Genomic DNA, 54,678 nt, shown 5'->3' on the forward strand with positions numbered 1-54,678 from the left:
TAGGAAAGAAATATTCTTACTTGTCTATTGAGTAACCAAAAATTCTCTAGACAGACTGGATCTTCAAAAGAAAGGGCTCGTTGTTAGCTGCTGATTGTTTTACCTCTAAAAGTCTATGAGTAGTCAATCGTAAATTTAAGAAATAACCTTAAGCAAGTAAAGTTCAGGCACTATACACTTTCAACAGATGCGAAGAATCCTTAAAGTTATTGTATAGTATATTATTACATATGTGAAATATATTGATGGAAAAATGCGAATATTTACTATTAAGAATAATATTAATAAAAAATGAACTTATATTAGCGCCTCTATGCCATCTATGCATTATTTAAACTATTTGTATTAGTGAAATACTAATCCAAAAATACAGGGTTAGCAATTAGAGATGAGCGGACCCCTGAATATTTGGGATCAGCCGAACAGTTACAAAAAGTTCGGTTTCGGGAACCAGAACAGTACCCAGAACTAGAGTTGAGCGACTTTGGTCAGATCGGGTTTCGTGAAACCCAACTGAAACAAAATGGGGAATAAAAGTTGGCATTGAGTGGAAGAATGTGATCAGCTCAAAGCCGACTTTTATTTCCGCATTGACCTGCAGTGGGGTCGGGTTTCGGACGAAACTCCGACTTTTTTTTTACCTAGTCGGACCAGTTTCATCGGGCTCAAATTTTGTTTCAGTCGGGTTACCTGATCCGACCAAAGTCGCTCAACTCTGCCTGGAACCCATTCACTTGAATGGAAGGTCCAAATATCCAGTGTTTTCCACAATGTCATGTGCATGACAGTGCGGCAAACACCGCTTCTGATAATGGTGAAATCATCCCCGCCGCTCAGAGAGCCGCGGTTCCCAAGCTGTCAAAAGTATGAGCGTGAGCACTCAGCTGTGATCGGAGGTATAAAGCTCACCGCCAGTCAGTGGTGTCAGCTGATGGGACTACTGCTCCCATCATCCAACACCTGCTGCCGCTAATTACAGCAAGAGCAGGAGCCGCAGATGGGCGTATTCATCAGCCACTCCTGCACTGTAAATAAATAATTTTAAAAATGGCGAGGGTTCCCCTGTATTTTTGATAACCAGCCAAGCAAAACTCAAAGCTGGGGGACTGCAACCCTCAGCTGTTAGCTTCAGAAAGGCTAGCTATCAACAACTTATGGGTCCCCATGCCTTATTTTTTAATTATTTAAATAAATAATTTAAGAAGATGGTATGTGGTGCCCATCATTTTTGACAACCAACCTTGCTAAAGCAGACAGCTGTGGGCTGGTATTCTCAGGCTGGTAAGGGGCTATGGATATTGCCCCCCAGCCTAAAAATAGCAGCCCGCAGCTGCCCAGAAAAGGCACATCTATTAGATGCACCAATTCTGGTGCTTTTCCTGGCTCTTCTCACTTGCCCTGTAGCAGTGGCAAGTTGGGTTAATATTTGTGGGGTTAATGTCACCTTTGTATTGTCAGGTGACATCAAGCCCACGGCTTAGTAATGGAGAGGCATCTATGAGACACCTATCCATTGCTAATCCTACAGTTATATGGTAAATAAAGGCACAGCCAGAATAAAGTTTTTTATTAGAAATAAGAGTAAACACAGTTTTTCATTTTTATTTAAACATCTATTCCACCGAAGCCCTCATTCTCCTGTAATAAAACTAAAATAAAAAAAAACAACAAAAATTTGGCCAATTTTTTGAAAAGTGTGAAGGCCTCAACTTTAAATTCACTTGAATTGAAAAAAACTGCAGACAAAAAGGAATAATGCTTATTCCACATAATTAGAGACACACAAAATGATTGAGACTAAAGAGTCCTTCATCAGGCTGAGAGGTGGTGTAGAGTTGCCTAATCTGTCTGGAATCTACTGCAAATTGACTGTTGAAGTGGACACAATATTTTACAGCAGTTATCCAGCCATATACAAATGACTATGATTCTACAAATAATATAAACATATACTGAGTAGGCCAAACATCCAATGGAAAGTCCAATTTGGGGTCATGGTAAGTGGCTACAAGAGTGTAAAAAAAAGTAAGAAAAAGGAGAAAGGTGTGAATGGCCTCAATAGCAAGCCAGTTAGATGAAAAGTCTACTTTAGTTCAAGGACTTTTGCAGATATGATAATGGTATGAAAGAATGGCTAAAACTGTTCAGGCTTCATAACGAGACATGTCAGATGAGAAAACCACATAATATCACGCGGAAGACCTTTGGCACTGGCATCATTGCTTAGATCTTTTCATGTCATACCTTTCCTGTCAAGAAGGGGACACTGAGGAGACCACAGAGAATCCCACCGCTGCCACCAATTAATATTTCCATGACATTTTAAGGATAGAGACTGAAACAGGTTGGATTAAAGGTCTTTACATCTGCTGATAATCAGAATTAAGAGAGTTCCTAAGAATTTTTTTTTATTATTGATCCATGTAGTTTTGACAGCCATTAATTGTTCATTTGCTTCTTGCATCTTTTTGGGGGAAGGGTAAAAATTAATTTCTGTACCCATAAAAACAGGTGATTAGCTGCCATTAATATGCAAACTGTGTAAGACTGAATAATAATATTAGCAATTGTTTGCACCATACAGTATTTTTTGTCTGCCAGTATAAAGAGAGTTTTAAATGGGCACCAGTCAACTTTTTGTATCCTCTGTCAGTTTTTGCCCATCTTATCTACATCTGCTGCGCCCTGTGAGAGGCTGACTCAAGTCTTCTTCACTGGGATAGAAAGAACACCGTGAGCACAACTCAAGATGGTGCTAAGGTTAGGTTCCCAAACCGTTAAAGCAACAAATATAAACCTAGCACTCAACTTAAAGGTATTTGCAAGGCGATTTATTGTAGTACACGAAAAAAGACGTTTCGGTCAATGTGACCTTCTTCAGTTACGTGTGGTATATAGATTGTGTAGAGCTTATAGGCATCTATCAGAAAGGACGATGGTGCTTTTGGCATTGAGGAGAATGATCTCTCTAAGGTAATGAGCTTGTCAGTATATAGGAGAGGGGCAAACGTGCCTCCAGGTTTATATTTGCTTCTTCACTGGGATGACAGACAAGAAGTTCCATGACTACTCCATCAACATGATCACTACGTGACCTCAAATATTCCTGAACTTGAACATGTATATCATGTTGGCAAGCCACAAATGAGTGTGATGGGAATAACTCCTAATGGGTAATGGTACCTACAAAAAAAGAAAATTCTGAATGGAAATACCAACCAATAACTTTTCTGATGTGTCTTTAGTGCCACTTAATATGTAAAATTTCCCACTCCTTGATGGCCCAAGTGCAAAAAATAAGGTATGTTGGACCAGGTTGGTGACCGGTCTGCAAACCATGTCTTATGAGGAATGATTACAGGATGTGGGAATGTTTAGCTTGCAAAAGAGAAGACTGAGAGGAGACTTAATAGCTGTCTACAAATATCTAAAGGGCTGTCACATTGTAGAAGGATCAACTTTATTCTCATTTGCACAAGGAAAGACTAGAAGCAATGGGATGAAACTGAATGGGAGGAGACACAGATTAGATATTAGAAAAATCTTCTTGACAGTGAGGGTAATTAATGAGTGGTTCAGGCTGCCACGAGAGGTGGTGAGTTCTCCTTCAACAGAAGTCTTCAAACAGAGGCTGGACAGACATCTGTCTGGGATGATTTAGTGAATCCAGCTTTGAGCAGGGGGTTGGACCAGATGGCCCAGAAGGTCCCTTCCAACTCTACCATTCTATGATTCTATGACTTGTGGGAGCTATGTAGCTATAGAACTTTACCCACCACAGTCCTGTATATTTCGCTACATATCAAAATTCGGTAAGGCTTTGTAATTGGTTTGTACCAGGTAATCAAAGAGCTTTTATAATTTCCCAGTACCAGATTTCCAACAATTTGAAATTTAAAGTAAGTGACAGACGTTAATAATGTGTTGGTGATGTAGACAATTTATAGGGTAACTCATTAAGAATGGCAGGGGCAGGATCTTTCTGCAATTTTCCATGAGAGGATAATCTTATGGAAGGTCATAGACTGGGAGTTACATAATGGAAGGGGCAGGCCCCAAGTATAAACTTGGGGGACATTGAACATTGCATGTAAAAAAGGTCATACAACCACCATCCTTTCCAAAACACATCCTTCCTCTTTCACTTCTCTTCACACTTCTTCCATGCTACATTCTAAATGGGTGTTTGAATGTCAATATTTTTTTCTAATGCTTCAGTTTCCCATTGTTGAAAGCAAGAAATCTTTTAAAAGGTCAACTTTCTGGGAAATGTCCAAGGTGATAGGGAGATGTGCCTTCTTTTCTTGGTGTCTGATAGAATCCTTTAATATCTAATAGCTTCTTGGACATCTCAAGAGAGTTGGCCAGTATGCCCAAATTAGAGAGTATTCCGGAAGAGGAATGTGCTGCCTTTGAGAGAAATAGTGACTTGTCTGATTAAGATTATTAGATTAGGGCTAGAAATTATCAGAAGTAGCGAAGGCCAAGACCTTTGTTTATAGCACCAATTATTGTTTGGAGTTCTGTTCTCAGGTGGGATAAATCATCATATGGAGGATGGATCCATGCTGACATGGAATTTTCCAGTCTTAAAGATTCTTGCATACTTAGATAGTTTGAAAGCTATATACGTATATTTGAAACCTTTAAGTCTATCTGGATATTTTCTCTGTTGACCCTTCTACTCTTTGTATCCCTTGATTTAGAGATTTCTTCATTGCAGAATCTATGGAGTACATCTGTATGACTTAATTATTACTATAATTGTTCTGTAGCAGCACCAGTCTCTCAGCGCAGAACGAACGGCCCCACAGGAAACATTAGTCACTTTAACCCATTCCTGTTGAATAGGGACAGCTATGGGGACCCTATATAAACCAAGGAGGCAAAGGATGCACCATAAATAACATGAGAGGATGAACATGGTCAACACTTTCAAGGATTTTCATAATATTTCTTTAAGATGCATCTGACTACAAGGACATTATATTTTAATTATTTTGTTCACTCCATGTTACTTCTTCTACACCAGTAACTATAAGGTATAGTGGACAATTATGATGTATCACGCCATGTACATTACTTATTCCTTTAATTTAGTTTCTAAATTTTTTTTACATGAAAATTATTTTTCTCTTTATAGCTATAACAATCTATAGCTATAGCGTCAGTCATGTGGATTGTTGCAAAACAGTACATGAGAGGTTCTACTTTTGGGTGGACAGTGACCTGTCCATTCATTTATAATGGGCTTGTAATTGTTCCTAGCAGAACAAAGCATTGCAGAAGTAGAATATGTTCTTGATGGCAAAAATGACCTGTCAACTCATGTGATACTGGACGTGTGTCATGATGTGATGAGGACTATGGAACAATGAAGGTCACAGAGTAAGAGTTAAATAGTGAAAGGAGCAGTGTTTAAAGAGAAGAATATGTTCATATTGGAGGTGAAAATGACCTACAAAATCAAGTGATGCTGGTAGTCAGGAAAAGGATTTGTCATGTACTATGTCTTGATGTTTGGAGAATAATAGAGACAAATGAAGGCCGCAATGTGAAAATTACATAGAGAAAGTTTCCTAATAGAACAGAGAATATCAGGAAAGGAATGTGTTGATCTTGTAGGAGGAAGGGACCTGTCAACTCATGTGTAGAAATCGCAGGAACGCGGGATGTCGCCACGGACAGGAGAAAGATAAAGAGTTAACAGGTTTTTATTAACAACAAATATACTCCATGCAGGGAGTAGCAGGTCACAGAGGAGTAGTAATAGGACAAAGGACTGGAAAGGGAGTTTGGATGGGGTAGAACTGTGAGTATGACAGGGGTGATAAGGGACAAACGAGAGTTCAGTAAGAAAGAGTTTAAACTAATTGGAATGTAGTCTTCAGACATGAGGAGGTTCAGGGTTTCAATGGTGGCACCAACAACAGTGGCACGTGACGTCTCAGTGAGGTCTGTAACAGGCGGGGATCCAAAGGTGGTACCGGCAACAGCGGCACGGGACGTCTCGGCGAAATCTCTGAGGGACAGGAAGACTCCCCATGCTTAAACATATCTTGCACGGCAGTGGGTCTAGTGGGAGGGACCCGCCGGAACGGGACTTCACTCCGTGGTGTACACAAGTCCTTAGTAGTCAGGCTCTGACCTAGTCATCTGTCTCTCTCTCTATGTCGCACACTTAGTGCAGTCTCTGCCTTCAACTGAGGTCACCTTCTAGCGTGAAGGGTAGCGGAGACCTGACAGTTGGCAAACTGCGGACCTGAGTGCAGGGCTCTGTCAAGTATGCGGTCACGCTTGGGAAGAGCGTCTTAGTGTACGGCATGTGGCTTAGCTCCGCATGGCTATGCTCTGCTGGCACGGCTCTGCACGGCTCTTCACTGCTGGCATGGCTCTGCTTGCACAGTTAATCCCCCCAGCACTACAGCTCCTATCCTGGACAATTGAATACAAATACATGGGCCATACACAAAGTGAACGAGTCTGTAGGACTGAAACACAGAAAAACACAGTAAAACATCAGTTAGGGACTGCTCTAATATGGGGTTGCCTTGATGTTTGGTAGAGCGGCTTAGTATACATTTTTTGCAAAAAACGTATCAGCCAAATACCCTGTTTTGTTATCTTTTTACTAGAACTTGCTGTTTACTGTTAATTTTTTACAGCAGAGTATTTTTATATGTTTGTTTTACTGTGTTTTTCTGTGTTTCTATCCTGACCAGCAGCACCACGGCCTGTCACAGGGCCAGCACTCTCTGGGGGGGAAGAAGAGCGCACTCTTCTCTGAGCGCTGCACTTACTTGGCGCCAACCTCTCCTGCAGTGCTCACTTTTACTTCTCATCCCCCTGTGCCTGCACGCTCTCTTTAGGCTCTCCCCGCCCCCTCCTGTCAACAAGAAGCCCCGTCTCTCTCCTACTTCCCTCCTGCAGCAGGGGAAGGTCCACCTCACTTTATCTTCCAAAAGGTAGGGGAGAAAACAAGGGGAACTGCTACCTTGGATCTAATGCTTATAAACAGGGAGGAAATGGTTGAGGAGATAAAAGTGGCTGGGACCCTAGGAGGTAGCAACCATGCTATTTTAGAATTTTGGATAACTAGAGGAGGAAGACCTGTGAAGACTCAGACGTCAAGGTTAGATTTCAGAAAGGCAGATTTTAAGGGATTCAGAAAGAGAATTGGAGGGATCCAATGGCTGGATATCCTTAAAGACAAAAAAGTCCAGGAAGGATGGGAAATCTTGAAAAATGAAATTCTCAAAGCACAGTTGTTAACAATTCCGAAAAGAGGGAAGAATAGGAAGCATTTAAGGAAACCAGGATGGATGAACACAGAACTTAAGCACATGCTAAAAAGGAAGAAAAAAATGTTTATAAAATGGAAAGAGGGAGGCATATCTAAAGAAGAATATAATCCTGTCTGCAGAACCTGCAGGGCACAAATCAGATTTTCTAAAGCTGAAAATGAATTGAGGCTTGCAAGAGATGTCAAAAGCAATAATAAAGAATTTTGGGGATTTGTCAAAAGTAAAAGAAAAGTCAAAGATGCTATAGGATTTTTACAGGATGAAAATGATGAAATGGTAAGACAGGATGTTGAGAAGGCTGAACTTTTAAATTCCTATTTTTCATCTGTTTTCTCTCAGAAAGGAAATGTAACATCAACTGTTCTTCACTGTCCTATTAAGGGAATAGAAGAATCCAGGATATCTATAAACAGAAAGATAGTGAGGAAACACTTAGATAGCCTAAATAAATTCAAGTCTCCAGGTCCAGATGAATTACACCCCAGAGTACTGAAGGAGATAGCAGAAGAAATTTTTGAACCCCTCTCCATAATCTTTGAAAATTCTTGGAGAACAGGAGAAGTGCCAGAAGACTGGAGAAGAGCAAATGTTGTTCCTATCGTCAAAAAGGGGAAGAAGGTGGACCCAGGCAACTATAGGCCGGTGAGTCTGACTTCTATACCAGGAAAGATCTTTGAACAAATTATTAAACAACATGTATGTCAGTACCTGGATAAGAATGAAGTGATTAAACAGAGTCAGCATTTGTTTGTAACTAATAAGTCATGTCAGACTAACTTAATTTCCTTCTATGACGGAATCACTGATTGGGTGGATCAAGGAAATGCTGTAGATATAGTATATCTTGACTTTAGCAAAGCATTTGACAAAGTCTCTCATACAATCCTTATTGAAAAAATGACTAAGTATGGAATGGACAAGGCAACTGTTAGGTGGATTCATAACTGGCTTAGTGATTGGACCCAAAGAGTGGTCGTAAATGGCTGCACATCCAGTTGGAAGAATGTCTCAAGTGGGGTACCACAGGGCTCTGTCATGGGCCCTGTATTGTTCAACATCTTTATCAATGATTTAGATGAAGGAATTGAGGGTAAACAGATTAAATTTGCTGATGACACAAAGCTAGGAGGGATAGCTAATACTAGAGAAGAGAGAGAGGATTCAAAAAGATATAAATAAACAGGAGAAGTGGGCACCAACTAACAGAATGGTTTTTAACAGGGAGAAATGCAAAGTACTACATCTGGGCAATAAAAATGAAAAAAGCATATACAGAATGGGAGGAATAGGGCTAAGTGACAGCACATGTGAAAAAGACTTGGGTATACTAATAGATTACAGACTGAATATGAGTCAACAGTGTGATGCAGCAGCAAAAAAGGCAAATGCAATTCTAGGATGTATTAACGGAAGCATACAGTCTAGATCACTTGAAGTCATTATTTCCCTCTACTCCTCTTTGGTCAGACCTCATCTGGAATATTGTGTCCAGTTTTGGGCACCACATTTTAAAAAAGACATCAACAAACTGGAGCAAGTTCAGAAAAGAGCGACCAGAATGGTGACCGGTCTGCAAACCCTGTCTTATGAGGAAAGGTTGCAGGATTTGGGATTGTTTAGTTTGCAAAAGAGAAGACTGAGAGGAGACTTAATAGCTGTCTACAAATATCTAAAGGGCTGTCACATTGTAGAAGGATCAACTTTATTCTCATTTGCACAAGGAAAGACTAGAAGCAAAGGGATGAAACTGAATGGGAGGAGACACAGATTAGATATTAGAAAAAACTTTTTGACAGTTAGAGTGATCAATGAGTGGAACAGGCTCCCACGAGAAGTGGTGAGTTCTCCTTCAATGGAAGTCTTCAAACAGAGGCTGGACAGACATCTGACTGGGATGATTTAGCGAATCCTGCTTTGAGCAGGGGGTTGGACAAGATGGCCCAGGAGGTCCCTTCCAACTCTACGATTCTATGATTCTATGATTCTATGACTCAGGATTCCCCCCGGAAACAGAGGATGCAGCATTTTTAGTTCTGGATCAGGCATACAAGTACCCACAGTCCGGTCAACCTCCTTAGACATGAAAAGCCTTTAGTGAGAAAAATGTAACAAATGGAAAGTTTGTGGTCTGTAGCCACGCTACTAGGTGATGAAGAAACATTAAGGCTAAGTGCACGCGTACCAGAACTCTCGCGGAAATTACCGCGAGAATTCCGGAATTCCAGTCCGCGGGAAAATCGCATTTTAAATTCCCGCGATTTTCCCGCGGAAAAACTAGCATTTTGCAAGCGTATTTAGCTTGCAAAATGCTAGCGTTTTCCAAGCGATCTGTAGCATCGCTTGGAGAACTGATTGACAGGTTGGTCACACTCGTCAAACACAGTGTTTGACAAGTGTGACCAACTTTTTACTACTGAGGCTGCCTATGCAGCATCAGTAGTAAAAGATAGAATGTAAAAAAAAATAAAAAATGGTGTTATTCTTACCTTCCGACGTCCCGCGCAGGCGTTCCCAGTAATCCTTTGAGAAAATGCCCGTGATGACGTCAGTTCTCGCGGGATCGCGACGTCTCGCGGTCATTCGCGATGACGTCGCGCGAATGACCGCGAGAATGGACGCCATCGCGGGCATTTTCGCAAAGGATTACTGGGAACGAAAGCGTGAAGAGAAGCGGGAAGACTGCGCGGGATGTCGGAGGGTGAGAATACAATATTTTTTATTTTTAAATTCTATTTTTTACAGGGATATGGTACCCAAAGCCCGGAGGACAGTCTCCTCTCCTCCGGACCGTGGGTACCATCCGCAAATGTTCTGCTTACTTTCCGCATGGTGTGCACAGCCACATGCGGGAAGCAAGCGGAACAATGCATTCCTATGGGTGCGGGATCGCCGCGATTCCGCAAATTAATGAGCATGCTGCGGTTTTTACCGCGAAGCGATTCCGCCGCGGTAAAAACCGCAGCATTAGCACAGCATTGCGGAATCCCATAGGAATGCATGGGATGCTTATTTTTCGCGGCAAAATCGCGCGGTTAAAACCGCCGCCGAAACGCGAAAAAAACGCCACGTGTGAACTCAGCCTTAACGCTGGAGATAATGTAAAAAATAAGTTTTTTCTATGCGTTTTGAAATGTCCATAGATATGGTTTTTGTTTCCTGAAGAAGTGGGCTACACTTCGAAACACGTAGAACAATAAAAAAAACTTTTTTTCCATTATCTCCAGCATTTCATGTTTCTTCATCACCAGGCAGCGCAGATACAGACCACAAACTTTCCATTTTTACATATTTCTCTGGTGAAATCACACGTGGATCTGCAGCAGCCATCCAACCTGGGATCAGGTCGGCATATATTGATACCATTTTTAGTAATTACTATCGGGTAAGACTATATTTTACGCTATTTTTTCTCCTCAGCTGTTTATATCTCTTTAGTGAGAAAAAAGTTTTGTCACGATATGAGGGGGACAAATGAAAGTCATAAAGATAGAATTACATAGTCAGAGGACCAGGGTCCCTCAACAGGTCTGAATATTGTAGGAGATTAATTTTCTGAATTTGTGGAGGAAGGGTCCACATTTTTAAAGGAATGGCGCCATATCTGGAATTCGTTTAAGCTCACAGATGTGATAATATTGTCATGATCCAGGTTGGAAGATGACAGATAAAAGCACATGTAACCTTTTTTTCCTTAAGCTGTGTGCTTAAGTTTGGTTTTGCCCCCGGTGGCCATTAGGGTCATTGCACAGTGGTGTCTTTTGTTCTAGTTTGCCCCCGGTGGTGGTTAGCGTTGTTACACAGGAATCACTAACAGGTGTGATTCCTCTGGCTTAACTATAGGGGTGTGTCATGTGCTCTCACTCACTGTTGGTGATATTGCTCATTTCCAACCAAGTCTGGTGGAGGAAGGAACTACAGAGAGGATTTCCTGGCAGCTCAGGAGAGCTCTGGTGTTATAGCTTCAGATGGAAGCTGAATTCAGGTGTCGAGCTTCATGAGTGAAGCTGTGCTTTGGTGTCGTACTCTGTTGCTTGGAGCAATAGCAACAGTGCAAAGCTAAGTGGTGTTACCCCTGTTTTGGAACTTTCATTTTGTGTATTTCAGTGCAGTGGTGGGATTAGTTTCTTCACCGTCCATTTCATTAGAAAGGGCTAGGTGCAGGGCAAGCTAGGGTTCTTAGGTTCCAGCTCGGCGACAGGTGCGGAGCCTGTATAGGGACTGTTAGGAGTGTAGAGACTGGCTCAGGGGAGTGCAGGAGGTCTCCACATCCCCGTTCCCTGTCGCTGGGCCTTCCACTGTATCGGTTTCCCTGGTGTTTCCCTTTATTATTTAAATTCGCCCTGCTGGAGGCGGTGTATCCAGATACACGTGTAATTCTGAAATTTGCCTGCTGGAGGCGGTGTATCCGGCTGCACGTTTTATTATTTAAATTCGCCCTACTGGAGGCGGTGTATCCAGGGTCGTGTGTGTCATATAAATTCGCCCTGCTGGAGGAGAGCAGTGTCCGGTCACATGTGACCATCACAAATATACAGTATGTTATTAAAGGGAAACTTTCACCTCATTTTCCCCCAATTCTTTAATGCTGTAGATAAGCCCCCGATGTAAACTGAAAGATAAGAAAAACGAGTTAGATTATACTCACCCGGGGATCCGGTCCGATGGGTGTCGCAATCCGGTCCGATGGGTGTCGCGGTCTGATCCGGCGTCTCCCATCTTCTAGCGATGACATCCTCCTCCTTACATCTGCCGTGGCTCATGCGCAAGCATACTTTATCTGCCCTGTTGAGGGCAGAGCAAAGTACTGCAGTGAGCAGTTGCCAGACCTCTCTGACCTTTCCCAGCGCCTGCACACTGCAGTACTCTGCTCTGCCCTGCCATCAACAGTGCAGATAAAGTACACCTGCGCTGGATCCGCAGCAGACGTAAGGAGGAGGACGTCATTGCTAGAAGATGGGAGGTGCCAGACCGGATCTTGACACCCATCAGACTGGAACGGACCCCTGGGTGAGTATAATCTAACTCATTTTTCTTATCTTTCAGGTTACATCGGGGGCTTATCTACAGCATTACAGAATGCTGTAGATAAGCCCATGATGGCGGTGGCCACATCTCATAGGGCAAAAATGAGGTGACAGATTCCCTTTAAATGTTATTTCTCTGTTTCCTTCACAGCAGAATCACTCTGGTAGATGAATACGCAATGAAAACCCTATATAGAGTGATCTGGATTCTCCTTCTGCCTGACCTTATTGTTGTGTTACATTCCTCGGATCTCACCTGCCACCTTCATGTTCCAGAGCTTCAAGGTATAGCTGAGCCTGGAGATATCATGTTAGGAGTCGTTTTACCTCTTCATTTGGACACGGTGTATCAAAAACTTTCCTTCACTGAAAGACCACATAAGACTCTGTGTTCAACGTGAGTGAATATTCTAAGTGATAATAAAGAGTTTAATGTTTATTTCTCATAAATTTTGCAAACGTAAATTCACATTGATAGCACTGCCACTTTAGCTCATTACATGGACACCTCTATTTACACGAAAGTTAAATTATAAGCCAATTATTTCAAGGGTCTACATACCCTGGATGAAATTCTTGCAGCTGCTATATCATGGTCTAGACTTGCTTGGCGAGAATTTGTGTAGGACTTCCTATATCCAGCATAGCAAGTTAGGAAATGGGTCTTGGAAATGGGGTGGAGGAGTAATCACAGAATTATCTCATCTTCCTGGGTGAGTAGGCCAAAATTCTTTCTTGATCTAGAGGGTAAGATTTTTGGCTCAAGGGTAAGTGACTGTATAAATTTATAACCATAATGAGGGGCAAATTTTAATTTTAGGCTACCTAGTCACCTTATTTTTTGTATGTCACTGTTTTGAATGATTGTAAAATGTAAAAGTAGATCACTTTTTTTTCCATTTTTCTCAAAAGATTCCACTTAGAAAATTATCAACAACTTCAGTCCATGATTTTTGCAGTTAAAGAAATCAATGAAAATCCCAATATTCTTGCAAATGTCACATTAGGTTTCCAAGCCTATGACTCCTGTGATGTTCTGCATCAGGACCTTCAGGGAGCTTTGCAAATACTGACTGGGTCCAACAAAGTTCTACCCAACTACCGATGCCTTCAAAATGTGCCACTCAGTGCTGTCATCGGTCCATCAATTTCTACACATTCTATCCTTGTAGCACATATTCTGGGCCTGTATAAGTACCCTCAGGTAAAGACTTCCTATGGGTTTTAAATACAGTAGCACTATGGCCATTAATACAAAGATATGAAGGACATTAATATATTGTCTTTTTCCAACAGATAAGCCACTTCTCAACAAGTCCTCTACTGAGTGATCGGATTAAGTTCCCATCATTTTTCCGAACTGTTTCTAATGATGTTTTCCAGTCCCGTGGACTTGCGCGTCTGGTGTTACAATTTAGCTGGACATGGGTAGGGTTATTAGCTGTTGATAATGACTATGGACAACAAGGAATTAATTTGGTGAAACAAGAATTAGTTAAAGCTGGAGCATGTGTGGCCTTCACTGAGACCATTATTAAAAGCCAGCCAGACCACAATGCTCCACATATCGTTAAAGTTTTGAAGACCTCGACGGCTAGAATTGTGGTTGTCTTCTCACCAGCCATTAATTTGATTCCCATCTTGGATGAAATGTTAAGACAGAACGTAACAAAGAAAATATTTGTAGCAAGTGAAGCTTGGTCCACTTCTAGCCTCTTCTCCACGGGAAGGCTTTCAGAGACACTATCAGGGACAATAGGATTTGCTTTCTATAGTGGAACTATTCCAAAATTTAGAGAATTCCTCAATAAGATCAGCCCTTCTGTGACACTGGGAAGAGAATGGGTAAATCTGCTATGGGAGCAGACATTTAATTGCATGTTTTTGGATGGAGATACTGTATGGTCCTCAAACGCTTCAGTGAGAGAATGTGATGGATCTGAAGACCTGCAAAGTATCACAAACAGCTTTAACGATGTCTACAACTTAAGGGCAACGTACAATGTCTATACTGCAGTTCATGTTGTGGCTAAAGCTTTAGAAAATTTAAAAGGCTGTACAAATGGAAAAGGAGACCATTTTTTACACGGAGCATGTGCTAATATTACGGCTTTTACACCTTGGCAGGTAGTATGAATGTATATCAACTTTTTGATCAGTGTATGTCAAGTATTAGTAGATGTGATCATTTTCTTCTTGGCATCCTTATTTGGATTAATATTTCAGACACAAAATGTCTATAATTCCTTTAGAGACCTGTCTACATTGCTAATTTACTTACCACCAAAATTCTGCTATCACGTTCCATCATAACGTACTACATCAGTAATTAGATCATGTGGCCAAATCGAGCTATAAATACAGGAGGCATCAATGTAGGGCCAAACAGATCCAAGGTGACAAGAAGTAGATCAAGAATTGGGTCGTATGTTAGATTCTTTTTTTTTTTTTATTTTTCTACCTTTGACGAGTCTGTCGTACTATTGGGTTTGGTGGATCGAATACTTTTGGAATTATAGAAGCTTTTCCTGTTAACACAGGATTCCTTCAAAAATATCAATATCAATCATATTAAATTGTATCTTGTGGCATAAGGGGGTCCAGTATATTGTGAACTATCTTTTTTTTTAGTCCAAAATTCAAAATGTGAAACAATAAAAATATTCGGCAGTTGAAACATTGCATGAGTAGGTTCCTGTACTTTTGTACATGTTTGATGATGGATATTACTAAAATATAACTCAAAGTTGAGCAAGGGGTTGGACACAATGGCCCTTGAGGTCCCTTGCAACTCTAAAGCCCCCGTTACACAAAGCGATATCGCTAGCAATATCGCTGTAACGTCACCGATTTTGTGACGTAGCAGCGATATTGCTAGCGATATCGCTAGATGTGATACTTACCTCCGACCGACTCCCCCGCTGCTCATCGTTGGTCGCGCGAGAACGTCCTGGACCGTTTCTCGTCGGGCGCTTCCTGCTGGGCTTCCTGTGGCGCCAATGAGCGACGCGTGGACGCGGGCGGTAGGACGTCAGGATCGCCACGTCTGACAGGTAAGTAACGACCCCCGACCCTTGCGATGTCGCTGGAGAGATCTGCCTGTGTGGCAGTTCACTAGCGACCACTTAGCGATGCACCAGCGATCCATATCATTGTCGGGATCACTGGTGCATCGCTAAGTGTAACGGTACCCTAACATTCTATGATTCTGTGATAATTGATTGGCTGCCGTGGACTTGTGTCGCGTATGACATATAACTGGTTCACTAGTCAAATTTACTCTCATTCCGACCAGATGCTTTTCCGTTTTAGCTTATTCCTCCCCTTCTTCCAAGAGACATAACCTTTTTTTTTCCATTAATATAGCCATATGAGGGTTTTTTTTGTGTGTCCAACAAGTTGTACTTTGGAAGGACACCATCAATTTTATCATGTAATATACTGGAAAGTAAGAATAAAATTCCAAGTGTTGCAAAATTTCATAAAAAAAGCTCAACTCCACAATAGTTTTTGTGGTTTTGTCTTTACAGCATCCAATATATGGTAAAAATGACCTGACGATTTGATGAGTCCAATTTTGGTGATAGAAAATATTCATAGTTTTGTCTTTTATTTATGCCCTGAGCCAACAATTTTTTTGGTACCATACTGGAGTGAATAAAAGATTTTTTATCGTCTCTTGCATTTTTCTCTGGGGTTGCAGTGGCCGAAAAAACGCAATTCTGATTTATTTTCTTTTATTTCTGCATTTAGCAATTGGGTTTATTGATCTTATCTTTTGATTGATCGGACTTTTACAGATGTAGCGATACCACCTGTGTGGTTTTTTTGTTTTGTCTTTTTTTAATTCTTTATTTGTGATGAGGGGGAAGGAAGTGGTGATTCATACTTATATATTTTTTAGGTTTTTCATTTTGTTATGTTTACTGTGTTTTACGTTTCCATAGAGGACTCGAAGCTGCAATCATCTGATCACGTTTGCTGTTTTCAGTAGTGACACAGTATTGCTACCTATCGGAAAAATATCAGTCTCCTATGAACACCAGCCGCAGGGTAGCTTTCATAGGAGAACTGTCATGACAAGATTGGGGGCGTCCAGTAGACCCAGCCATTATGGAAACCTATCGTCAACCCAAGATCGCGCTGCGATGGGAGGTTAGAATAGTTTGCCACAATGTAAATGCCACTGTCCAAGATTTACAGCAGCGTTTAACAGGTTAACATCCATGGGCGAAGCCCAACCTGTTAGCGGCAGATGATGGCTGAATAGCACAGCCATGATCTGCTGGCAAAGATGCAGGCTCAGTTCCTGAGCTCACATCAAAGGCAAGCCCTGAAATACGACATTCCATTAAGTCATATGTTGGCAATGGGCTCATGTGAACCTCGAAACCAGCCATATTGACTTTGGCATAATGTTTGTCTTCATACTGTTTCACTCAAAATTATTCACCCCTTCATAGCAAATTAGGATTATTAGCAAAAGTAATCGACTTTCTGCTGTTTGCAATAAACCAATCAAATGACTAATTCATATAGCTCAACACGACTAATAAAACAAGTGTTTTTCCAAAATTCATCACAAAATTCCACATTTACTAACTACTGCAGCCTCACTAATATTCATAGGTTTACATGCCACAAATGCTTTCTTTAAATCCCACCAGCAATTTTATATGGTTAGAAGATTGTGATGGCCACTTCAGAATCTTTCAGGTCTTCAATTTTAACCCAGCCGTGGTGGAATTTGAAGCAGGCTTGATATCATTATACCGTAGGAAAATCTAATGCCTCCCAGTCTTCCTCACAGAAGGCATGACATTTTCTCCTACAATTCCTTGATACTTGATTAAATATATTTTGCCCCCCTTGTGTAACAGATTTACAGTGGTAGAAGAAACAAATCAGCCCCAGAGTATCATTGGGTCACCACTATATTTCACTGTAGGCAACACCAAGCCAATGCCATGTTTTACTGTTGCTATCATTGAGCCACCACCATGTTTCTATGTAGCTATAACTGACCAAAATAGCTCCAACAAAGTGTTAATCCACACAGCGGGGAAGCCCATTCATTGCACAAGTGATTGTGTGAGCTGGTACTGCAAACATGCGTACCGTGGGAAGTGCTCCATGAACTGGGGTGCCACTCGAAAAGGAATTAGCCACAATGGATCCAAAAAAAAAAAACAGATGGCACTCACCGGTTAAAACTTCTTTATTCCAATACTTTAAAACATCGGCATAGGGAGGATGGGAGCAGGAGTGGAAAGGACGACAGCCGTTTTGTGCTGCAGTAGCTCTTCTACTGGTCACACCATTTTTTTTTATGTATCCATTGTAGCTATAACTGAGTCACCACCATGCTTCACTGTAGGCATCATTGATCTATGACAATGCTTTACTGTAGGCATCACAGAGCTACCACCTTGTTTTACAATAGGCATTACTAAACCAATGCCATGCTTCACTACAGACATCAATGTGCCACAATCATGCTTCTGTGTTTTTATCACTTAATCACCACCATGCTTAACTGTTAAGCAGGTTGTTCATTTAAGCATATGCATCATTCATTCTCCTCCAAACATGCCGCTGAAATATAGACCCAAAAGTTCCAGATTTGTTTTTTTTATTTTTGCTGCTCCACAGAAAAGAAATCCCAAAATTTCTGTAGTTTACTTATAACTTATAAGAATTGGCGAATATTACAGCCAACATGTCTTATGCTTTTGAATCAGTAGAAGTAAACATGTTGGTGTTCAGACACGGAGACCTTTAGTATTTAAAAGGTGCTTTACTGTGCACACCGAATTCTTAGTGTTGACTACAACCAGATCTTGTAGTAGATTTTCTGCTGTCACCAGAGATGTTTTGGCCACATGCCTCCTCAGGTATCTAGTGGCAGCCAATGACATTTTCCTCTTTCTGCCATGGCCAGATAATGTAGACAGTGGGGCAGATTCAACAAATCTTTTATGGAAGAAAATTTGCAGAAAAGCTTTGAAGAACAACAAAACATTTGCGCAATGCCGACTTGTCTCAAAAATTTTGAGACTTTTGGTGTTTTCAAAATGAGTGGAACAGGGAGGAGTCAGTCCAATTCATAAAAAGTGCTAGTCATTACTCCCTTCCTGGAGTAGCATTTGTAGCGCCGTGCACCACTGAGAAGATGAGTCAAATTCATTAGGTGACAGGTGCTTCTTAGCGCATTTGGTGCCTTCCACTCCAGCAAGATTGATGTATCGTGAGCATGCTTTGTGCGAGGCTCGGTGAATGACCCGAATCTTCCTTTAAGGCTACTTTCACACATCAGGTTTTCGGCGTCAGGCGCAATCCGGCGTCGTGCCGGAACGCCGGATCCGGCAAATGTTTAGTAAAACCGGATGTGACGGATCCGGTTTTCTGCCGGATCCGTCTTGTTCTTGACAGACAAAACCGGATCCGTCTCATCCGGTTCATCCATTTTTCTATCCGTTTTTCGACGGATTACGCCGGATCCGGTTTTTAAAATTGACCCTTGTGGCCTTCCGAACGGGATTGGCTACTGGAAAACTATATATAGAGTGTTCCTACAGCCCTTCTTTGACAGGTTGTTGAGGAGAAAGTGCAGGTTGGAGAGAAGAGCAAGTTACTGGCGAAGATGGATGTTGTGATTGGAAATATTTTGAAGAATTTGGCGGATTTTATAGCGGAGGCGAATCGTTTGAGGGTGATTGTTCTGGAGAAGGAGAGAGCGAGACAGCAGCGCATCAGGCATCGTAGACGACGTTTGTGGATCCACCCCATCACAGCCAAGAGAATGACGGGTGGGGTCTATTCTACACTCTGCATGGACCTTCGACGAAACCCGGATAAATTTTTTGGATATGTTCGGATGAAAATGGAGAATTTTGATTACTTGGTGGAGCGCATTGCACACCTCATAAGAAAAGCGGACACCTATTGCCGCTTCTCTGTTTCACCCGCAGAGCGTCTGATGGTGACTTTAAGGTAAGCCACATTTATTGGATGTGATCGCATCAGAGCACACTTTCACTGCAATCTTGTTGGTGGTAGTTTGTATCTCCAAGTGTTATAGCTCAGTTTTGGTATGTAATGCTGTGATTTTAAACTAATTGATTGTTTTTTAATTCCCCACAGATTTCTTGCAACTGGCGAATCCCTTTCGTCACTGCATTTCCAGTACAGACTCGGGATTTCCACCATATCAGGAATAGTGAAGTACACATGCCGTGCACTGTGGGACTCCTTAGCTGAAGAGTTTTTACCAGAGCCCACAACAGAGAGGTGGATTGAAATTGCTGACAAGTTTCAACAGATATGTCAGTTTCCCAACTGCTTGGGCGCTGTGGACGGGAAACATATCCGCATTGTAAAGCCAGCCGGATCGGGATCGGAATATTTCAATTACAAGAAATATTTTTCAATTGTCCTCATGGCCATCGCTGATGCGGAATACAAATTTATTGCTGTGGATATTGGGGCCTATGGCCGCTCCAATGACTCTCAAGTTTTCAAACTGTCTGCCATGGGGCGTAAACTGTATGGAAACACCTTCCAGTTCCCACAACCTAGACCGATGCCGTAAACATCTGGTCCATCTATGCCATTTGTCTGTGTAGGGGATGAAGCCTTCCAGCTGTCAGAACACCTTTTGAAACCGTACTCTAGCAGAGGATTGACAAAACCAAAACGCATTTTTAATTACCGCCTCACAAGAGCAAGAAGAATGGTTGAATGTACCTTTGGTATTCTGACAGCCAAATGGCGGGTCCTATTGACTGCGATCAACCTCAAGACAGAAACTGTTGACGAGGTGATCAAAGCTTGCGTGGTACTCCACAATTTTGTTATCTGCAAGGAACCCATTTCCATTGAGGACACCTCTGAAGAAACCACCTTGCAAGATTACCATGACATTACCACTAGAAGTTCTGTGACGGTTTCAGTAATGAGGGACAATTTTGCACTATACTTTATGTCACCTCAAGGCAGAGTACACTGGCAGGATGACAGAGTGTGAAAGATTTGTGCCCTAATCAAACTTGTGTACCTTCTGTACCAACAGTATATACCTTTGCCAACCAAAGTTGGCTATCTTGTCATGGTCTCTATTTTTAGCTTTAGGCCACAGGTGTGTACCTGGTTGTGTTTTATGCAAAGTATTTCACCTTTTAACAAAAGTTGTGTACATTGTTATGAAATCACCAACAATAAACACAACTTTTTAGGTGAAATACTTTGCTTCAAACACAACCAGGAACACAACTGTGGCAAAAAGCTAAAATTTACCCACAGTTATATACCTGGTTTTGAATACCTTTTTACCTTTTAAATACCCTTTATTTAACCTTTTTTTTTAAACATATTTCGCCGCAGAAAGAAATGACAGACAACCAGTGTAAACAATAATTAAACTTTTATTTAAAATATTTTTTTGTTTGTAAAATGTTTTTAAAGTTAAAAAAACTTTTTTAATAAAGGTTTGAAACCAACTGGGCATTTTTATTACAAAACACATCATAAATCTGTGTAGTGTGGGGTGGAAATACTGCTGGAGGGGCTGCGGGACACTTCGACACTGGGAGTGTGGAGAGAGGATTGGGATCGTGGTGGGGAAGGAACAGTTAGAGGTGATGGTGTGGAAAAAGCTACAGAATGGGTGGACATGTGGGAGGCAGAAGAGGTGGTGGGCGGTGGAGTGGAGGGTTGGGCAGGGACTGTAGGAGCAGATGATGTTGATGGAAAGTTGTATGGGGAAGGAGTTTGGTATGGGGAAGGAGTTTGGTACGGGGAAGGAGTTTGATACGGGGCAGGTTGCTGGAAGTGGGGAGATGTCTGGTACTGGGGAGGTTGCTGGTACTGGGGAGGTTGCTGGTATGTAATAGGAGGGGGAGGATGGAAAGTGGCTGGAGGGGGTGCAGATGTAATAGGGGGGGAGGATGGAAAGTGGCTGGAGGGGGTGCAGATGTAATAGGAGGGGGAGGATGGAAAGTGGCTGGAGGGGGTGCAGGTGGAGGAACTACAGTGGTGGGAGGTGGAGGTTGGGAGGTAACCTGCTGTAGAGCACCGTGGCACGAATGCATTACATGCATCTGCTGGGTAGGCGATAGTGTTGCCATGCGCTCCACAACAGATCTGAAAAAGGTGTGGTTTGGCGAAGATCTTGCTTCTGAATGCATGGTTTGCAGAAGTGTCTTCACCTCCAGAATGCTGGAGTTGATCTGCTGAAAGCCTGCGGAGATTTGCTCTGACAAGACTTTTAGACAGTTCTGGAAAGATGCATTCAGATGCAAGAACTCTGGCGCATAACTCTTTTCCTGACCCCTCTGCCGCTGCCGCCCAGTACCCGCAGGTGTACTAGAGGTGGCAGGGGCAGAAGGGTGGGGTAAAGGGAAAGCGATCTCCTCACCAGCAGCTTCATGTAATGTAGGCGGCTACGATGCTCCTGTGCTTGTGAATGGGACAGATGGGTCGAATGTGTGGGAAGGCTGGGAAGGTGCAGATGTACCGGGGCGGTCGAAGTTTCCCTCGGTGCCGGTCTCCTCAGGGATCGCCTCAGAAGGGTCCAATCGTGCAGGCTCCTGAGTGCTGCTCACCGTGCTGTGGAATAAAGAGAAAAAAAAAACAATTAAAATAGTGACATGGTATGGCCCTGGCTGAAAAAAAATTGTTACATCTAAACATTTTTTTGTCACATGTGGTGTGTAATATTTACCTTCTGGTGAGCATTGTCTCCCAGAGGAACGACAGGGCTCGTGCGTACTTGTACTTGCTCCTGCGTCCTCCAGATCCACTCGGGGCCCGCATCTCTTTATTGAACTCCTTCTTGAAACGATCCCTCACAGACCGCCACCGCTTCACAATTCTCTCCCCTGAAACGAGAAAGGACAAAGTGGTTAGTATACAACATCAGTGTTTCCCAAACTCCAGTCCTCATGGTCCCCAGGGGTCATGTTTTCAGGATTTCCAAAGTAAATAGAGATCCTGAACACATGATCCGTGGGGACCACGAGGACTGGAGTTCGGGAAACACTGGTTTAAATCAAGCAACCGGTACTGTATATACTTACGCTCTTTAATCTGGGCCCAAGCTTCGAGATCCTCCCAGCGGTCCACAAGGAGCGAACAGATTTCCTCCCAGAGTCGTCGGGTAACGATCAGGTCAGCGTGGCGGCGGTCAGCCATATTCCAGAGCGGCTCCCTTTCTCTGACGAGATCGATGAGGCGGTCCACATCAATCCCTCCATCCTCACCGTCAGAGTCGGGAGCACGCTGTGAAGGCTGTTAAAGAAAAAGACAAAAATAACATAATTAGCCTCCACAAAAGAAATGAAATAAAAAGTGCAAAAAAAACAAAGCAAAAATATTTATACTTACACGCTGGTGACCGCCGCGTTGCTGTCGCCGACGACCCTGGGAGGCACTGCGAGGACCTTTTGGCCGAGCACCAGATTGGGAAGACTAGAGAAGAAAACAAAAAATGTTATGTCTTTGGATGTAGGCATTTGTTTGCTGTGTGTGGTCTGCAGAACATTGTTTTCTATGTGTTGTGTGTAGTGTGATTTTGTGTTTCTGCGTTTGATGCAAAAAACTTACCAATTGTGAGCCCACTCCAAGTGTCTGTCCACCCCTTCCTTCTTCTTCTGGGAGCTCCTCTTCATCTTGTGATTCCTGTTTTGAAATAAAAGGCAATGAATAGACATATATTACAGAGATGATGGATTTTGGAAATAAAAACTTACCGTCAAACGCTGACGATGCGAGGGAGGGCTCCCAGAAGAAGATGTGCTGTCTTCCTCATGGCCAGACTCCATGGCTGTGGGTGGTGTTTCTGCTGCTGCCATTGCTGCTGCTGCTGCTGCATCTATTGGGCGGCTGTTGAATAAAGAGAAACAAAGGGCCAATGAATATCTTGATATTCCATGGCCCTAGTTTGGAGGAATGGGGGATTTGATAATTACCGTCTCTCATCTGCTGCTGGACTCCCCTCCCGTTGTTCAGCATGCTGCTCCATTTGGGGTGGTGCTGATGGTGCTGCTGCTGCAGATGTCTTCTGTCTTCTCCTGCTCCTGGTTCTTGGCTTGGGTGGCATGTTGGGTGTGGCTGAGGGTCCCACTTGTGGGCAGAGCTACTGAGCATGCTCAGACCAAAGAAACCGGATCCGGCCGCCGGATCCGGCTGTCGCCGGATCCGGCGCATTGCGGCGCTCATAGGCTTTCATTGTATGAAAAAGCCGGACACGCCGGATCCGGCGTGTCTGGCTTTTTCGCCGGAGACAAAAAACGTTACAGTAGCCGTTTTTTCCAGACGCCGGATCGCGTCACATTGCCGGATCCGGCGAAAATCAGATGAAACGCATGGCCATCCGGCTCGATCCGGCTCTAATGCAAGTCAATGGGGGGAAACCGGATCCGGCATTGCATTTCGTGGGATCCGGTTTTAGTCAAAAGCGCCGGATCGCGCCTGACGCCGAAAACCTGATGTGTGAAAGAGGCCTAACTTTTAACTTGGCAACTATGCTACCAACTGTGTCTGTAGGAATATTCAGCACCTCTGTACTGTCGTTTTATACTTTTTTATCGTTTGTACAAGATAATGATCTCTTTTATTAACTTTTTGTCCGCTTTCTTGTCTTAGCCAATTTTGTAACATGTCTTCAATTATCAAAGTCATCAAACCCTTAGCCAGTTGAGGTATGTGATGTGTTTTTTCTCCTGATTGACTAGTCTCCTCATTAGCTACAGTATATCAGTGCTTCAGTCAATGTCAGATTTCATAAATATGTACTCTTACAAGGGATTTTATTAAGAAGTGATTAATTCTGAGACTGCTGCGTTCTGTAAATGTGACATATTGTGCTGACTTTAGAGAAACCACTTGTTATATTAGTTGTGCTAAACATTTTATTTTGTCCTTGTTTGATTGGTTTATTGCAAATGGCAGAAAGTTTGTACATTTTATCAATAATCCAAAATTGCAATAGGGAGCAACATTTTTTGATTGAACCATAATTTAAGTGGTCACTATTTTTTCAATTTTATTTTTTACATTTTCCAAAAACTTTGAGGGAATTTATCAAGCAGTTCACCACCTGGCAACCCAACTTTGGATAAGCAGTTCTTCCTGAAGTTTTTCCAAAGATTCAACCAGGGCCGGACTGGCCATCTGGCAATTCTGGCAAATGCCAGAAGGGGCCTGTCTGGTCATGGGCTGCTTTGTGTGCTACGTTGTTAACAGAATCGGTGTTCTCAAGACACCCATACTGTTAAGAGTTGTGGTGGAGCACAAAGTCGCTGACTCCGTTGCTTACCCCAGCAGGCCACGGGTATCATTAGAAATATTGGTCTTCTAGTAAATCTTGCTTTCCTCCATCCAGGGTAAGGTTAGCAATATATCCCATCTGGAGCTTGGGGAAGGGGGAGGTGGGACTGCATGGGCCAGTATGATTTCAAATGCCAGGACTGAATTTCTGCCCCAGTCCGTACCTGGCTTGCACCACCTTCCCAAGAGGACTTTGTGTTATAACAGGTTGGACATAAATTAGGCACCAATGAAGGGGCTGCTAGGTTTACTCTGGATAAAATGCCACCCAATAACATTGCTTTTATCCAACATGTTCCAGCTCCTGTACTATATGAAGAAGGCAAGGGTCACCTTAAGTGATGGGAGAAACTTTTATTTTGACGAGAATGGAGACCCTCCAGCAGTCTATGACATTGTAAACTGGCAACTGAACCCAGAAGGCATCATGCAATATGTGAAGATTGGCAGCTACGATACCACAGCTTCTCTTGGCAAAGTCTTTACCATCAACACAAGCGCTATAGTTTGGAGAGATGGAAGTGAGGCAGTAAGTAGACTCTAAACCTCATTAACCAATGAACTCTTTTAACTTATTTGTCACATTCATATTGAGCATATGAGGAAGACTTCACTGTAAATTGTGAATCAGGGCGATGGGAAAAAGAGCTGCCAATCTCTTCCCCCCATTTATCCAATGACCCCCTGGTGAGCAGAGGGTCTCGGATGCAGCCACCTCCTATGACATGGTCAGTAAGAATATGAAACAATAGGTTTGTGTGGCAACACTTTTTAGTCCCTTTGTTATTCCGCTCTGCCAGACTTCAAAGCAATAGTAAAGTCACAGGGTCAATGGCCCAGACATTGCTAGGCCACATTAAAAGATAAGAATATTGGCGTTTTAGTGGCAGGTGTAGGTTTTATAGATATGGGAGACATATTTTTGGCATCATTGCTCGAAGCTGCATATGAGCCTGAAAATCGCATATGAGTGAAGTGGACATGTGATGACTGCTGGAACCAGAAAGCAGAGCTGAATCCTGACAGTGAGGATATTACACTCTGCTAGGATTGGCTACAGGGCTTCATTTTATAATTAAAGGGCTTGTCAAGGTTTGAGATAAAAGTCTGCAGTCACTATTCCACAGAGCAGGCACTGCATACTTTTAGGATTTTTTCTTAGACAAGTATGTGATTTGTATAGTTCTGAACACATTCCGATTAGACGTGTCCAGCCTCACTCAATTTATTTTCTTTGAATGAGGCCACACATTTCTGGTTGGTACCACATGTGTAGAAATTGCTGGAAGTAGAGAATCCTGACAGTGTGCAGTGAGCACTTTGAGAATTTAGAAGCCTGCAGTCACATAGAATGACTGGAGACTCATCATAAACTTGGACAAACTCCCTTAATGCTCCTAATATAAATAAAAACTTGAGAATTAGCATCACAGAAACATTTATATCCAGGTCCCTTATAGATGACGTTGTCTCTGGAGTCATTCTTCTTTTCTTCTTCATCTTGTTTAGACTCCATGATGATTTTTCTCATCCACAGCCATCTCTGTAGACTCCCATCTTCTCCGGTCTTCTGCAGCACATCTCCACACGATGCCCTTAAAGATAGAAGTGTCATTATAATGCTCCTGAAAAAAAATATCTGCCCTACGCTGAGCGTCTGAAAAAATAATTTCCCATCACTATATTCCCGGGACCAAATATGACCCCATGCTGTCCTTCTTATAGTACATGCTCTTCACACTGCCCCCTCCCTTCCAAACTGGGCTCTTCCTCTCACACTATCTCCCCCCTATACTGCTCAGTCTCAATGCTATACCCCTTCACCACACTCCCCCTCCTTGCTTTACTTTCCCTTCCTGGCTGTGACCTCACACTGTTCCCCCTTGCTACCCCCCACACTACTTAGTCTTTATTCTGTTCCCACTCACACTTTTCTCTCCCTATACTGTCTCCCTGCACTATTCCTCTCAATAGTCTTCTCACACATTTACCCTCTCACTCTCCATACTGCCTCCTCACACATCCACTTGAATCCTCATATTGTGTCTGTACCCATCCCATTACTGTCGCTCCTCATACATACTGTGTCTGCATACACTTTCCCCTCACTCCTAATACTGTGTCTGCACCCATCCCCCATACTTTTCCCTCATACATGCCCCCTAATTTCCCCTTTCTCCTCATATTGTGTCTTCAAATTTCTCCCGCTCACCATATTGTATCTGAACCTGTCCCTGTGTTGCAACCCAAACTTGTGCCCTCAAATCATCCCCCATTTTACTAAATCACCTCCACACACACAGTAAATTTCCCCAGCCCCATTACAAAAAGTCTCCCACACACAGTAAATCTTCCCCCACATACAGTAAATACCCCCACACAGTAAATTTCCAGCATGCACAGTAGCTACCCCCACACACAGTAATTACCCCCACATACAGTAAATACCCCAACACACTGTAAATCTCCACCAGCCTCATTACTCTAAATCTTTCACACATAGTAAGTCTTCCCCACACAGTACAGTACATACCCCACACAGAGTAAATACTCCCACACACACAGTAAATTTCCCCCAACCCTGTTACACTAAATCTCCCCCACTCACACAGTAAATACCACCACACAATCCACAATCTAGTAAATACACCTCCCGCTCCTGTTACATTCAGTCTTTGGTGTCTTCACCTCCAGTGGTGTTGAGCACTTACCAACAATGTGCTCTTCTGAGCGCTGGGGAGTGTCCATAGGCTGAACTGGATGAACAAATGTCTTTTTTCAGCCTTGCTATGTTACTATGTCACCAGCGTGATCACATGACCTGATCATGCTCCTGACATTGCTTTAACCCGGCAGTCAACTCACATCTGAAAGAGGAGACACTTTGGACCACCGCATTAGGAGTCTCGACTGCACCCCCCTGCCGGCTGCGCCTGGGATACATGCCCCGGCTGCCCCTCCCAAGCTACGCCTCTGCATATACATATATATACAGCTCTGGCAAAATTAAGAGACCACAGCACAGTTTTATAAAAATCAGCTTCTCTCCATGTCTGACAGCCATTCCATTCCAGTGTCAGTTGAATACCAACCAGGGTACACCTCATTCTACTTAATGTGCTTCTGATTAGGTGATCACCTGAACAAAATCTTATTTAATGAAGGAAAGTATAAAAAACCCTGCTGTGGTGTTCACAATCCTCTTGCAATAGGACAATCTGGATGGCAAAACAAGTGCTAGTAATATCCCAAAAATAATAGGAATGAAAAAATTATAATAAATAATAATAATAATCTTTATATAGCATCAACGTATTCTGCAGCACTTTACAGTTTAACAGTTTTAAACGCAAGTCATAAGTAATAACGTTAACAATACAATAATTAAAGCAAAATGAGACGGCCCTGCTGGTAAGAGCTTACAATCTACAATGAGGTGGGGGAGATACAAAGCACAGGGGTGTATTTACAATGATGGTCCAGCCATCTTGGGGGAGTGGGGGATGGAGATAGTGAATGGGCTACACATACACACACTTACACATAAAATGACTTTGATTAGGGAACGTGATAGGCCGCTCTGAACAATTGTGTTTTGAGGGAGGGCCTAAAACTATGCAAATTGTGGCTGGCACTAAATTCTTGGGGTAGAGCATTCCAGAGGACTAGCGCAGCACGGGAGAAGTCTTGGAGTCGGGAGTGGGAGGTACAGATTAGTGCAAAGGTTAGTCTAAATTCATTTGTAGAGCACAGCGGTCAGTTAGGCTGATAGACAGAAATAAGGGAGGAGATGTAAGGGGGTGCCGCACTGTGGAGAGCTTTGTGGGTGAGAACAAGTACTTTGAAGTGGATCCTATAATGAATGGGTAGCCAGTGTAATGAATGGCGAACAGCGGATGTGTCTGAATACCGATGGACGACCCTGGCTGCAGCATTAAGGATAGAATGGAAAGGGGAAAGTTGAGTGAGGGGGAGGCCAATTAATTGAGCATTTCAGTAGTCCAGACGGAAGTGGATCATGGTGACAGTGAGGGTTTTTGTTGTTTCCACGGCGAGAAAAGGGCAGATTCTAGAGATGTTCTTTAGGTGTAAGCGGCACGAGCGGGCAAGAGATTGTATATGGGAAGTGAAGGAGAGATTGCTGTCAAACGTAACACCCAGACAGCGCGCCTGCTGCCGGAGTGTTATTATGGTGCCACCCACTGAGAAGGAAATGATAGTTTTAGATGGCAGGAGCAGAAAAAGTTCAGTTTTGGAGAGGTTGAGTTTCAGATAGAGAGCGGACATGATGTTGGAGACTGCGGACAGACAGTCACTGGCGTTCTGTAGTACAGCGGGGGTAAGGTCAGGGGATGACGTGTATAGTTGTGTGTCATCTGCATAAAGATGTTACTGAAAGCCAAATTTGCTGATGGTCTGTCTAACATTCGACCATGCCAAAGGAGTTGAAAAGAAAAGTCTTGAGTGAGGAAAAGAAGGGCTCAATTCTGGCTTTACTAGCAGAGGGATACAGTGATCATTATGTTACATCCATCCTTAAAATTTCTTAGATGGCAGTCCATTACAACAAGGTCACGCAGCAGACATTGGAGACAACAAAGCTACAGACTGGCAGAGGGCAAAAAAGTCTCTCCACTGATCAGGATGACCGTCATCTTATTGAAATGTCACTCAGCAACCGCAGGATGACATCAAGTGACCTACAAAAGGAATGGCAGCTGGGGTGAAGTGCACTACAAAAACAGTTCATAACAGGCTCCTAGAGGCAGGGCTCAAGTCATGTAAAGCTAGAAAAAAGCCTTTCATCAATGAGAAGAAAAGGAGAGCCAGGCTGAAGTTTGCCAAAGACCATAAGGATTGGACCATAGAGGACTGGAGTAAGGTAATCTTCTCTGATGAGTCTAACTTTCAGCTTTGCCCAACACCTGGTTGTCTAATGGTTAGACGGAGACCTGGAGAGGCGTGCAAGCCACAGTTTCTTCCCTCTACTGTGAAATTTGGTGGAGGAACGGTGATGATCTGGGGATGCTTCAGCAAGGCTGGAATTGGGCAGGTTAATCTTTGCAAAGGACGTATGAATCAAGCCAGATACAAGGTTATCCTGGAAAAACAGTTGATTCCTTCTGCTCAGGCAATGTTCCCCAACTCTGAGGACTGGTTTCTCCAGCTGAAAATTGCACCATGCCACACAGCTAGGTCAATCAATATGTGGATGAAGGACCACCACATCAAATTCCTGTCATGGCCAGCCCAATCTCCAGACCTGAACCCCATTGAAAACCTCTCGAATGTAATCAAGAGGAGGATGGATAGTCACAAGGTATCAAACAAAGAACTGCTTACATTTTTGTACCAGGAGTGGTCACCCAAAAGCAGTGTGAAAGACTGGTGGAAAGCAGCCAAGACGCATGAAAGCTGTGAATAAAAATCATGGTTATTCCACAAAATATTGATTTCTGAACTCTTCCTGAGTTAAAATATTAGTATTGTTGTTTCTAAATGATTATGAACTTGTTTTCTTAGCACTATGTGAGGTCTGCAAGCACTGCATTTTTTTGTTATTTTGACAATTTCTTATTTTCTGAAAATAAATCCAAAACTTAGTGCTTGGAAATTCAAAGACATGTTGTCAGTAGTTTATAGAATAAAAGAGCAATTTAAATTTGACTCAAAAATATAGCTATAAAGAGGAAAATCAGACAAACTGAAAATTTTGCAGTGGCCTTTTAATATATATATAATGTATATATAAAGGGAAACAGCACAAAAATATGGAGACCCTCAGCACCAAGATGACCGCAGGGTCCATCTTCGTCCTGCGGGGAGGTGGCTTTTGCTGAGCACAGGCGCTGGCATGCCTCCTTCCCTGCCTGTCAGATCCTGATCTGATACTAAGCAGTGCAAAGTGTCAGATCAGCGATCTGACATTATATAGTGATGTCCCATACTGGGACAATGTAAAAGAATTAAAAAAAAAAAAATATTAGAGTGTGTAAAAATATATTTTTTTTTAATTTTTTAAATAAAGAAAAAAATATGTTTTTCCAATAAATACATTTATTTATGTAAATAAAAAAACAATAAAAGTACATATATTTAGTATCGCTCTATAAAACTATCCCACTAGTTAACCCCTTCAGTGAACACCATAAAAAAGTAAAAAACAAGGCAAAAACAATGCTTTATCATCATACCGCTGAACAAGAAGTGCAATAGAACGCGATCAAAAATACGGATGTAAATAAAAATGGTACCACTGAAAACATCTTCTTGTCCCGCAAAAAACAAGCTGCCATACAGCTATGTCAGCAGAAAAGTAAAAAAGTTATAGCTCTCAGAATTAAGCGATGCAAAAATAAATATTTTTTCTATAAAATAGTTTCATTGTGTAAAAGCACCAAAAGATAAAAAAATATAAATCTGGTATCGCTGTAATCGTACCGACCAGAAGAATAAAGTCACCTAATCACTTATACCACATGAGGAACGGCATAAAAAATAAATAAAAAAACAATATTTCACCTGCTGTTTATTTTTTCATTCTGCCTCCCAAAGATCACAATAAGGCTCGGAGCACATTTATCCTGCGCTCTGCGCTGAGCACTTACACCAGGGTTTCTGTGTAAATCTCCGAACCCCGGCAGAAAATTCCCTATAATGAGGCAGGTGGAGGCACTGTTTAGAATTGACTTTTTAGAATTGCATAAAAGTGCCATTGGCCACAGTTTTGTGCACTTCTGAAAAGGTCACCGCTGAACAGAGGCTAGACGGAGTCAAGAATAATTTGTTGCCTCAATATAGTGAATGGATCCCTCTGGTGTTTCATCTGAATCATGTCAAATGTGATCCCTAACATTATGTAAAATGTTCCTAATAAAAGCTTTAAGTGAGGTCCATAAAAAAAGCAAGTCTCCACTCAGCTCCATCATCTGTTAACGGAAATATAGGGGGCTTCCACATTAGTGGTAGCACAAAGGCTCTGGAAAAGCAAAATGGCTTCACATTCCTCAAAAGAAATTCAGCAAATTCTCTGCTCCCAAATTCAATTGCCTCCCTCCCTTCTGAGCCCCAGTGTGCCTAAACCACATTTAGCGCCCACATGTTTGGCATTTCTGTAGTGATGAGAGCCTGCCTAATTTACAGGTGCGTGTCTCCTGAATAATGAGCTGGGCATAATGCACTGGTCACTACAACGGCAATTTGCAATTTTCACTCAGCAAGATCCATGCTGATTGTTTCTGGAGAACACCCATCTTGTCAAAATCATCACTACATCTGTAGATAAATTCCCATAGGGTTATAACTTCCAAAATGGCATCACTTGAGGGGAGTTTTCACTGTTTAGGCACATCAGGGGCTCTACAAATGCGACATGGCATCTGCTAATTATTCCAGTAAATTTTACATTCAAAAAGACAAATGGCGGTCCTGCTTCCTTCCAAGCCTTTTGCTACCAAGCCGAGTTTGATGTCACCACTGGTCGGCGTCACGTGCTACTGATCCACACACCCATCCGATGCGTCAGGATGAGGATGAGGGGGCGGAATCAGCAGCAACACACACGCGTCTCCATGGAGACACACAGCCGGAAGTCATAGGAAGCGCTCTCCGCTGTGCGCTCAGTTGTTTTCCTCCACATTTTGGGTATCTGCACGCAGAAGAAGTTGCACAACAATTTGTATGGAGCAAATTATCTTGTTACCCTTAAGAAAATGCAAAATTTTAAGCTAGAAAAGTTTTAGCTGAGAAAAATTTGATTTTTTTTTCACAGCTTACCGTTATAAACTTCTGTGAAGCACCTGTGGGTTCCCTAAGGGGTCTAGTTTCCAAAATAGTGTCACTTGTGGGAGATTTACACTGTTTAGGCACATCAGGGGCTTTCCAAATGCAACATGGCAACCGCTAATTATTCCAGGATATTTTACATGCAAAAAGTCAAATGGCGCTCCTTCCATTCTAAGCCCTGCCGTGCACCCAAACAGTAGATTTCCCCCACATGTGGGATATCGGCAAGCTTAGGAGAAATTGGACACCAAAATGTGTGGTCCAGTTTCTCCTGTTAACCTTGCGAAAGTAAAAAAAATAGGTATTAGGAAAATTTTTGTGAAAGAAAAGTAAATGTTTATTTTTTTCTTCCACATTCCAAAATTTCCTATGAAGCACCTGAAGAGTTAATAAACTTCTTAAATGTGGTTTTGAGTACCTTGAGGGGTGCAGTTTTTAGAATGGTGTCACTTTTTGGTATTTTCTATCATATAGACCCCTCAAAGTCACTTCAAATGTGAGGTGGTCCCTAAAAAAATGGTTTTGCAAATTTTGTTGTAAAAATGAGAAATCGCTGGTCAACATTTAACCCTTATAATTTCCTAACTAAAAAAATTATGTTTCCACAATTGTGCTGATGTAAAGTAGACATGTGGGAAATGTTATTTATTTGCTATTTTGTGCGATATGACTCTCTGATTTAAAGGGAATCTGTCACCCTTTTTTTCGAATATGAGCTGCCGGCACTGACATCAGGAACTTATCTACAGCATTCTGTAACGCTGTAGATAAGCCCCCGATGTTACCTGAAAGAGAAGAAAAAGGAGTTATATTATACTCAGAGGACGGCGGTCCAGTCTTGGTCTGATGGGTGTTGCCGTCCATCACCTCCCATCTTCATACGATACCGTCCTCTTCTTTCCTTCCAGTCATGGCTCTGGCACAGGCGCACTGCTCTGCCATGTTGAGGGCAGAGCAGAATACTGCAGTGCGCAGGTGACGGACCACTCCCTCTCCCTCTCCCTGTAGATAAGCCCCTGATGTCGGTGCCGGCAGCTCATATTCGAAAAAAGGGGTGATAGATTCCCTTTTAGGGCATAAAAATTAAAAGTTTGAAGACTGCAAAATTTTCAACATTTTTGCCAAACTTCCGTTATTTTCAACAAATAAACGCAAGTCATATCAAAGAAATTTTACCACTATCATAAAGTGCAATATTTCTTGAGAAAACAATCTCAGCGGGTTCCATTGAAGCATTCTAGAGTTATGAACTCATAAGTGACAGTTGTCAGAATTGTAAAAATTGGCCTGGTCAGGAAGGTGAAAACAGGTTTTGGGGTGAAGGGGGTTAAATGGAAATTTATTGAGTTTTACTTGACAAACTCTTCTATTAGATTTAAATAGCTGCAAGTTGTAGATTTTGTTCCCTGGGTCACACTATCTAAACATAAGAGCCTGTCATGTCTGTTACCATATATATTTATCTAACAGAACCCCTCCCAAGAGTTTCTCAAATGACAGGCTCTTTGTCAGCCACCATTTTGGGCCATAGAAGATTGCTTTTAACAAAGGAGATTAAAATATTATGTTTAAATTAGAGGTTTGCTATGACATAAGAAACAAAAAGTGTCATGGACTCACCTGGTGAGGTGAATTGTCTAATTAATAGGCCATGGTGACTAGCATGGAACAGAGGTGAAAATGCTGCATAACGGGCCTTGATTAGGGATGAGCGAGTATGCTCGTTAGGATTCGGTACTCGGCGAGTAATGAGGTACTCGCGGTACTCAAATCCTAGTGAGTAAATTTCACCACTCGCTTCGCAATACTTAGATCTCCCGCTGGCATGTGTTAGCCAATCACAGTAAAGCCACAGCCTTCCTTGTTGTGGCATTACTGTGATTGGCTGGCCGCACAGCATCACTGTATCACTGGAGCCTCTGGACAGCGGTCGCATCAGCTGATGCGGCTGCTCTCCACGGGAGATCGACGTGGGACCCTTGTTATTAATGGGATTACGGTGGAAAGGTGAGTATAGGTTGCTTTATTATTTTATGGTTATTACAGGTGATCGATGGCTTTGGGGAATTAGGTGTGTGCGGTGAGTACGTACTCTGTTATGTGTTGTATGTTATGTGTATGTACTGTATGTTATATGTTGTATTTTCTGTATGTCTTTTTTTTTATATTCACCACATTAGCCAGATGATGGGAATACTATTTTCCCATCATCTGCTAATGCTGTCACTGTGACAAGTAGTCCCATCTGACGATGCCCGCACAGGCCCCGCACACACACACACAGCCCCACAGACCCCCACACACATTCTCCACACACATTCTCTGCCCATTACTCGCATTTGCCATAGACTTACATTGGTCTCGATACTCGTTACAAGTACCCGAGTATTAGGACCTACTCGTAAAGAGTACAGTGAGTCTGAGTATTTCACTACTCGCTCCTCCTTAGTCTTGATGGAAAGAAAATACATAAATTGGTGATGACCTGATCTCAAAGCTATGCAGAACGGCAAACAAACAACTGGAGTAAGTAGTTAGAATGAAGCAAGTAGTAAGGGGCTGTATGTCTCGTCAAAAAGAAATCTGACTGGTGCCACGACCCTATCAAAGTGTATCAAACACGCCCCTCTTATATCAATTTGATATCAAATTGATATAAAAGGGTTGCGCTTGATATACTTTTCTATCAATTTGATATAAATTTGATATAAAAGATGTTGTATCATAGGGCAAAATATTTATATGTCCAATTATTTTCTCCTTTATAGGCCTTTTAATAAAGAATAAAAGGGTCGTGATTAGAGTTGAGCGATACCGTCCGATACTTCAAAGTATCGGATCGGAATGGATCGGCCGATCTTTAAAAAAAGTATCGGTATCGCCGATTCCAATACCGGAAGTCCCATTCAAGTCTATGGGACTTCCGGTATCGGAATAAGAAAAACCCTGTTTTTGCCTTGTACAGTCTCTCTGGGGTCTGTACGGGCCTTTCGGGGGGCTGTGCCGGCCTGCCAGGGGGTCTGTGCAGGCTCCGGTGGTCTGTGCCGGCCTGCCGGGGGGCTGTGCCGGCCTGCCGGTGGTCTGTGCAGGCTCCGGTGGGCTGTGCCGGCCTGCCGGGGGGCTGTGCAGGCTCCGGGGGGCTGTGCCGGCCTGCCGGGGGGCTGTGCCGGCCTGCCGGTGGTCTGTGCAGGCTCCGGGGGGCTGTGCCGGCCTGCCGGGGGGCTGTGCCGGCCTGCCGGTGGTCTGTGCAGGCTTCGGGGGTCTGTGCAGGCATCGTCCGATGGGACTACAAGTCCCATCGGGCGATGCCTGCTACCATGACAGTGATTGACACATTAGCCAATGATGGGACAGTAGTAGTCCCATCATCCGGCTAATGTGTTGAATGTAAAAAAAAAAAAAAATTACATGCTACATACATGCTACATACATACAACATGCATACTACATACATGCTACATTCATACTACATACTACATACATGCTACATTCATACTACATAAATACTACATGCAACATACATACTACATATATACTACATACATACTACATGCATGCTACATACATACTGCATGCTACATACATACTACATGCTACATACATACCACATATATACTACATACATACTACATGCATGCTACATACATACCACATACATACTACATACATACTACATACATACTACATGCATGCTACATGCATGCTACATGCTACATACATAACACATATATACTACATGCATGCTACATACATACTACATGCTACATACATACCACATACATACTACATGCATGCTACATACATACTACATGCATGCTACATACATACTACATGCTACATACTACATATATACTACATGCATGCTACATACATACTACATGCTACATACATACTACACATATACTACATGCATGCTACATACATACTACATGCTACATACATACTACATATATACTACATGCATGCTACATACATACTACATGCTACATACATACTACATATATACTACATGCATGCTACATACATACTACATGCTACATACATACTACATATATACTACATGCATGCTACATACATACTACATGTTACATACATACTACATGTATACTACATGCATGCTACATACATACTACATGCTACATACATACTACATATATACTACATGCATGCTACATACATACTACATGCTACATACATACTACATATATACTACATGCATGCTACATACTACATGCTACATACATACTACATATATACTACATGCATGCTACATACATACTACATACATACTACATGCATGCTACATACATACTACATGCTACATACATACCACATACATACTACATATATACTACATGCATGCTACATACATACTGCATGCTACATACATACTACATACATACTACATGCTACATACATACCACATATATACTACATACATACAATACATTCATACAATACATACATAGACATACAGTACATATAACATAGAGTAACATACTTACCAATACTTGTCACATTGTTCCCCGAAGCCATTGTCTTTTCCGGAATAAATATTAACATAACAAACCACAAAAATACTCACCCACGATCCGAAGCAGTCCACGAGTGTGTCCCACGACGATCTTGGGTAGAGAACTGCAGCATCAGCTGATGCTGCCGTTCTCTACGGGCTGTAGGAATCCAATGACGGAAGGTAGGTATCCTTCCGCACTGTATTCCTCCGCCACTTAAAAAAAAAAAAAGTCCCTAGTCTCACTTTATGCCATTGCTGTGTGGGAATTTCCCACGCAGCAATGGCATAAAGTGAGACTAGGGACTTTTTTTTTTTTTAAGTGGCGGAGGAATACAGTGCGGAAGGATACCTACCTTCCGTCATTGGATTCCTGCAGCCCGTAGAGAACGGCAGCATCATCTGATGCTGCAGTTCTCTACCCAAGATCGTCGTGGGACACACTCGTGGACTGCTTCGGATCGTGGGTGAGTATTTTTGTGGTTTGTTATGTTAATATTTATTCCGGAAAAGACAATGGCTTCGGGGAACAATGTGACAAGTATTGGTAAGTATGTTACTCTATGTTATATGTACTGTATGTCTATGTATGTATTGTATGAATGTATTGTATGTATGTAGTATATATGTGGTATGTATGTAGCATGTAGTATGTATGTAGTATGTATGTAGCATGCATGTAGCATGCAGTATGTATGTAGCATGCATGTAGTATATATGTAGTATGCATGTAGCATGCATGTAGTATATATGTAGTATGTATGTAGCATGCAGCATGTATGTAGTATGTATGTAGTATGTATGTAGCATGTAGCATGTATGTAGTATATATGTGGTATGTATGTAGCATGTAGTATGTATGTAGCATGTATGTAGTATGCATGTAGCATGCAGTATGTATGTAGCATGCATGTAGTATATATGTAGTATGTATGTAGCATGCATGTAGTATATATGTAGTATGTATGTAGCATGTAGCATGTATGTAGTATATATGTAGTATGTATGTAGCATGTAGTATGTATGTAGCATGTATGTAGCATGCATGTAGCATGCATGTAGTATGTATGTAGTATGTATGTAGTATGTATGTAGCATGCAGTATGTAGCATGTATGTAGCATGTATGTAGTATGTATGTAGTATATATGTAGTATGTACAGTGGGGAAAAAAAGTATTTAGTCAGTCAGCAATAGTGCAAGTTCCACCACTTAAAAAGATGAGAGGCGTCTGTAATTTACATCATAGGTAGACCTCAACTATGGGAGACAAACTGAGAAAAAAAAATCCAGAAAATCACATTGTCTGTTTTTTTTTCATTTTATTTGCATATTATGGTGGAAAATAAGTATTTGGTCAGAAATAAAATTTCATCTCAATACTTTGTGATATATCCTTTGTTGGCAATGACAGAGGTCAAACGTTTTCTGTAAGTCTTCACAAGGTTGCCACACACTGTTGTTGGTATGTTGGCCCATTCCTCCATGCAGATCTCCTCTAGAGCAGTGATGTTTTTGGCTTTTCGCTTGGCAACATGGACTTTCAACTCCCTCCAAAGGTTTTCTATAGGGTTGAGATCTGGAGACTGGCTAGGCCACTCCAGGACCTTGAAATGCTTCTTACGAAGCCACTCCTTCGTTGCCCTGGCAGTGTGCTTTGGATCATTGTCATGTTGAAAGACCCAGCCACGTTTCATCTTCAATGCCCTTGCTGATGGAAGGAGGTTTGCACTCAAAATCTCACGATACATGGCCCCATTCATTCTTTCATGTACCCGGATCAGTCATCCTGGCCCCTTTGCAGAGAAACAGCCCCAAAGCATGATGTTTCCACCACCATGCTTTACAGTAGGTATGGTGTTTGATGGATGCAACTCAGTATTCTTTTTCCTCCAAACACGACAAGTTGTGTTTCTACCAAACAGTTCCAGTTTGGTTTCATCAGACCATAGGACAGTCTCCCAAAACTCCTCTGGATCATCCAAATGCTCTCTAGCAAACTTCAGATGGGCCCGGACATGTACAGGCTTAAGCAGTGGGACACGTCTGGCACTGCAGGATCTGAGTCCATGGTGGCGTAGTGTGTTACTTATGGTAGGCCTTGTTACATTGGTCCCAGCTCTCTGCAGTTCATTCACTAGGTCCCCCCGCGTGGTTCTGGGATTTTTGTTCACCGTTCTTGTGATCATTCTGACCCCACGGGGTGGGATTTTGCGTGGAGCACCAGATCGAGGGAGATTATCAGTGGTCTTGTATGTCTTCCATTTTCTAATTATTGCTCCCACAGTTGATTTCTTCACTCCAAGCTGGTTGGCTATTGCAGATTCAGTCTTCCCAGCCTGCTGCAGGGCTACAATTTTGTTTCTGGTGTCCTTTGACAGCTCTTTGGTCTTCACCATAGTGGAGTTTGGAGTCAGACTGTTTGAGGGTGTGCACAGGTGTCTTTTTATACTGATAACAAGTTTAAACAGGTGCCATTACTACAGGTAATGAGTGGAGGAAAGAGGAGACTCTTAAAGAAGAAGTTACAGGTCTGTGAGAGCCAGAAATCTTGATTGCTTGTTTCTGACCAAATACTTATTTTCCACCATAATATGCAAATAAAATGAAAAAAAAACAGACAATGTGATTTTCTGGATTTTTTTTTCTCAGTTTGTCTCCCATAGTTGAGGTCTACCTATGATGTAAATTACAGACGCCTCTCATCTTTTTAAGTGGTGGAACTTGCACTATTGCTGACTGACTAAATACTTTTTTTCCCCACTGTATGTAGCATGTAGTATGTATGTAGCATGTAGTATGTATGTAGCATGTAGTATGTATGTAGCATGCATGTAGTATATATGTAGTATGTATGTAGCATGTAGTATGTATGTAGCATGCATGTAGTATATATGTAGTATGTATGTAGCATGTAGTATGTATGTAGCATGCATGTAGTATGTATGTAGTATGTATGTAGTATGTATGTAGCATGCAGTATGTAGCATGTATGTAGCATGTATGTAGTATGTATGTAGTATATATGTAGTATGTATGTAGCATGTAGTATGTATGTAGCATGTAGTATGTATGTAGCATGTAGTATGTATGTAGCATGCATGTAGTATATATGTAGTATGTATGTAGCATGTAGTATGTATGTAGCATGCATGTAGTATATATGTAGTATGTATGTAGCATGTAGTATGTATGTAGCATGCATGTAGTATGTATGTAGTATTTTTTTTTTTTTTTTTTTTTAACATTTAACACATTAGCCGGATGATGGGACTACTACTGTCCCATCATTGGCTAATGTGTCAATCACTGTCATGGTAGCAGGCATCGCCAGATGGGACTTGTAGTCCCATCGGACGATGCTTGCACAGACCCCCGGACATCAGCACAGCCCCCCGGCAGGCCGGCACAGCCCCCCGGCAGGCCGGTACAGACCCCCACAGGGTGCACAGACCACCGGCAGGCCGGCACAGCCCCCCGGCAGGCCGGTACAGACCCCCACAGGGTGCACAGACCACCGGCAGGCCGGCACAGCCCCCTGGCAGGCCGGTACAGACCCCCACAGGGTGCACAGACCACCGGCAGGCCGGCACAGCCCCCCGGCAGGCCGGTACAGACCCCGGGCAGTCCACACAGCCCCCGGCAGGCCGGCAGAGACCCCCGGAAGGCCCGAAATGACGGCGCATCATGATGCGCACACACCGCGCATCATGATGACGTCAGGCTGTCAATCAACTTTGAACTTCCGATTCCGATGCCGAATTCCGATATTGAAAAAATATCGGAAGTCGGTATCGGAATTCCGATACAGCAAGTATCGGCCGATACCCGTTACTTGCGGTATCGGAATGCTCAACACTAGTCGTGGTTGAATCACTTTTATATCAATCACTATTGTTTGATATAAAAGGCTGTGTTTGATACGCTTTTATATGACCAATAATGGGTCCCTTTTATAGCCATTGGGCATATTATTTATATGGCCATTATTTTAAAAAAGGAAACATTTTATTCGAATTGTAAATAAAAATGAGATACGCTATTTTTATAAAAAAGATAATAGTGTTTATTGAACAACAATCAAATACATTTTTATAAAACATTGCATTTGACATTTACACTGTCATTTTAGAAGCACAATCAATTACATTTTATTTATCACACAGTGCTGCAGTTAATCAAATCAATATATATATAATACTGGTCAATATAAAACCAGTGTGTATTTTCTGGGCTGCTTGCACTTCAGGAATGCCGAAAATAAAATACAGAGGACAGGATATAGCATTACAATACAATAGATAATATCATTTCACTTGAGCAAAACAAAGGTCACTATTTACACACCTAACTCAACAAAAATAAAAGGGTTGTTGTTATGAGTTCATTTTCCCCTTCACCATTGAGGTCTGATGAACTCCCTCTTCTGGTGAAGGAAGGTAGTGAGGCTGATTACCAAGCACCTGAGCTGGGAGAGGATGACTGGGCGACGGGGATCTCTGACTGGATAAAAGGCAGCCGACGCCCTTCTGCCTCGCTGGTGATTTCTCTGTGGAATTCTAGGAGACCAGTCTGATTCCTGCTCCTCAAGAGCTAAGTTTTCTGCTTTGCCTTTTTGCATTTGTGTTTTGGTTTTAGTTTGCCTTGCTTTTCTGGATTCTGCCATTCCCTGCTGGGGTGAGCTGAATTCCTTTTTTGTCAGTTTGCTCTGTCTTCAGAAAATACCTGAGTACTGACATAGTCTTTTTGAAGCCTAGCTTCTTCAGGGCCTTTTTCCCTGTCAGTCAGTTGGCTCTTGTTTTGATAGGGTTTTTTGTGGATTGCAGACAGCAGCTTTCCTATCCTGTCCGGTCTAGTTAGCTTGGGCCCCATCATTTGCTCAGTCTATCTTTCTATCTGTGTTAGTGTTTTTTCTTCTTGCTTCACCGTCATTATATGTTGGGGGCTGCCTATTGCTTTGGGGTCTGCTCTGGGGCAGTTTAGATTTCCCTTTCTGTCTTTAGGCTAGGCAGTTCTCCGGCTGTGATCGAGGGGTCTAGGGCATCGTAGGAACCCCCCACTGCTACTGCTAGTTGTTGTTGATAGGTTCAGGGGTCTGCAATCCGATAGCTGCCAACTTCTCTGGTTTTCTGGACTTAGCTAGCATTTCTGTTTTTGCCTCCTACGGTGACTCATTCATAACAGGTTGTGTTTCACACACTTTTATATCAATTTGATATAAATTTGATATAAAAGATGTTGTATAATAGGACTAAATATTTATATGTCCAATTATTTTCTCCTTTATAGGAGTTTTAATAAAGTAGAATAAAAGGGTCGTGATTGAATCACTTTTATATCAATCGCTATTGTTTGATATAAAAGGCTGTGTTTTATACGCTTTTATATGACCAATAAAGGCTCCCTTTTATAGCCTTTTTATACATTAATTAGTATTGATTCATTGGGCATATTATTTATATGGCCAATATTTTAATAAAGGAAACATTTTATTTGAATTGTAAATAAAAATGAGAGACGCCATTTTTATAAAAAAGATAATATTGTTTATTGAACAAAAATCTAATACATTTTACTAAAGCATTACATTTGACATTTACTCTGTCATTTTAGAAGCACAATCAATTACATTTTTTTTATCACACAGAGCTGCAGTTAATCCAAGACAATATAAAGTGTTGCAAAAAGTGTTACAATCATATATAACAATTTGTATATTTAATATTATACACATATGCATCATATTTCTTACATAATAATTTAATGCATTACAATTGAACAGAACCAATGTTACATAGTGAGCCACATGGATTGTAGTAACGGAACAATACTTTTTTTAGGCATCAGCGGACCTTGTGTGATACCTAATGCTGAGAAGTGTAAAGGACGGGTCGCCCGGCTGGGGGTGGATAGGGTTCGAGGATTATACGCGCCATCAGTTTCATTCATGGGCATTTTTAATTTATCTAAATGTGCTCTAGTAGTGGAATTACCCACAACTGTGGATGGCATATTTAACTCGACCATAGCATGCATAAATGTATCCCAGCCCCTTGGTAAATTCCTGCCGGTTAGGGCATGGCTCTGAGTTGTGTTACGCACCAAATCCAGCATATTAGAACCGGGTATTACAATACCTTTGAAAATAAACTCACTTTTATCATTCCACGATGCAATATTTGTGTTTTGCAACATCTTGTTTAGTAGAAGTTCTGCATTCTTTTTATATCGTGGATTTACATGACTTACAATTTCATTGACAGCGGGACTTTTATCAACGGCTGAATTTGACAATTGTTGGTGATCAGATTCTGGAGTGTTAATGAACTTTAAAGTTGATAGTTCCTTAGCATCTTGTTTAGCATGAACCAAGTATCTCTGCAGTACATCACTATATTTTTTAATTTTCACGTCATCCGGTATGTCACGACGCTGTAAAATCTCACTAATTTCACCATCAAGACATTGGATAACGCTTTGGCGTATGTTGTCTGTAATAGGGGGCTGAAGTATGATTAGCTCCTGCTTGGGAACAAGATACATTTTCTCAGTATGTTCCATTATTTGCCGGTAAGCAGGCTTGTTATTATCGGGATCGCAAAGCCTAAAAGAGGATCTATAAAGCCACCAGTCTGCTTTAGTAGCTGCTTCTTTTTCTTTATGCTGTTAGATTTATTACTCATGGTTTTTATAGCTTTTCACCACTTATTTAATATATTTCTTTGTCGCTCTTTCAGAGGGATTCGACCTTTTAAGATGATTAATGCAATCTCCCCTATAGCTGTAATGAAATCATGACTCCCATTGCACAAAATAGATTTTCTGATAGAAGGCGGGGCCTTCACCACTGTTTTTAAGAGCTTCCAGTTACTCCGTATTCACTTTTTAGAAGTGTTTTTCTTTTGAACATACACAGCCGGTAACGCTGGAGGAAACAGGCCCGTCCTCACGCGAAAATCCTCAGGGGTGTCGGCTCTTAAGTCAAGCAACAAATACCCATAAGGCACCCGCGTGGCATCCTCAAAAGCTTCTAAGAAATAGCGGGTTTTTCCTGGATACATTTGTCATGCTAGTGTTACAATCTGCAATTTATCCTGAGGGTTATTAAAAAGGACCATGTACTTTGTGTTTAAATATATCATGCGGCTTTTCTTTCCTTGACAAAATATCCAACATGCTTTAAGAGGGGGTGAAAAACGAGTTGGGAAATATTTTTTAGACGGTTATGCCTATGTTAACGACAGACATATTGCATTCGAATTTCAGGGGTGCTTTTATCATGGGTGCCGAATCTGCTATAATGAATATGATGCAAATAAGGTCACAAACACCTCCTATGGTCAATTATATTATGCCTTTTTAGCTAAAAAGCGTTACCGGCAGTGGTGTGGCTACACCATGAGAGTACTGTGGGAACATGAATGGAATGAAATGAATCAAAAAGATTCTAATCTTCAATCATTTCTTCTCCAAATGGAATTCCCTACCCCTTTAGACCCCCGCGATGCTCTTTATGGGGGACGTACTAATGCCATTAAACTTTATCACCAACTGAAACCTGGGGAGACACTACATTATTATGATTTCACCAGCCTGTATCCCTTTTAAACAAAACTAAAACATACCCCGTTGGTCATCCATACATTATCTATGAGGGTTTTGGGTTCATTAAAAATTACTTTGGTATTGCCAAAGTCAAGGTCTACCCTCCGAGGGATTTATTTTTTCCTGTTCTACCGGTAAAACTCAACAGAAAATTATTGTTTCCTCTTTGCTACACATGCTCTGTAAATTCGCAGACAGAGGAATGTACACATAGTGATGAAGAGGGGGCTCTGACAGGTACATGGTGCACTATAGAGCTTGAGATGGCCATAGAGAAAGGCGATAGGATAGCCCACATCTATGAAATTTGGGATTTTCCTAAAACCAGTGATCGCCTGTTTTCTCGGTACATTAAATTACATCTTAGGGATAAGTAGGAGGCCTCAGGTTATCCCAGCTGTGCACTGATGACAGTAAGAAACACAGTACATTGATTCCTTTCTTGACAAAGAAGGGGTGCAGTTACGCTCTGAACATATAGGAGAGAACCCTGCTAAGAGACAGATCTCCAAACTTTTCTTAAATTCTTTATGGGGAAACTTTGCCCAGAAATCTAATTTACCATGTACCAGCATTATTAGCGATCCTGATGAACTGTTTCAACATTTTTTTTACCGTATTACGATGTTTCGATATTGCATTTTATTGATGATCAAACCACAACAATAGATTGGAAATATACAGAAGGGCACCACACCATCAACAAGAACACAAACATTTTTAAAGCCTGTTTTACAACAGCGTATGCTAGACTAGAGCTTTACTCTCTGCTAGACCGGCTGCAGGAAAGGTGCCCTTATCACGATACTGATTCTGTTATCTTTGGGCAGAGAGAAGGTGAGTGGAGTCCTCCTTTAGGTGATTACCTGGGGGAATTGACCAGTGAGATACCTGATGACACTTACATCACTGAGTTTGTATCTGCCGGCCCAAAGACCTACGGATACAAACTCAACACCGGTAAAACGGTCTTAAAAGTGAAGGGAATAACATTAAATGTTGGTAATGCTCAATCTATTAATTTCAGCAGTCTAAAAGATCTTGTTCTGGACTACCCGCGTAATTCTGATTCTGAAACGCAGAAACGTATTGTCGTCGAGCTGCCCGGCATTGTGAAAAATAAAAAGTACTGGTCCGTTGAGACAAGACTTCTTCGAAAAACCCAAAAGTGTGTTTACACAAAGCGCAGACTATTAGGGGATTTTACCACCGTACCATTTGGATATTAATTGTGACTCATGATGGACCCACGTTTGCAACATCCATTCTCGTGTATTCCAGCAGGCCCGTCTAATTCTGGAAAAAGTTACTTTGTAAAACAATTGTTACATAATACTGACACTCATTTTTCTCATAAACCTGATAATATTGTTTGGTTTTATTCCTGCTGGCAGAAACTATATGATGAAATCGCTCTTTCTTTTCCCTTCATCAGATTTGTGGAGGGTCTGCCGCCTACATTCATAGATGATGAATTATTCCCTCCTGAAAAGGTAAATTTGACCATTGTTGATGATCTCATGGAGAGTGCTAGTGATAACTGCGAAATAGAAAAAGCATTTACCAACTATGTCCACCACAGAAACCTCAGCATTTTCTACCTGGTACAAAACATATTTTGTCAAGGAAAGAAAAGTCGAATGATAAATTTAAACACAAAGTACATGGTCCTTTTTAATAACCCTCAGGATAAATTGCAGATTGTAACACTAGCGTGACAAATGTATCAAGGAAAAACCCGCTATTTCTTAGAAGCTTTTGAGGATGCCACGCGGGTGCCTTATGGGTATTTGTTGCTAGACTTAAGAGCCGACACCCCTGAGGATCTTCGCTTGAGGGCGGGTCTGTTTCCTCCAGCGTTACCGGCTGTGTATGTTCAAGAGAAAAACACTTCTAAAAAAGTGAATTATAAACAAAATCAGACATTCTACACTGTGGCCATAGTGTTGTAAAGATGTCCGAGAGAATACGGAGTAACTGGAAGCTCTTAAAAAATCCCTCTGAAAGAGCGACAAAGAAATATATTAAAAATGTGGCGAAAAGCTATAAAAACCATGAGTAATAAATCTCACAGCATAAAGAAAAAGAAGCAGCTACTAAAGCAGACTGGTGGCTTTATAGGTCCTCTTTTAGGCTTTGCGATCCCGATAATAACAAGCCTTCTTACCGGCAAATAATGGAACATACTGAGAAAATGTATCTTGTTCCCAAGCAGGAGCTAATCAAACTTCAGCCCCCTATTACAGACAACTTACGCCAAAGCGTTATCCAACGTCTTGATGGTGAAATTAGTGAGATTTTACAGCGTCGTGACATACCGTACGACGTGAAAATTAAAAAATATAGAGATGTACTGCAGAGATAATTGGTTCATACTAAAAAAGATGCTAAGGAACTATCAACTTTAAAGATCATTAACACTCCAGAATCTGATCACCAACAATTGTCAAATCAAAAGGTTGATAAATGTCCCGCTGTCAATGAAATTGTAAGTCGTGTAAGCCTACGATATAAAAAGAATGCAGAACTTCTACTAAACAAGATGTTGCAAAACACAAATATTGTATCGTGGAATGATAAAAGCGAGTTTATTTTCAAAGGTATTGTAATACCCGGTTCTAATATGCTGGATTTGGTGCGTAACACAACTCAGAGCCATGCCCTAACCGGCAGGAATTTACCAAGGGGCTGGAATACATTTATGCATGCTATGGCCGAGTTAAATATGCCATCCACAGTTGTGGGTAATTCCACTACTAGAGCACATTTAGATAAATTAAAAATGCCCATGAATGAAACTGATGGCGCGTATAATCCTCGAGCCCTATCCACCCCCAGCCGGGTTACCCGTCCTTTACACTTCTCACCATTAGGTATCACACAAGGTCCACTGATGCCTAAAAAAAGTACTCTCCCGTTACTACAATCCATGTGGCTCACTATGTAACATTGGTTCTGTTCAATTGTAATGCATTAAATTATTATGTAAGAAATCATTATGTAAGAAATATGTATTGATTTGATTAACTGCAGCTCTGTGTGATAAATAAAATGAAATTGATTGTGCTTCTAAAATGACAGTGTAAATGTCAAATGTAATGCTTTAGTAAAATGTATTTGATTGTTGTTCAATAAACACTATTATCTTTTTTATAAAAATGGCGTCTCTCATTTTTATTTACAATTCGAATAAAATGTTTCCTTTATTAAAATATTGGCCATATAAATAATATGCCCAATGAATCAATACTAATTACTGTATAAAAAGGCTATAAAAGGGAGCCTTTATTGGTCATATAAAAGCGTATCAAACACAGCCTTTTATATCAAACAATAGTGATTGATATAAAAGTGATTCAATCACAACCCTTTTATCCTACTTTATTAAAATGCCTATAAAAAAGAAAATAATTGGACATATAAATATTTTGTCCTTTGATACAACATCTTTTATATCAAATTTATATCAAATTGATATAAATGTGTATCAAACACAACCCTCTTATAACAATTTGATATCAAATTGATATAAGAGGGTCGTGTTTGATACACTTTGATAGGGGCATGGCACCAGTCAGATTTCTTTTTGACGAGACATACAGCCCCCTTACTACTGAAGCAGAATTGGATATGTGAATATAAACAGGAACAGTCAAAGTATAGGGAAATGGTAAATCTCAGAAGAGAACCAGTTGATCACATGAATCTTCCAGAAGAACAATGAATAAACACAAGATTAATCAAGATGTAAAGGAAGTCTAAAATATTCCTACAGATCAATGGTTGAAAACAGCAATATAGCAAAGAAGTAGATGTAGTTTGGTATCTTTGGATTCCGTTGATTAATGAGACCCGGTATGAACAGTTGTGTTAAGTTGGTAACTTGCTGAGAAGTTGGTGTGGACAAAACCTAAGTAAACTGTATTGAGTTTGGAGATATCTCAGGATGAGCTGAAAAGATGACAGACACCTGGCTAAGCGTGGTCAAGGTGAATAAGCAACAAACTCCTGATAAATTTGAGGCTACTGAAACAATGCTAATTAACACCTAAGCACCTGGCGTCAGCCAAAGCTACCCTTTAAAGGTCTAGGGTGGTGATGTCAAGGGAGTTTACTTGGCTACCTGAGAACTATGACATGTACCACTACAAACAAAGGTAGCAATAGGAGAAGAGAGAAAGGCCAGGTGTTTGTGCTAGTGTAACAAGGGTGACCGGGGTAGTGGTGGCTGGGTTATTTAAAGATACAGTACATAGGCAGCGTCCACTGAGCACACTATCCCTTGCATATAGACAGACTGGACCAACATAGTTCTTTCCCCACAAATTACCTTCTCCTCTTGTCACAGCGGTCCAGATGAATAAGAGTCCAGAAGGAGGCCGTTGTACAGCAGGGAAAATAACTTTTTTTGAACAGTGATGAGGAAGTAAGGCAGGAGTACAACACTGGTTTTCCTACTCTCTCCCTGTCACACTTTCCAACCGCACCCACAGCAGTTGCAGCAGCCAAGGATTAGTGGAATTCCACACGCCGGGGATAACCCCTTCAGAAGCGGAGGCCCTTTCAGAGTCCTGGGGCCAGTCCTGCAGTCCTTAGCCTTGTAGTTTTTGGGACCCCTCTTGAGTCCCTGGAGTCCTTGGTGTCCCTGAAGTCCTTGAATTTCAGGGCAACAGACCTCTCCTGTCTGGGGGGATCTGGCAGTGCCCCATCTGTAAACCACATCTGCCCTGTCCAACGTACCTGGGCAGTTCTTAGAAAGCAGCAGCTTCCTCTCTCTTTGTGGCTGCAGGTCCAACCCCCTCTGCTGCTGGGCCAACCCTTATTTTTAACTGTTGCTTTCCCTAAGCCAACAACAGTAATACATATGGAACATCTCCAACATAGATTACATCAGGAACAATGCAAACTTCGCATAAACACATATCAAACGTTACATTACATGACAAGCCTCACATTACAATAAAAACACAGGATAATGACACATAAAACATACAGGTACCTAACATATGTATATGAAGTGCACAGGGGCCACACAGAAGGAGGAGGGACAAAACAGAGGGGACCGGCCTTCTCCTTACACAAGGACAGGAAACAAATAGTTATTAATTGCTATAGCTTTCTATTAATCCAAATGTTTATAGGGAGGAACATCAGTCACCAAACTGAAAACATCTTAAATGGAGAAAAAATAATGAAGAGTGATTTTCTATTTTTCCTACAGCCACCAGTTTCCATCTGCAGTGAGAGCTGTCCTAGAGGCTTCAGGAAAGCTCCTATAAGAGGTCAACCCATTTGCTGTTTCCAATGTATTCCTTGCCCTCAAGGAGAGATTTCCAATCAAACAGGTAAGAAAAGAACATCATCCTGTAACATTCAGAATTTCCCAATTGGGCAGTAACTACCGGTCATGAAATCTAAAAATTGACTGCCCAACATTGTCTATAGATATTGAATCACTAAGAGAGTCTATGTTTCCTGACGGATCTTGTCTTTGCCAACAAGAATTTAGCAGTTCTCCAACATTCACGTGACCTACATTTACATTACGGATGGTAATTCTCTATGAGAGCTTCCATGAATGGACCATGAATAACCATGGTGGTCATCCCACTGGAGATCTTTTATATGAAATCATATTTGATTATCACTACAATATTTAAAGAAATCATACAGCAACCAATATTTTTCATACAGCCTACTTACTGCAATTGCCCTGTACCTACCTAGATATCAATCGAAAAAAAAAAATCTCTCTTTCCTACAACTGTGTTTTGGGGCATGTTATGCGGATCAAGAAGTTCTAAGTTTTCTTGAATAGTGAATCCTTAGGTAACATCTAGCAGATGCACAGACAGACGCGACTGACTTGGGTTGGAATTACACAAGACAGTTAATATCAGAAGCGACCAGTGGGAATACAGAAAGAGGCAAAGAAAAAGGAATGCAGTTTACAGAGCATTGGTCAGTCGAGACAGCAAGATTTCAATTAGCTAAATCACACAGATTTTACTGAGAAATGATTTGCAGCAAATTGAATGTTCCTTATTATGCTGCTTGGTCTAGAAAAAAATAAAACAAATATGGTAAACATAAGAAGTATAAAAAAGAAAACTAAAAGTCACTTCATCCCTCACCTCTGCTGCTCACTGTCACCTTGGTGCATTTTCTAAACACAACCATGCACTGAACCTCCGAGCATCCAGATGCTAGGACTGAACTTCCAGCTGTATCTTGACACTGGACGTCCCTATGCACACAGAAGAATGTCCTGGACCTCGGAACAAGAAGTTCCAGCCTACAGTGCATATCAGTAGGTCATGGCACATGTCATTGCTACAATCTTACAACACGCATATGCATTGAAACCCTGAGCATCTTCACACTAGGCAGAGTCTTTCAATCCCAGGACATCACTGCATGCACCACGACCTTACAACAAGCTCTCTAGACCATGCATGTGCAAGGACATCCCGAGCCTAGTCATGGCTGGAAGTTCTGGTGTAGCATGAAGATGCCTGGGGTTTCAGTTCACGGCGATGGCAAGTAGAGATGCCAAGGACTGTACAGGGGAAGAAAGTAAGCAGAGGAGGAATGCAGTAAGTTGTGAGTTATTTTTGCTTTTTTAACCTTTTGCCAGCCCTCTACAGTTCGCCAAAATGACAACCAGCCTGCCACCATATTGCTGAATTCGTATCTAGCAAATTGCAAAAAATATCTGCATTCCAGAGAAAATTTATTTTTATAAAATTTCAGTAGAATTGATTTTGAATTTGTTAATCGTATCGAGCTCTGCTAGTCAATAAGGGAGGTCAGGTGGAAACAGAGGTAAATGTACTCAATTAAGCCTAGGGTCAGCAAATGGAGGTCAGGCAGTAGAATGGAAAAGCCAAAGAGTGGTCTGGATCACAACAGATCAGTTCACAATTAGAAATCATAATGTGAATGAAAACAATTAAGCAAAACGAAAAACAGGAAACAAGACCAGTAAGGGGCTGAGCGATATACTTACTCGGAAAGCTGTTTTGATGCACACATTTACTATGTGCCGCCCTGCCAAATTTTCCATTATTAGACTCATAGCTTAGATGGTCCAGAGAGAAGATTCAATGCTGGAACTTAAAGAAAAAGTTAATGTTACAAATGTGGGCAGATTTTTATTTGTAATGTGATTTTAATTGAAGATTTTATATTGTAGACTCAGTTGACTGCATTCGGTGTCCATGGAATCAATGGCCAAATGCTCAAAAAGACCTGTGTCTCCTGAAACCCTTAGAATATCTGTCCTATGAAGAAACCTTGGGTGTAACTTTGGCTTCTACAAGTTCTGCATCTGTCCTCATTCCTGTTCTTATTTTGCAGCTCTACATTAAGTTTAAAATGACTCCCATAGTGAAAGCCAATAACTACTACCTGAGTTGCCTTTTACTCGTGTCCTTGTCCCTTTGTTTCCTTTGCTCCTTGCTTTTTATAGGATTTCCAAAATTCGAGACGTGTCTTCTTCGTCAAGCTGTATTTGGTTTGGCTTTTACCCTCTGTATCTCTTGTGTCTTGGCAAAAACTATCATGGTGGTGTTAGCATTCATGGCAACAAAGCCAGGAAGCAATTTAAGGAGATGGACCAATCCTAAAATATCCTATGTTATTATACTGCTATGTACTTTTATGCAGTTCATTTTATGCATTAGTTGGTTGTTTAAATCACCTCCGTTTCCCCAAAGTAATGCTGAAGCAAAGCCTAGTGTAATAATTGTTGAGTGTAATGAAGGTTCACCCATTACCTTCTGGATGATGTTGGGTTATCTCTTTCTTCTGGCCACAATCAGTTTTGTTGTAGCCTTCCTGGCTCGAAGACTTCCCGATAGCTTCAATGAAGCCCAGTTCATTACATTCAGTCTGTTGGCATTCCTTAGTGTTTGGATATCTTATGTCCCTGCCTCGCTCAGTGCTCAAGGCAAGTACACAGTGGCTATGGAGATCTTTGCCATCTTGTCCTCCAGTTGGGCTTTGGTCATCTGTATGTTTTTTCCAAAATGTTACATCATATTGCTCAAACCTAAGACGAACTCTAGAGAATTTCTCATGAAGAAAAATACAAAGCATGGCTAGGAATTAAGTCAACTGGGCCAAAGGTTCAGTTTGCCTCCAATGCATTTCAACCAATGTAAAGGGACATGTAAAATTTCTCCCTTGCACTGAACATTAACCAATGTCTCTTGATTATTCCCTAGAAGAGACAAAAGTTGAATAGATGAAGCTATGAAAAAAAATAATTATATTTTACCAAAGATAGATAACTGATGCTCCTTCTAAAGAATGCTCCACAAAGGAGGGATTTTGTGTACGTTGTTTGTTTGCATTAAATATATGGTTTATTCTTCTGGGTCAGATCAGTGCTTGACATCCTATGAGGACAGAAGATATTAGTAATAAGCATTTAAAAATAAAATATCAATATTTTATTTCTGTGGTGGAATTTTCATGTAGTTAACAGATGGATAACACTGAAATTACACTAAGTTTTGATTTCATGCAGGCTAACATCTCCAACATTCACCTAGGAGACGATGGCTGTGTATGGTGACCTTAGAACACAGGTCTCCCAACCAGTGCATGAAATGTTGTTTGTAAACCAGGAATTGGTAGTTTTGGCAGTGTGGACAGGTGCCAAGTCCTGCTGGAGAATTAAATTTCCCTCTCCAAAAAGCTTGTCAGCAAAGGGAAGCATGAAGTGCTCTAAAATTTCCTGGTAGACCGCAACGCTGACTTTGGTCTTGATTAAACACAGTAAACCTACACCAGCAGATGACATGGCTCCTGAAACCATCATTGATTGTGGATACTTCACACTGGACCTTGGAAATCAAGGTCCCAGAGTCTGGAGGAAGAGTGGAGAGACAGACAATCCAAGCTGTTTGAGGCCTAGTGTTAAGTTTCCACAATCAGTGATGGTTTCGGGACCCATGTCATCTGCTGGTGTAGGTCCACTGTGTTTTATCAAGACCAAAGTCAGCGCAGCCGTCTATCAGGAAATATTAGAGCACTTGAAGCTTCCTTCTGCCGACTACTTGGCACCTGTCCACACTGCCAAAAGTACCAATACCTGGTTTGAAAAAACAGAATCACTGTGCTTGATTGGCCAGCAAACTCGCTTGACCTTAACCCCATAGAGAATCTATGGAGTATTGTCAAGAGGAAGATGAGAGACACCAGACCCAACAATGCAGATGAGCTGAAGGCTGCCATCAAAGCAACCTGGGCTTCCATAACCCCTCAGCAGTGCCACAGGTTGATCGTCTCCATGTCACGCCGCATTGATGCAGTAATTGATGCCAAAGGAGCCCTGACCAAATGTTGAGTGCATTTACGGAATATACATTTTAGTAGGACAATATTTCAGATTTTACAATCATTTTTCCAAGCTGGTGTTATAAAGTATTCTAATTTACTGAGATAATGACTTTTGGGTTTTCATTGGCTGTAAGCCATAATCATCATTAACAGAAATAAACAGGTGAAATAGATCACTCTGTGTGTAATGACTCTATAGAATATATGAGTTTCACTTTTTGTATTGAAGAACTGAAATAAATTAACTTTTTGATGGTATTCTAATTTTGCGAGATGCTCCTACATATTCCATTTTGGACCTATGTCAATAACTGTACCTAAACAGCAGTTTCTCAGCATAAACAGTGAATATGAAAAGTCTTCAAACCCTGTAAAGATTCTAGGGTTTTATAATGTAAAACAATCCAATGAAGAAAAACATAGTAACATAGTAACATAGTTATTAAGGTTGAAGGGAGACTTTAAGTCCATCTAGTTCAACCCATATCCTGTCCTAACTTGCCCTAACATGTTGATCCAGAGGAAGGCAAAAAAAACCCATGTGGCAAACAGTAGGCTTCACATTGGGGAAAAAAATTCCTTCCTCACTCCACAACACGGCAATCAGACTAGCTCCCTGGATCAACGCAATATTAAGGAAACTAGTGTATATACCCTGTAATATTATACTTTCCAAAAAAGGCATCCAGTCCCTTCTTAAATTTTAGTAGGGAATCACTCATTACAACATCATATGGCAGAGAGCTCCATAGTTTCACTGCTCTTACAGTAAG

At 41.5% G+C, this 54,678-nt stretch overlaps 1 protein-coding gene across 1 annotated transcript; it reads left to right on the top strand.

Annotated features, from left to right (window-relative positions):
* The first annotated feature begins 12,507 nt into the window (after nt 1-12,507).
* Nucleotides 12,508-52,663, top strand: LOC141049888 (extracellular calcium-sensing receptor-like). Its single transcript, XM_073546728.1, has 6 exons — nt 12,508-12,725; nt 13,241-13,532; nt 13,625-14,455; nt 24,957-25,184; nt 49,779-49,902; nt 51,753-52,663. Exons 1-6 carry the CDS (start codon nt 12,508-12,510, stop codon nt 52,661-52,663), a joined length of 2,604 nt encoding a protein of 867 aa, XP_073402829.1.
* Nucleotides 52,664-54,678: the final 2,015 nt, after the last annotated feature.

The sequence above is a fragment of the Dendrobates tinctorius genome, unplaced genomic scaffold, assembly GCF_039654945.1.
Source record: "Dendrobates tinctorius isolate UK_male_01 unplaced genomic scaffold, ASM3965494v1 ptg000151l, whole genome shotgun sequence".
In the NCBI taxonomy this organism is placed as follows: Eukaryota; Metazoa; Chordata; class Amphibia; order Anura; family Dendrobatidae; genus Dendrobates; species Dendrobates tinctorius.

Excerpts from the sequence above, each read along its gene's own strand:
- LOC141049888 (XM_073546728.1), top strand. The coding sequence starts at position 12,508 with ATGAAAACCCTATATAGAGTGATCTGGATTCTCCTTCTGCCTGACCTT. Across the intron at positions 13,533-13,624 it reads GCCTGTATAAGTACCCTCAG|ATAAGCCACTTCTCAACAAG; the intron begins GTAAAGACTTCC and ends TTTTTCCAACAG. Across the intron at positions 25,185-49,778 it reads GGAGAGATGGAAGTGAGGCA|CCACCAGTTTCCATCTGCAG; the intron begins GTAAGTAGACTC and ends TTTTTCCTACAG.